Consider the following 72,089-nt stretch of genomic DNA (forward strand, 5'->3'; position numbering starts at 1 on the left):
TAAACATTAGATCAGTCTGACAGGATACAGATGTAAACATTCGATCAGTCTGACAGGATACACATGTAAACATTAGATCAGTTTGACAGGATACAGATGTAAACATTAGATCCATTTGACAGGATACAGATGTAAACATTAGATCAGTTTGACAGGATACAGATGTAAACATTAGATCAGTTTGACAGGATACAGATGTAAACATTAGATCAGTTTGACAGGATACAGATGTAAACATTAGATCAGTTTGACAGGATACAGATGTAAACATTAGATCAGTTTGACAGGATACAGATGTAAATATTAGATCAGTTTGACAGGATACAGATGTAAACATCAGATCAGTTTGACAGGATACAGATGTAAACATTAGATCAGTTTGACAGGATACAGATGTAAACATTAGATCAGTTTGACAGGATACAGATGTAAATATTAGATCAGTTTGACAGGATACAGATGTAAATATTAGATCAGTTTGACAGGATACAGATGTAAACATTAGATCAGTCTGACAGGATACAGATGTAAACATTAGATCAGTTTGACAGGATACAGATGTAAACATTAGATCAGTTTGACAGGATACAGATGTAAACATCAGATCAGTTTGACAGGATACAGATGTAAACATTAGATCAGTTTGACAGGATACATATGTAAACATTAGATCAGTTTGACAGGATACAGATGTAAACATCAGATCAGTTTGACAGGATACAGATGTAAACATTAGATCAGTTTGACAGGATACAGATGTAAACATTATATCAGTTTGACAGGATACAGATGTAAATATTAGATCAGTTTGACAGGATACAGATGTAAACATTAGATCAGTTTGACAGGATACAGATGTAAACATTAGATCCGTTTGACAGGATACAGATGTAAATATTAGATCAGTTTGACAGGATACAGATGTAAACATTATATCAGTTTGACAGGATACAGATGTAAACATTCGATCAGTCTGACAGGATACAGATGTAAACATTATATCAGTTTGACAGGATACAGATGTAAACATTAGATCAGTTTGACAGGATACAGATGTAAACATTCGATCAGTTTGACAGGATACAGATGTAAACATCAGATCAGTTTGACAGGATACAGATGTAAACATTAGATCAGTTTGACAGGATACAGATGTAAACATTAGATCAGTTTGACAGGATACAGATGTAAACATCAGATCAGTTTGACAGGATACAGATGTAAACATTAGATCAGTTTGACAGGATACAGATGTAAACATTCGATCAGTCTGACAGGATACAGATGTAAACATTAGATCAGTCTGACAGGATACAGATGTAAACATTAGATCAGTCTGACAGGATACAGATGTAAACATTAGATCAGTTTGACAGGATACAGATGTAAACATTAGATCAGTCTGACAGGATACAGATGTAAACATTAGATCAGTCTGACAGGATACAGATGTAAACATTAGATCAGTCTGACAGGATACAGATGTAAACATTAGATCAGTTTGACAGGATACAGATGTAAACATTAGATCAGTTTGACAGGATACAGATGTAAATATTAGATCAGTTTGACAGGATACAGATGTAAATATTAGATCAGTTTGACAGGATACAGATGTAAACATTAGATCAGTTTGACAGGATACAGATGTAAATATTAGATCAGTTTGACAGGATACAGATGTAAACATTAGATCAGTCTGACAGGATACAGATGTAAACATTAGATCAGTTTGACAGGATACAGATGTAAACATATAGATCAGTTTGACAGGATACAGATGTAAACATTATATCAGTTTGACAGGATACAGATGTAAACATATAGATCAGTTTGACAGGATACAGATGTAAACATTAGATCAGTTTGACAGGATACAGATGTAAACATTAGATCAGTTTGACAGGATACAGATGTAAACATATAGATCAGTTTGACAGGATACAGATGTAAACATTAGATCAGTCTGACAGGATACAGATGTAAACATTCGATCAGTCTGACAGGATACACATGTAAACATTAGATCAGTTTGACAGGATACAGATGTAAACATTAGATCCATTTGACAGGATACAGATGTAAACATTAGATCAGTTTGACAGGATACAGATGTAAACATTAGATCAGTTTGACAGGATACAGATGTAAACATTAGATCAGTTTGACAGGATACAGATGTAAACATTAGATCAGTTTGACAGGATACAGATGTAAACATTAGATCAGTTTGACAGGATACAGATGTAAACATTAGATCCGTTTGACAGGATACAGATGTAAACATTAGATCAGTTTGACAGGATACAGATGTAAACATTAGATCAGTTTGACAGGATACAGATGTAAACATTAGATCAGTTTGACAGGATACAGATGTAAACATCAGATCAGTTTGACAGGATACAGATGTAAACATTAGATCAGTCTGACAGGATACAGATGTAAACATTAGATCAGTTTGACAGGATACAGATGTAAACATTATATCAGTTTGACAGGATACAGATGTAAACATTAGATCCGTTTGACAGGATACAGATGTAAACATTAGATCAGTTTGACAGGATACAGATGTAAACATTAGATCCGTTTGACAGGATACAGATGTAAATATTAGATCAGATTGACAGGATACAGATGTAAACATTATATCAGTTTGACAGGATACAGATGTAAACATTCGATCAGTCTGACAGGATACAGATGTAAACATTATATCAGTTTGACAGGATACAGATGTAAACATTAGATCAGTTTGACAGGATACAGATGTAAACATTCGATCAGTTTGACAGGATACAGATGTAAACATCAGATCAGTTTGACAGGATACAGATGTAAACATTAGATCAGTTTGACAGGATACAGATGTAAACATTAGATCAGTTTGACAGGATACAGATGTAAACATCAGATCAGTTTGACAGGATACAGATGTAAACATTAGATCAGTTTGACAGGATACAGATGTAAACATTATATCAGTTTGACAGGATACAGATGTAAATATTAGATCAGTTTGACAGGATACAGATGTAAACATTAGATCAGTTTGACAGGATACAGATGTAAACATTAGATCCGTTTGACAGGATACAGATGTAAATATTAGATCAGTTTGACAGGATACAGATGTAAACATTATATCAGTTTGACAGGATACAGATGTAAACATATAGATCAGTTTGACAGGATACAGATGTAAACATTAGATCAGTCTGACAGGATACAGATGTAAACATTCGATCAGTCTGACAGGATACACATGTAAACATTAGATCAGTTTGACAGGATACAGATGTAAACATTAGATCCATTTGACAGGATACAGATGTAAACATTAGATCAGTTTGACAGGATACAGATGTAAACATTAGATCAGTTTGACAGGATACAGATGTAAACATTAGATCAGTTTGACAGGATACAGATGTAAACATTAGATCAGTTTGACAGGATACAGATGTAAACATTAGATCAGTTTGACAGGATACAGATGTAAATATTAGATCAGTTTGACAGGATACAGATGTAAACATCAGATCAGTTTGACAGGATACAGATGTAAACATTAGATCAGTTTGACAGGATACAGATGTAAACATTAGATCAGTTTGACAGGATACAGATGTAAACATCAGATCAGTTTGACAGGATACAGATGTAAACATTAGATCAGTTTGACAGGATACAGATGTAAACATTCGATCAGTCTGACAGGATACAGATGTAAACATTAGATCAGTCTGACAGGATACAGATGTAAACATTAGATCAGTCTGACAGGATACAGATGTAAACATTAGATCAGTTTGACAGGATACAGATGTAAACATTAGATCAGTCTGACAGGATACAGATGTAAACATTAGATCAGTCTGACAGGATACAGATGTAAACATTATATCAGTTTGACAGGATACAGATGTAAACATTAGATCAGTCTGACAGGATACAGATGTAAACATTAGATCAGTCTGACAGGATACAGATGTAAACATTAGATCAGTCTGACAGGATACAGATGTAAACATTAGATCAGTTTGACAGGATACAGATGTAAACATTAGATCAGTTTGACAGGATACAGATGTAAACATCAGATCAGTTTGACAGGATACAGATGTAAACATTAGATCAGTTTGACAGGATACATATGTAAACATTAGATCAGTTTGACAGGATACAGATGTAAACATCAGATCAGTTTGACAGGATACAGATGTAAACATTAGATCAGTTTGACAGGATACAGATGTAAACATTATATCAGTTTGACAGGATACAGATGTAAATATTAGATCAGTTTGACAGGATACAGATGTAAACATTAGATCAGTTTGACAGGATACAGATGTAAACATTAGATCCGTTTGACAGGATACAGATGTAAATATTAGATCAGTTTGACAGGATACAGATGTAAACATTATATCAGTTTGACAGGATACAGATGTAAACATTCGATCAGTCTGACAGGATACAGATGTAAACATTATATCAGTTTGACAGGATACAGATGTAAACATTAGATCAGTTTGACAGGATACAGATGTAAACATTCGATCAGTTTGACAGGATACAGATGTAAACATCAGATCAGTTTGACAGGATACAGATGTAAACATTAGATCAGTTTGACAGGATACAGATGTAAACATTAGATCAGTTTGACAGGATACAGATGTAAACATCAGATCAGTTTGACAGGATACAGATGTAAACATTAGATCAGTTTGACAGGATACAGATGTAAACATTCGATCAGTCTGACAGGATACAGATGTAAACATTAGATCAGTCTGACAGGATACAGATGTAAACATTAGATCAGTTTGACAGGATACAGATGTAAACATTAGATCAGTCTGACAGGATACAGATGTAAACATTAGATCAGTCTGACAGGATACAGATGTAAACATTAGATCAGTCTGACAGGATACAGATGTAAACATTAGATCAGTTTGACAGGATACAGATGTAAACATTAGATCAGTTTGACAGGATACAGATGTAAATATTAGATCAGTTTGACAGGATACAGATGTAAACATTAGATCAGTTTGACAGGATACAGATGTAAACATTAGATCCGTTTGACAGGATACAGATGTAAATATTAGATCAGTTTGACAGGATACAGATGTAAACATTATATCAGTTTGACAGGATACAGATGTAAACATTCGATCAGTCTGACAGGATACAGATGTAAACATTATATCAGTTTGACAGGATACAGATGTAAACATTAGATCAGTTTGACAGGATACAGATGTAAACATTCGATCAGTTTGACAGGATACAGATGTAAACATCAGATCAGTTTGACAGGATACAGATGTAAACATCAGATCAGTTTGACAGGATACAGATGTAAACATTAGATCAGTTTGACAGGATACAGATGTAAACATCAGATCAGTTTGACAGGATACAGATGTAAACATTAGATCAGTTTGACAGGATACAGATGTAAACATTAGATCAGTTTGACAGGATACAGATGTAAACATCAGATCAGTTTGACAGGATACAGATGTAAACATTAGATCAGTTTGACAGGATACAGATGTAAACATTAGATCAGTTTGACAGGATACAGATGTAAACATTAGATCAGTTTGACAGGATACAGATGTAAACATTAGATCAGTTTGACAGGATACAGATGTAAACATTAGATCAGTTTGACAGGATACAGATGTAAACATTAGATCAGTCTGACAGGATACAGATGTAAACATTAGATCAGTTTGACAGGATACAGATGTAAATATTAGATCAGTTTGACAGGATACAGATGTAAACATTAGATCAGTCTGACAGGATACAGATGTAAACATTAGATCAGTTTGACAGGATACAGATGTAAACATCAGATCAGTTTGACAGGATACAGATGTAAACATTATATCAGTTTGACAGGATACAGATGTAAACATTAGATCAGTCTGACAGGATACAGATGTAAACATTAGATCAGTCTGACAGGATACAGATGTAAACATATAGATCAGTTTGACAGGATACAGATGTAAACATTATATCAGTTTGACAGGATACAGATGTAAACATTAGATCAGTCTGACAGGATACAGATGTAAACATTAGATCAGTTTGACAGGATACAGATGTAAACATTAGATCAGTCTGACAGGATACAGATGTAAACATTAGATCAGTCTGACAGGATACAGATGTAAACATTAGATCAGTCTGACAGGATACAGATGTAAACATTAGATCAGTTTGACAGGATACAGATGTAAACATTAGATCAGTTTGACAGGATACAGATGTAAACATTAGATCAGTCTGACAGGATACAGATGTAAACATTAGATCAGTTTGACAGGATACAGATGTAAACATTAGATCAGTTTGACAGGATACAGATGTTACCATCAGATCAGTCTGACAGGATACAGATGTAAACATTAGATCAGTCTGACAGGATACAGATGTAAACATTAGATCAGTCTGACAGGATACAGATGTAAACATTAGATCAGTCTGACAGGATACAGATGTAAACATTAGATCAGTCTGACAGGATACAGATGTAAACATTAGATCAGTTTGACAGGATACAGATGTAAACATTAGATCAGTTTGACAGGATACAGATGTAAACATTAGATCAGTTTGACAGGATACAGATGTAAACATTAGATCAGTCTGACAGGATACAGATGTAAACATTAGATCAGTCTGACAGGATACAGATGTAAACATTAGATCAGTCTGACAGGATACAGATGTAAACATTAGATCAGTCTGACAGGATACAGATGTAAACATTAGATCAGTCTGACAGGATACAGATGTAAACATTAGATCAGTTTGACAGGATACAGATGTAAACATCAGATCAGTCTGACAGGATACAGATGTAAATATTAGATCAGTCTGACAGGATACAGATGTAAACATTAGATCAGTCTGACAGGATACAGATGTAAACATTAGATCAGTCTGACAGGATACAGATGTAAACATTAGATCAGTCTGACAGGATACAGATGTAAACATTAGATCAGTCTGACAGGATACAGATGTAAACATTAGATCAGTTTGACAGGATACAGATGTAAACATTAGATCAGTCTGACAGGATACAGATGTAAACATTAGATCAGTCTGACAGGATACAGATGTAAACATTAGATCAGTCTGACAGGATACAGATGTAAACATTAGATCAGTCTGACAGGATACAGATGTAAACATTAGATCAGTTTGACAGGATACAGATGTAAACATTAGATCAGTCTGACAGGATACAGATGTAAACATTAGATCAGTTTGACAGGATACAGATGTAAACATTAGATCAGTTTGACAGGATACAGATGTAAACATTAGATCAGTCTGACAGGATACAGATGTAAACATTAGATCAGTTTGACAGGATACAGATGTAAACATTCGATCAGTCTGACAGGGTAGAGTGAATTGGAGGGAAGAGTGAGGTGAATATGAATATGTGTAGGAGGGTGGGAGAGACTGGGTGTGTGGATGCATAGGGTATATGTTGGGTGGGAATTAATGAGAATGGATGAGTAAGTCAATGGATGGATGGGTGTATGTTTGTCTGAGGTAGGGATGGTGGGAAAAGATGGGAGGTTGGGACGAGCTCGGCTTGGGTGGGTGAAGGGGGGAGATAACTCAGATGGGGAGCTGGAGAGGGATGGGATTGGCTTGGGAGAGAGAGAATCAAGGAATTAACTATACTAAAATGTAAGGGCCCCATGTAGCTCAGTTGGTAGAGCATGGCGCTTGCAACGCCAGGGTTGTGGGTTCGATTCCCACAGGGGGCAGCATAAAAAAATAAAAATGTATGCACTCACTAACTGTAAGTCGCTCTGGATAAGAGCGTCTGCTAAATGACGTAAATGTAATTGTATTTATATTTGTGACCTGCAAGCCTGCTGTGAAATGTTCTGGACAGATCAGGAGAGGATGTCATTATAGATTCATTCATATTCCTTTTTTATACCTGAGATTCTATGGTGGTTATTCAATGGTGGTTATTGGTGAGAATGGAGAGAGGCGGGGGCTTTATCCGGGGGATTGAGATGTGGTGACGTGAGGACATCAGACTCTTCTCTGAGGTGTGTATGGGGCCTCCACTCATCTCACTTCAGTCTCTCGGAGGACCCACTCTCCTCTAGTAGACCCCCACCAGCCAATATCCAGTGGGGGAAAAAAGTATTTAGTCAGCCACCAATTGTGCAAGTTCTCCCACTTAAAAAGATGAGAGAGGCCTGTAATTCTCATCATAGGTTCACGTCAACTATGACAGACAAATTGAGAGAGAAAAATCCAGAAAATCACATTGTAGGATTTTTAATGAATTTATTTGCAAATTATGGTGGAAAATAAGTATTTGGTCAATAACAAAAGTTTCTCAATACTTTGTTATATACCCTTTGTTGGCAATGACACAGGTCAAACGTTTTCTGTAAGTCTTCACAAGGTTTTCACACACTGTTGCTGGTATTTTGGCCCATTCCTCCATGCAGATCTCCTCTAGAGCAGTGATGTTTTGGGGCTGTCGCTGGGCAACACGGACTTTCAACTCCCTCCAAAGATTTTCTATGGGGTTGAGATCTGGAGACTGGCTAGGCCACTCCAGGACCTTGAAATGCTTCTTACGAAGCCACTCCTTCGTTGCCCGGGCGGTGTGTTTGGGATCATTGTCATGCTGAAAGACCCAGCCATGTTTCATCTTCAATGCCCTTGCTGATGGAAGGAGGTTTTCACTCAAAATCTCACGATACATGGCCCCATTCATTCTTTCCTTTACACGAATCAGTCGTCCTGGTCCCTATGCAGAAAAACAGCCCCAAAGCATGATGTTTCCACCCCCATGCTTCACAGTAGGTATGGTGTTCTTTGGATGCAACTCAGCATTCTTTGTCCTCCAATCACGACGAGTTGAGTTTTTACCAAAAAGTTCTATTTTGGTTTCATCTGACCATATGACATTCTCCCAATCCTCTTCTGGATCATCTAAATGCACTCTAGCAAACTTCAGATGGGCCTGGACATGTACTGGCTTAAGCAGGGGGACACTTCTGGCACTGCAGGATTTGAGTCCCTGGTGGCGTAGTGTGTTACTGATGGTAGGCTTTGTTACTTTGGTCCCAGCTCTCTGCAGGTCATTCACTAGGTCCCCCCGTGTGGTTCTGGGATTTTTGCTCACCGTTCTTGTGATCATTTTGACCCCACAGGGTGAGATCTTGCGTGGAGCCCCAGATCGAGGGAGATTATCAGTGGTCTTGTATGTCTTCCATTTCCTAATAATTGCTCCCACAGTTGATTTCTTCAAACCAAGCTGCTTACCTATTGCAGATTCAGTCTTCCCAGCCTGGTGCAGGTCTAAAATTTTGTTTCTGGTGTCCTTTGACAGCTCTTTGGTCTTGGCCATAGTGGAGTTTGGAGTGTGACTGTTTGAGGTTGTGGACAGGTGTCTTTTATACTGATAACAAGTTCAAACAGGTGCCATTAATACAAGTAACGAGTGGAGGACAGAGGAGCCTCTTAAAGAAGAAGTTACAGGTCTGTGAGAGCCAGAAATCTTGCTTGTTTGTAGGTGACCAAATACTTATTTTCCACCATAATTAGCAAATAAATTCATTAAAAATCCTATAATGTGATTTTCTGGATTTTTTTTTCTCAATTTGTCTGTCATAGTTGACGTGTACCTATGATGAAAATGACAGGCCTCTCTCATCTTTTTAAGTGGGAGAACTTGCACAATTGGTGGCTGACTAAATACTTTTTTCCCCCACTCTATGTACAGTAACATAATCTATAGATCTTTTGTACATTAGGAGAGGAGTTGGAGCTTAAAGCCCTAAAAAGGCTAAGCACCTCAAAGTACAAAGAAGTACTTTCCTTTGTGTTTTTGTGTTTTGTGTGTTCTCTGTTAAATGTCTGCTCAGCCCACATGCTCACACGCTCTATATATGTAATGTATATAATAACTATGTATTGATACTACAACTCTCCCATTCTATGGAATTTCCTCCGCCCTCATGACACGTCTGCTAAAAAGGTTTTATCTGATTCTTCAGTGATAGACGGAAAAGACAAGGTTAACTTTGATTCTATACAAGTAAAGACCAACATAATCCAACTTATTACATGGAATGGGCTATAGCTCCATAATGGAAAAAAAAAAAGCATATGGTTCTTGAACACTTAAAGAGATTGTCAGCAGATATGGTTTTCCAGGAAGCGTTTCAAAAAATTAGAAATGGTATATTTAAAGAGGAGCTGGGGTGGAGAAGCCTTTACTGCCACCTAGTGGAGTAACAGCAGAGGTGCAGCCATCATGATAAATAAGAATGCATCCCCTATATCCCAGCACACCGACCAAGAAAGCAGTTTTCTAATATTCAATTGTACCATACATGGTGAAAAGTACACATTGATTTAATTGTATTTCCCACTAGGGGCACATCTGGTGTTTTTTTTAGATAGAATTCAAGCTATATTAGAACAAATCTATTTATTTATTATTATTATTATTATTATTATTATTATTATTATTATTATTATTATTATAAATCTAGACAGGAACTATTGATTTTGCAGGTGACCTAAATCATACATTCAATAAGACAGACAGCCAATAAGAAAGGCACATTCAAGGAGCCTCCAAAGAGGCTGAAATGTTCATTTAATAATTTACAGGACACCTGGAGATTCTATTCTCAACTACAAAAGACCACTCCTTTTTTTCTCTCAAGGTAGGAAAAGCTATTCAGGAATTGACAAAAAAAAGCTCTCAACAATTTACTGGGTTAAAAAATCCATGACATAGTGATATTCGGGTCATTCTCCGGTATCATGCTTAATTACAATAATAGAAAATACACTTAGCGACAGAATATGGAGAATGAACAGAGCTTCAAGACCCGAAATGTATTAAATACATAAATTAACAGATAAAAACCTTTACAATTACAAATGTAGACATAGTGGACAGAGAAAAGCCGTGGGTGGGCCAGGGACCCTAACCCTAGGGATCCAGGGGAGGATCACTGGGACGACAACCCAACTTGGGATGGGGAGGGGCTTTAGCGGGGGGAATAGTGGAGAACAATTGGAGGGTTACTTAGTAGCAAATATCATGGTACAGCTATATGGACACTCAATCACTATGGTACTTTCTAATGGTAAATTTACAAACATATATATTGATAAATAGATTTGAAACTTGTATCTCATTATGGTGTATGGTGAAATAAGTATAGCCAGTTATAATTGTAATAGCTTAGCAGATAATAACAAAATAAGAACAATATTTACCTCAAAGAGAAGGAATATAATATCTATTGTTTACAGGAAACTAATTCAACAATTTAGATGAAATTGTGTGGAAAAAAGACGGGGGAGTGGGTTGAAATATACCTCTCCCATAGGCAAAGAAACTCAAAAGGGGTGATGATATTAATTAACAGTAATTTTGAACCGAATGTGCAAATTGTCCAAACAGATCCGCAAGATAGATGGATGATTTTAAATATGTTATTGGACCATAAACAGATGTGGCTGATTAACCTTTACGGACCAAATAATGATGATCCACGCATCTTTTAAAATATACATTCGTGGTCAAAAGTTTTGAGAATGACACAAGTATTGGTCTTCACAAAGTTTGCTGCTTCAGTGTTTTGAGATATTTTTGTCAGATGTTACTATGGTATACTGAAGTATAATTACAAGCATTCCATAAGTGTCAAAGGCTTTTATTGACAATTACATTACGTTTATGCAAAGAGTCAATATTTGCAGTGTTGACCCTTCTTTTTCAAGACCTCTGGAAATCACTTTCGCCTTATGGCAAGGTGCTCCATCATGCTGGAAAAGGCATTGGTCGTCACCAAACTGTTCTTGGATGGTTGGGAGAAGTTGCTCTCGGAGGATGTGTTGGTACCATTCTTTATTCATGGCTGTGTTCTTAGGCAAAATTGTGAGTGAGCCCACTCCCTTGGCTGAGAAGCAACCCCACACATGAATGGTCTCAGGATGCTTTACTGTTGGCATGACACAGGACTGATGGTAGCACTCACCTTGTCTTCTCCAGACAAGGTGTTTTCCAGATGCCCCAAACAATTGGAAAGGGGATTCATCAGAAAAAATGACTTTACCCCAGTCTTCAGCAGTCCAATCCCTGTACCTTTTGCAGAATATCAGTCTGTCCCTGATGTTTTTCCTGGAGAGAAGTGGCTTCTTTGCTGCCCTTCTTGACACCAGGCCATCCTCCAAAAGTATCCGCCTCACTGTGCGTGCAGATGTACTCACACCTGCCTGCTGCCATTCCTGAGCAAGCTCTGCACTGGTGGTGCCCCGATCCCGCAGCTGAATCAACTTTAGGAGACGGTCCTGGCGCATGCTGGACTTTCTTGGGCGCCCTGACGCCTTCTTCACAACAATTGAACCTCTCTCCTTGAAGTTCTTGATGATCCGATAAATGGTTGATTTAGGTGCAATCTTACTAGCAGCAATATCCTTGCCTGTGAAGCCCTTTTTGTGCAAAGCAAGGATGACGGCAAGTGTTTCCTTGCAGGTAACCATGGTTAACAGAGGAAGAACAATGATTTCAAGCACCACCCTCCTTTTAAAGCTTCCAGTCTGTTATTCTACCTCAATCAGCATGACAGAGTGATCTCCAGCCTTGTCCTCGTCGACACTCTCACCTGTGTTAACGAGAGAATCACTGCAGCTGGTCCTTTTGTGGCAGGGCTGAAATGCAGTGGAAATGTTTTTTTGGGATTAAGTTAATTGTCATGGCAAAGAGGGACTTTGCAAATAATTGCAATTCATCTGATCACTCTTCATGACATTCCGGAGTATATGCAAATTGCCATCATCAAAACTGAGGCAGCAGACTTTGTGAAAATTAGTATATTGTGTCATTCTCAAAAATGTTGACCACAACTGTACAGTGGCTTGTGAAAGTATTCACCCCCCTTGGCATTTTTCCTATTTTGTTGCCTTACAACCTGGAGCGGGGGTTTGTATCCTTTGATTTACACAACATGCCTACCACTCTGAAGATGCAAAATATTTTTTGGGGTGAAACAAACAAGAAATAAGACAGAAAAACAGAAAACTTGAGCATGCATAACTATTCACCCCCCAAAGTCAATACGTTGTAGAGACACCTTTTGCAGCAATTACAGTTGCAAGTCTCTTGAGGTATGTCTCTATAAGCTTGGCACATCTCGCCACTGGGATTTTTGCCCATTCTTCAAGGCAAAACTGCTCCAGCTCCTTCAAGTTGGATGGGTTCCGCTGGTGTACAGCAATCTAAAAGTCATACCACAGATTCTCAATTGGATTGAGGTCTGGGGTTTGACTAGGCCATTCCAAAACATTTAAATGTTTCCCCTTAAACCACTCAAGTGTTGCTTTAGCAGTATGCTTAGGGTCATTGTCCTGCTGGAAGGTGAACCTCCCAGTCTCAAATCTCTGGAAGACTGAAACAGGTTTCCCTCAAGAATTTCCCTGTATTTAGAACCATCCATCATTCCTTCAATTCTGACCAGTTTTCCAGTCCCTGCAGATGAAAAACATCTGCACAGCATGATGCTGCCACCACCATGCTTCACTGTGGGGATGGTGTTCTCGGGGTGATGAGAGGTGTTGAGTTTGCGCCAGACATAGCGTTTTCCTTGATGGCCAAAAAGCTCAATTTTAGTCTCATTTGACCAGAGTACCTAATAATATAATAATATGCCATTTAGCAGACGCTTTTATCCAAAGCGACTTACAGTCATGCGTGCATACATTTTTTTTTGTGTATGGGTGGTCCCGGGGATCGAACCCACTACCTTGGCTTTACAAGCGCCGTGCTCTACCAGCTGAGCTACAGAGGACCACCTTCTTCCATATGTTTGGGGAGTCTCCCACATGGCTTTTGGCGAACACCAAACATGTTTGTGTTAGGCCTACTGCTGCTAGGTAGCTCTCTCTCTGCTCTCCCCCTCCCCTCTGTCTGTCCTTGATTGCAGGAGTGAAGTCTGGTGTGCGGGAGTCAGGGTTCCAGCTGCAGCTCATTCACCATAATCACCTCAGCCTTTAAGACCCGGTCAAACTTTCCACTCATCGTCAGATCATAGTCAAGACGACCATGTTAGTCTCGCTGCCGACTCAACCTGTTTGTTTTCGCTCTTTGTGTTTTTGGCCTGTTCTATTTACTTTTCTCCTGTGCCACAGATTATGGGAACCTGACTTCTGCCTCCGCTTCACTCCTGCCACCACCATCCTGCTCCCCACTACCGGACCTCCCTTTTGGACTCACCACGGACACTAGGACATTACGGTACCACACCTGCCCTGACCTGGATCTGTTACCCTCCCTGTAACCTGGACTTGCTCTTCCCCTATTATTGGAAACCTGGACTTTTTGAACATTGTAAATAAACCTGTTAAACCTTCTCTGGCTTGGTGTACTTGTCTGCATTTGGGTTCTAATCCAGTTAAATCATGACAGTATGATCTGACCAACATGAACCCAGCAGACAGTAGCTCGGATACCACCCCAGAGTGCACTCAAATTCGGACTGCTATAGCCAATCAGGACATTTTACTTGGCCAACATGATACCCTGTTTAAGACTATTGCTGAGAACAGTCAGGTGCTGTTTAATCAGGTTCAATTACTCACCAATCAGGTGTCTGTCCTTACTACCCAAGTTAATAATGCAACCCTCGGGCATGGCATACAAACTGCCCCTTCTCCTGCTCCACCTGTTTTTCCGGCTCCTTCAGCCCAGATCAGAGAGCCTTTTGTTCCTGCTCCAGAGCGCTATGATGGGAACATGGGAACCTATGGTGAATTTTTGACTCAATGCTCGTTAGTGTTTGAACAACAGCCCCTCACCTACGCCTCAGAAAGAGCCCGTATTGCCTACCTTATCAACTCTACTAGCGGTTCCGCTCGTGCCTGGGGATCCGCGGTCTGGGAGAGTCAGTCGGACATTTGCAACGCTTACGTGGCCTTCTCCACTGAGATGAGGAAGGTTTTTCACCACCCCGTATGGGGCAAGGAGGCTGCGAAACGGTTGTTGTCTCTTCGGCAGGGGGTTCGCAGTGTGGCGGAGATGGCAGTGGAGTTTCGGACGTTAGCGGCAGTGAGCGGTTGGAATGACGAGGCATTACAAGGAGTGTTCATCAATGCTTTGTCTGAGACTTTAAAATATGAGTTGGTGTCATATGATGTATCACCTACGCTGGATAATCTTATTTCACTCACCATCAGGTTGGATAATCGGATTCGGGAGCGCCGCCGGGAGAGGAGTGTTAGTTCCAAGCAACTGGTCTGTCGTCAACAAACTCCTCCCCGCATCTTCCCTACGGAGAAAGCCGAGTCTTCCCGAGTCGATACGAGGAGCACCGAACCCGAAGCCATGGAGGTGGGTCGTGCACGGTTGTCCTCAGAGGAGCGTGCACGTCGTATTCAGGCTCGGGTCTGCCTGTATTGTGGAGAAGCTGGTCATTTCGTTCCTTCCTGCCCAGTTCGTCCGGGAAAAGGGCCGGCTCATCATTATTGGGAGAAGTTTTGGTGAGCCGAGCAGCGGATTCTTCCTCTTCTCCCCGCATTCTGCTCCAGGCATCCCTCCAGTGGCAGTCCCAGAATTTCTCTGTTAGTGCGCTGGTTGATTCTGGTGCCGATGAAAGCTTTTTGGATCGAGAGTTGGCTCAACAAATGGAGTTAGAGACTGTTCCTATGGACTGTCCGCTGCAGGCTAAGGGTCTAAATGGACAATTGTTGTCCAGGTGGGCACTATTTTTTGGTAGATTCAATTTTTCTCTGTCTTACCGTCCTGGGTCACGCAACGTCAAGCCTGACGCCCTGTCTCGTGTTTTTTCTGCTGTTGATACTGGTAGTAACCCTGAACCCATCTTGCCTCCTACCTGCAGTATTGCGGCCATTACATGTGACATCGAAGGGATTGTTAGACAGGCTCAACATCATCAAGCTGACCCTGGGAGCGGTCCTCCTAACCGGTTGTTTGTCCCTGAGTCTGTTCGCTCCCAGGTACTTCAGTGGGCTCACTCGTCTCCCCTTACCTGTCACCCTGGAGTTACTCGGACCCTTGACTTTGTGCGACGGAAGTTCTGGTGGCCCAGGATGGAGGCGGACACTCGAGCCTTCATTGCTGCTTGTACGGTATGTGCACGTAGTAAGAACTCCACCCAGGCCAGCGCTGGTCATCTAAGACCTCTGCCAATACCCAGCCGGCCCTGGTCCCACATTGCCTTCGATTTTGTCACTGGACTTCCCCCCTCGTCTGGAAAGACTGTCATTCTTACTGTGATTGATCGTTTTTCTAAGTTTGCTCATTTTTTGGCCCTACCTAAACTGCCCACTGCCAGAGAAACGGCTGATATTTTGGTTGAACATGTGTTCCGCTCTCATGGTCTACCCACGGATATTGTCTCTGACAGGGGTTCCCAGTTTGTCTCCCAGGTTTGGAAGGCTTTCTGTAAAGCTTTGGGCATTACATCCAGCCTGTCCTCTGGATATCACCCCCAGACCAACGGGCAAGCCGAGAGAGCGAACCAGGAGATGGAGACCGCTCTCCGCTGTGTCACAGGGTCTAACCCTGGGTCGTGGAGCTCCATGCTCCCCTGGGTGGAATATGCTCATAACACCTTGACTAACGCTTCCTCTGGTTTGTCTCCCTTTCTGTGTGCTCTGGGTTATCAACCTCCCCTGTTCCCTTCTCAAGAGAGGGAACTGGCGGTACCCTCGGTGCAGTCCCACATGCGCCGCTGCTTCAAGGTCTGGAGGAAGGCCAGGGTAGCTCTGTCCCGAGCTTCGGCGTACATGCAGAGGCAAGCCAACCGTCACCGGTCCCAGGCTCCCGGTTACTCTCCTGGTCAAGAGGTATGGCTTAAGTCACGTGACCTTCCATTGAAAGTGGAGTCTAAGAAGATGGCGCCTCGTTTTATAGGACCGTTCAAGATACTGTCTATTGTTAACCCCTGCGCGGTTAAGCTACAGCTTCCTGCCTCTCTACGGGTTCATTCCACCTTTCATGTTTCCCAGATTAAGCCTGTGTCGGTTAGCCCTCTGTGCCCGCCCTCTCGTCCCCCTCCTCCGCCCAGGATCGTGGGTGGGGGTCCGGTCTACACTGTCCGGCGACTTCTGGATGTTCGCCGCCGGGGTCGTGTTTTCCAGTACCTGGTGGATTGGGAGGGTTATGGTCCTGAGGAACGTTCCTGGGTGCCCAGGAGCTTCATTGTGGATCCTGCTCTGGTCCGTGAGTTTCATAGGTTACATCCTGATAAACCCTGTCGGTCGCCAGGTGGCGTCCGTAGAGGGGGGGGGTACTGTTAGGCCTACTGCTGCTAGGTAGCTCTCTCTCTGCTCTCCCCCTCCCTTCTGTCTGTCCTTGATTGCAGGAGTGAAGTCTGGTGTGCGGGAGTCAGGGTTCCAGCTGCAGCTCATTCACCATAATCACCTCAGCCTTTAAGACCCGGTCAAACTTTCCACTCATCGTCAGATCATAGTCAAGACGACCATGTTAGTCTCGCTGCCGACTCAACCTGTTTGTTTTCGCTCTTTGTGTTTTTGGCCTGTTCTATTTACTTTTCTCCTGTGCCACAGATTATGGGAACCTGACTTCTGCCTCCGCTTCACTCCTGCCACCACCATCCTGCTCCCCACTACCGGACCTCCCTTTTGGACTCACCACGGACACTAGGACATTACGGTACCACACCTGCCCTGACCTGGATCTGTTACCCTCCCTGTAACCTGGACTTGCTCTTCCCCTATTATTGGAAACCTGGACTTTTTGAACATTGTAAATAAACCTGTTAAACCTTCTCTGGCTTGGTGTACTTGTCTGCATTTGGGTTCTAATCCAGTTAAATCATGACAGTTTGCTTATTTTTTTCTTCAAGCAATGGCTTTTGACTGGCCACCCTTCCGTAAAGCCCAGCTCTGTGGACTGTACGGCTTAAAGTGTTCCTATGGACAGATACTCCAATCTCCGCTGTGGAGCTTTGCAGCTCCTTCAGGGTAATCTTTGGTCTCTTTGTTGCCTCTCTGATTAATGCTCTCCTTGCCTGGTCTGTGAGTTTTGGTGCACGGCCCTCTCTTGGCAGGTTTGTTGTGGTGCCATATTCTTTCCATTGTTTAATAATGGATTTAATGGTGCTCCGAGGGATGTTCAAAGTTTCTGATATTTGTTTTATAACCCAACCCTGATCTGTACTTCTCCACCACTTTGTTCCTGACCTGTTTGGAGAGCTCCTTGGTCTTCATGGTGCCACTTGCTTGGTGGTGCCCCTTGCTTAGTGGTGTTACAGACTCTGGGGCCTTTCACAACAGGTGTGTGTATATATATACTGAGATCATGTGACATTTAGATTGCACACAGGTGGACTTTATTTAACTAATTATGTGACTTCTGAAGGTAATTGGTTGCACCAGATCTTATTTAGGGGCTTTATAGCAAAGGGGTTGAATACATATGTACGCACCACTTTTTTGAAACAAGTTATTTTTTTCATTTCATTTCACCAATTTTGACTATTTTGTGTATGTCCATTACATGAAATCAATTTAAATTACAGGTTGTAATGCAACATTAAGGAAAAATGCCAAGGGGGATGAATACTTTTGCAAGGCACTGTATATAATAAATTATCAACCCTGCAAGCAATACAAGACTATATTATTATGCTGAGAGATTATAGTACTGTTTTAAATAGCTCAATGGACCGTTAAAGAAATCATACTACAAACTATCACCCTCATGCTCTTAAGGAAATCATGAATTTGCAAATAAATTCATTAAGAATCCTACAATGTGATTTTCTGGGTTTTTTTTTTCTCATTTTGTCTGTCATAGTTGACGTGTACCTATGATGAAAATTACAGGCCTCTCTCATCTTTTTAAGTGGGAGAACTTGCACAATTGGTGGCTGACTAAATACTTTTTTCCCCCACGGTATATCTCACTAGGTCAGGATATTTAAGCCTCCATGTATCCACTAGTTCTAATATATCCATGACATTCATGATTTCCTTAAGAGCATGAGGGTGATAGTTTGTAGTATGATTTCTTTAACGGTCCATTGAGCTATTTAAAACAGTACTATAATCTCTATTCATAGCAGACTTTGAAAAGGCTATTGATAAAGTACATCTGGAGTTGATATACAGTGGGGGAAAAAAGTATTTAGTCAGCCACCAATTGTGCAAGTTCTCCCACTTAAAAAGATGAGAGAGGCCTGTAATTTTCATCATAGGTACACGTCAACTATGACAGACAAAATGAGAATTTTTTCCAGAAAATCACATTGTAGGATTTTTTATGAATTTATTTGCAAATTATGGTAGAAAATAAGTATTTGGTCAATAACAAAAGTTTCTCAATACTTTGTTATATACCCTTTGTTGGCAATGACACAGGTCAAACGTTTTCTGTAAGTCTTCACAAGGTTTTCACACACTGTTGCTGGTATTTTGGCCCATTCCTCCATGCAGATCTCCTCTAGAGCAGTGATGTTTTGGGGCTGTCGCTGGGCAACACGGACTTTCAACTCCCTCCAAAGATTTTCTATGGGGTTGAGATCTGGAGACTGGCTAGGCCACTCCAGGACCTTGAAATGCTTCTTACGAAGCCACTCCTTCGTTGCCCGGGCGGTGTGTTTGGGATCATTGTCATGCTGAAAGACCCAGCCACGTTTCATCTTCAATGCCCTTGCTGATGGAAGGAAGTTTTCACTCAAAATCTCACGATACATGGCCCCATTCATTCTTTCCTTTACACGGATCAGTCGTCCTGGTCCCTTTGCAGAAAAACAGCCCCAAAGCATGATGTTTCCACCCCCATGCTTCACAGTAGGTATGGTGTTCTTTGGATGCAACTCAGCATTCTTTGTCCTCCAAACACGACGAGTTGAGTTTTTACCAAAAAGTTCTATTTTGGTTTCATCTGACCATATGACATTCTCCCAATCCTCTTCTAGATCATCCAAATGCACTCTAGCAAACTTCAGACGGGCCTGGACATGTACTGGCTTAAGCAGGGGGACACGTCTAGCACTGCAGGATTTGAGTCCCTGGCGGCGTAGTGTGTTACTGATGGTAGGCTTTGTTACTTTGGTCCCAGCTCTCTGCAGGTCATTCACTAGGTCCCCCCGTGTGGTTCTGGGATTTTTGCTCACCGTTCTTGTGATCATTTTGACCCCACGGGGTGAGATCTTGCGTGGAGCCCCAGATCGAGGGAGATTATCAGTGGTCTTGTATGTCTTCCATTTCCTAATAATTGCTCCCACAGTTGATTTCTTCAAACCAAGCTGCTTACCTATTGCAGATTCAGTCTTCCCAGCCTGGTGCAGGTCTACAGTTTTGTTTCTGGTGTCCTTTGACAGCTCTTTGGTCTTGGCCATAGTGGAGTTTGGAGTGTGACTGTTTGAGGTTGTGGACAGGTGTCTTTTATACTGATAACAAGTTCAAACAGGTGCCATTAATACAGGTAACGAGTGGAGGACAGAGGAGCCTCTTAAAGAAGAAGTTACAGGTCTGTGAGAGCCAGAAATCTTGCTTGTTTGTAGGTGACCAAATACTTATTTTCCACCATAATTTGCAAATAAATTCATTAAAAATCCTACAATGTGATTTTCTGGAAAAAAAAATCTCAATTTCTCTGTCACAGTTGACGTGTACCTATGATGAAAATTACAGGCCTCTCTCATCTTTTTAAGTGGGAGAACTTGCACAATTGGTGGCTGACTAAATACTTTTTTTCCCCACTGTATACAGAACAAATAATGCAACAAATATTGTGGTTAAACTCAAATATACTAATTGATAAAAAAATATTTGTTTAAAATATATATATATATATATAAATATATATATATATAAATGGAGGAGGAAAGTGGAAGGGGGAAAAAGTAAAGAACTTGTCTGTCGGCCGCATTAAAGAACATAATTGGTTAATGAAAATTGTGATGAATAAAAAAGTATACCAGTTTCATTTAAGGACCAAAGGATTGACAGCCGTCCCATATAGATTGCAAAATAGTTGGGAAGAGATTTTTCTAAACATTCTTGCAACCAATAGAATGTTATTTATATACAGCTAGTACCAGTAGAAGTCATGTAATGTGTATAGCTAGATAATAATGTTGCTAATAATGTTGGCAAGCTAGTACCAGTAGAAGTCATGTAATGTGTATAGGTAGCTAATAATGTTGACAAGCTAGTACCAGTAGAAGTAATGTAATGTGTATAGCTAGCTAATAATGTTGACATTATGAACTGACACGCAAAACGACACCGGATTCAAAAATTAGAATCTTTCAATTTAAATTATTATATAAAATTCTTGCTACCAATAGAATGTTATTTATATGGGGGATTCAATCTTCCCAGCTCTGCAGATGTTGCAGCGAAGAGACAGAATCAGTAGATCATTTGTTTTGGTTCTGTCCATATGTAGCTTTGTTTTTTGGTCATAGGTCCAGGAATGGCTGAAGAATTGCAATATTTACCTGGAGCTAACCCTGCAGATAGCACTACTGGGTGATCTGAAAAGTCATAGTCAATCGATCAATAATATAATAATACTTTTAGCAAAAATGTTTATTTTCAATTTACAATCTGTAGAAACAATGAGAATAGAAAGGTTCAGAACTTTTGTGAAACATCACAGCACAGTTGAAAAATATATGGCAAATAGAAATCCAATATGGATGGTGTTAAGAGATAGATGGGAAGGGTTGAATGGAGCTGAAGGTTGGGACTAATAACAACTAATAACAAGATAACTCATGTAAAACCAACAATTTGCATTTTATGGCATGACATAAGTATTTGATCACCTACTAACCAGTAAGAATTCCGGCTCTCACAGACCTGTTAGTTTTTCTTTAAGAAGCCCTCCTGTTCTCCACTCATTACCTGTATTAACTGCACCTGTTTGAACTCGTTACCTGTATAAAAGACACCTGTCCACACACTCAATCAAACAGACTCCAACCTCTCCACAATGGCCAAGACCAGAGAGCTGTGTAAGGACATCAGGGATAACATTGTAGACCTGCACAAGGCTGGGATGGGCTACAGGACAATAGGCAAGCAGCTTGGTGAGAAGGCAACAACTGTTGGCATAATTATTAGAAAATTGAAGAAGTTCAAGATGACGGTCAATCACCCTCGGTCTGGGGCTCCATGCAAGATCTCACCTCGTGGGGCATCAATGATCATGAGGAAGGTGAGGGATCAGCCCAGAACTACACGGCAGGACCTGACCAATGACCTGAAGAGAGCTGGGACCACAGTCTCAAAGAAAACCATTAGTAACACACTACGCTGTCATGGATTAAAATCCTGCAGCGCACAAAAGGTCCCCCTGCTCAAGCCAGCGCATGTCCAGGCCCGTCTGAAGTTTGCCAATGACAATCTGGATGATCCAGAGGAGGAATGGGAGAAGGTCATGTGGTCTGATGAGACAAAAATATAGCTTTTTGGTCTAAACTCCACTCGCCGTGTTTGGAGGAAGAAGAAGGATGAGTACAACCCCAAGAACACCATCCCAACCGTGAAGCATGGAGGTGGAAACATCATTCTTTGGGGATGCTTTTCTGCAAAGGGGACAGGACGACTGCACCGTATTGAGGGGAGGATGGATGGGGCCATGTATCGCGAGATCTTGGCCAACAACCTCCTTCCCTCAGTAAGAGCATTGAAGATGGGTCATGGCTGGGTCTTCCAGCATGACAACGACCCGAAACACACAGCCAGGGCAACTAAGGAGTGGCTCCGTAAGAAGCATCTCAAGGTCCTGGAGTGGCCTAGCCTGTCTCCAGACCTGAACCCAATAGAAAATCTTTGGAGGGAGCTGAAAGTCCGTATTGCCCAGCGACAGCCCCGAAACCTGAAGGATCTGGAGAAGGTCTGTATGGAGGAGTGGGTCAAAATCCCTGCTGCAGTGTGTGCAAACCTGGTCAAGACCTACAGGAAACGTATGTTTCTGTAATGTATCTCTGTAATTGCAAACAAAGGATTCTGTACCAAATATTAAGTTCTGCTTTTCTGATGCTTCAAATACTTATGTCTTGCAATAAAATGCAAATTAATTACTTAAAAATCATACAATGTGATTTTCTGGATTTCTGTTTTAGATTACATCTCTCACAGTTGAAGTCTACCTATGATAAAAATTACAGACCTCTACATGCTTTGTAAGTAGGAAAACCTGCAAAATCGGCAGTGTATCAAATACTTGTTCTCCCCACTGTATATAGGTTAAGAACTTTTGTGAAAGAGCACTGTTTGAAAGAGATGGTAAATATAAATCAAACCGGATGGACATCAGAAATAGATGGGAGAGGTTGAGAGTAGAGGAAGGACAGAGGTAAAAGCAAACAAAATAGAACTGTTGTAAAATAGACTGTGTCCATAAAATGCATATAAACTCAGCAAAAAAAAGGAACGTCCTCTCACTGTCACCTGCGTTTATTTTCAGCAAACTTAACATGTGTAAATATTTGTATGAACATAACAAGATTCAACAACTGGGAAATAAACTGAACAAGTTCCACAGACATGTTACTAACAGACATTGAATAATGTGTCCCTGAACAAAGGGGGGGGGGGACAAAATCAAAAGAAACAGTCAGTATCTGGTGAGGCCACCAGCTGTATTAAGTACTGCAGTGACTCTCGTCCTCATGGACTGCACCAGATTTGCCAGTTCTTGCTCTGAGATGTTACCAAACTCTTCCACCAAGGCACCTGCAAGTTCCCGGACATTTCTGGGGGGAATGGCCCTAGCCCTCACCCTCCGATCCAACAGGTCCCAGACGTGCTCAATTGGATTGAGATCCGGGCTCTTCGCTGGCCATGGCAGAACATTGACATTCCTGTCTTGCAGGAAATCATGCACAGAATGAGCAGTATGGCTGGTGGCATTGTCATGCTGGAGGGTCATGTCAGGATGAGCCTGCAGGAAGGGTACCACATGAGGGAGGAGGATGTCTTCCCTGTAACGCACAGCGTTGAGATTGCTTGCAAGGACAACAAGATCAGTCCGATGATGCTGTGACACACCGCCCCAGACCATGACGGACCCTCCACCTCCAAATCGATCCCACTCCAGAGTACAGGCCTCGGTGTAACGCTCATTCCTTCGACGGGAAACGCGAATCCGACCATCACCCTTGGTGAGACAAAACCTTGACTCGTCAGTGAAGAGCACTTTTTGCCAGTCGTGTCTGGTCCAGTGACGGTGGGTTTGTGCCCATAGGTGACGTTGTTGCCAGTGATGTCTGGTGAGGACCTGCCTTACAACAGGCCTACAAGCCCTCAGTCCAGGGATTGTGCGTTCCTGGTGTAACTCGGGCAGTTGTTGTTGCCATCGTGTACCTGTCCCGCTGGTGTGATGTTCGGATGTACCGATCCTGTGCAGGTGTTGTTACACGTGGTCTACCACTGTGAGGATGATCAGCTGTCCATCTTGTCTCCCTGTAGTGCTGTCTTAGGCGTCTCACAGTACAAACATTGCAATTTATTGCCCTGGCCACATCTGCAGTCCTCATGCCTCCTTGCAGCATGCCTAAGACACGTTCACGCAGATGAGCAGGGACCCTGGGCATCTTTCTTTTGGTGTTTTTCAGAATCAGTAGAAAGGCCTCTTTCGTGTCCTAAGTTTTCATACCTGTGACCTTAATTACCTACCGTCTGTAAGCTGTTAGTGTCTCAACGACCGTTCCACAGGTGCATGTTCATTAAGTGTTTATGGTTCATTGAACAAGCATGGGAAAGTGTTTAAACCCTTTACAATGAAGATATGTGAAGTTATTTGGATTTTTACGACTTATCTTTGAAAGACAGGGTCCTGAAAAAGGGATGTTTCTTTTTTTGCTGAGTTTTAGATCTTCTGCACAGATTCTGTCAGACCTGGGCCCTGACAGTAAATCGCAGTAAGACAAAAATAATTGTTTTCCAAAAAAGGTCCAGTTGCCAGGACCACAAATACAAATTCCATCTAGACACCGTTGCCCCTAGAGCACACAAAAAACTATACATACCTCGGCCTAAACATCAGCACCATAGGTAACTTCCACAAAGCTGTGAACGATCTGAGAGACAAGGCAAGAAGGGCCTTCTATGCCATCAAAAGGAACATAACATTTGACATACCAATTAGGATCTGGCTAAAAATACTTGAATCAGTTATAGAACCCATTGCCCTTTATGGAGGTCTGGGGTCCGCTGACCAACCAAGAATTCACAAAATGGGACAAACACCAAATTGAGATCCTGCATGCAGAATTCTGCAAAAATAACCTCTGTGTACAACTTAAAACACCAAATAATGCATGCAGAGCAGAATTAGGCCGATACACGCTAATGATCAAAATCCAGAAAATAGTCTTTAAATTCCACAACAACCTACAAGGAAGTGATTCCCAAACCTTCCATAACAAAGCCATCACCTACAGAGAGATGAACTTGGAGAAGAGTCCCCTAAGTAAGCTGGTCCTGGGGCTCTGTTCACAAACACAAACAGACCCCACAGAGCCCCAGGACAACAACACAATTAGAACCCAACCAAATCATGAGAAACCAAAAAGATAATTACTTGACACGTTAGAAAGAATTAACAAAAAAACAGAGAAAAATAGAATGCTATTTGGCCTTGAACAGAATACCTGACCACTGTGACTGACACAGAATTAAGGAAAGCTTTGACTCTGTACAGACTCAGTGAGCATAGCCTTGCTATTCAGAAAGGCCGCCGTAGGCAGACCTGGTTCTCAAGAGAAGACAGGCTATGTGCACACTGTCCACAAAATGAGGTGGAAACTGAGCTGCATTTCCTATCCTCCTGCCAAATGTATGACCATATTAGAGACACATATTTCCCTCAGATTACACAGACCCACAAAGAATTTAAAAACCAATCCAATTTTGATAAACTCCCTTATCTACTGGGTGAAATACCACAGTGTGCCATCACAGCAGCAAGATTTGAGACCTGTTGCCACAAGAAAAGGGCAACCAGTGAAGAACAAACACCATTGTAAATACAACCCATATTTATGTTTATTTATTTTCCCTTTTGTACTTTAACTATTTGCACATAGTTATAACACTGTATATAGACATAATATTATATTTGAAATTATTTTGGAACTTTTTGTGAGTGTAATATTTACTATTCATTTTTTATTGTTTATTTCACTTTTGTTTATTATCTATTTCACTTGCTTTGGCAATGTTAACATATGTTTCCCATGCCAATAAAGCCCTTCAATTGAATTGAATTGAATTGAATTGAATTGAATTGAATTGAATTGATAGATAGATAGATAGATAGATAGATAGATAGACAGACAGACAGACAGACAGACAGACAGACAGACAGACAGACAGACAGACAGACAGACAGACAGACAGACAGACAGACAGACAGACAGACAGACAGACAGACAGACAGACAGACAGACAGAGAGAGAGAGAGAGAGAGAGAGAGAGAGAGAGAGAGAGAGAGAGAGAGAGAGAGAGAGAGAGAGAGATAGATCGAGGCATGAAGTGTGTGGCTCAGTTGGTAGAGTATGGTGCTTGCAATGCCAGGGTTGTGGGTTCGATTCTCACAGGGGACCAGTATGTAAAGGTACAAAAATGTATGCACTCACTATTGTAAGTTACTCTGGATAAGAGCGTATGATCAAATATATATATATACATGTAAGTTACTAGTATAAAGTTTAGCACCATATGAATATTAGGGAGAGTGGTGGGTGACAGTCTGTTTAGAAGCTACAGTGTGTTAGACGTGATGAAGACGTATATCCGGGCCAGGAAGGTAGTGAAGGCTCCCTGTCTCAACAGCTTCATCTCCACATCGATCAGGAAGTCTCTCAGCTCTCTCACCTGCCGCTGCAGGTACACCGCCCCCGTAAAACTGTTCAGCTTCCGCGTGGAGAAGTAGTTCTCCTCATTACCGCGGGTGATGGAGATAGCGATGTTGTCTCCACTGTAGGCGGGGGAGGGGCCAATCCTGAAGATCTGGGCGGGGATGACAATGTTGGGCTGGAAGCTCAGCTGGTAGTAGGTGATTCTCAGAGGAGAGGTCTGGCAGTCTACAGAGTTAACCGGACAAACGTTGCGCTCACAACGACTGGAGAGAGAGAGAGAGTGTTAGGGTTAGAGAGAGGGCTAGAGAGAGAGAAGGAGAGACGATTAGGGTGACAGAGTTAGGGTGAGAGAGAGAGAGGATTAGGGTTAGAGAGAGGGTTAGGGTGACAGAGTTAGGGTGAGAGAGAGAGAGGATTAGGGTTAGAGAGAGGGTTAGGGTGACAGAGTTAGGGTGAGAGAGAGAGAGGATTAGGGTTAGAGAGAGGGCTAGAGAGAGAGAAGGAGAGACGATTAGGGTGACAGAGTTAGGGTGAGAGAGAGAGAAGGAGAGAGGATTAGGGTTAGAGAGAGTGCTAGAGAGAGAGAAGGAGAGACGATTAGGGTGACAGAGTTAGGGTGAGAGAGAGAGAAGGAGAGAGGATTAGGGTTAGAGAGAGTGCTAGAGAGAGAGAAGGAGAGAGGATTAGGGTGAGAGAGAGGATTAGGGTGAGAGAGAGGATTAGGGTGAGAAAGGGAGGGAGGGAGAGAGCGTTAGGGTGAGAGAAGATTTGGGTGAGAGAGCGATAAAGGGTGTTAGGGTTAGCGAGAGGGGGTTAGGTTTAGAGAGAGCGAGAGGGTTAGGGTTAGAAAGAGAGAGGGTTAGAGAGAAAACGTTAGAGAGGGTTAGAGAGAGAGAGAGGGTTAGAGAGAGAGAGATGGTTAGAGAGAGAGAGATGGTTAGAGAGAGAGAGATGGTTAGAGAGAGAGAGAGAGATGGTTAGAGAGAGAGAGGGTTAGAGAGAGAGAGAGGGTTAGAGAGAGAGAGAGAGAGGGTTAGAGAGAAAGAGAGAGAGAGAGAGAGAGAGGGGGTTAGGGTTAGAGAGAAAGAGAGGGTTAGAGAGAGAGAGAGGGTTAGAGAGAGAGAGAGGGTTAGAGAGAGAGAGAGAGAGAGAGGGTTAGAGAGAAAGAGAGAGAGAGAGAGAGAGGGTTAGAGAGAGAGAGAGAGAGAGAGGGGGTTAGAGAGAGAGAGGGGGTTAGAGAGAGAGAGAGAGAGAGAGAGGGTTAGAGAGAGAGAGAGAGAGAGAGAGAGAGAGGGTTAGAGAGAGAGAGACAGAGGGTTAGAGAGAAAGCGTTAAGGTTAGAGAGGGTTAGGTTAGAGAAGAGAGGAGAGAGGGTTAGAGAGAGAGATGGTTAGAGAGAGAGAGGATAGAGAGAGAGAGAGAGAGAGAGAGAGAGAGAGAGAGAGAGAGAGAGAGAGAGAGGGTTAGAGAGAGAGAGACAGAGGGTTAGAGAGAAAGCGTTAAGGTTAGAGGAGGGTTAGGGTTAGAGAGAGAGGGTTAGAGAGAGAGAGAGGGTTAGAGAGAGAGATGGGTAGAGAGAGAGAGAGAGAGAGAGGGTTTAGAGAGAGAGAGAGAGAGAGAGAGAGAGAGAGAGAGAGGGTAGAGAGAAAGCGTTAAGTTAGAGAGGGTTAGGGTTAGAGAGAGACAGGGTTAGAGAGATAGATGGTTAGAGAGAGAGAGCTGGTAGTATGGTTAGGGTTAGAGAGGGAGAGCTGGTAGTATGTTAGGGTTAGAGAGGTAAAGTAGTAAAATCCATCTCCATGAATCTGTTTACATGATGAAAGGTGGAACATAAACGTGTCCACACAGACAATATTACGCTGCCATGACGACATTGATATCAATTTAGCTGTGTGTTTGTGTGTGTGTGTGTGTGTGCGTTGTACTTACGTATCTGAGACCTTTTTGTAATTGGGAGGGCAGGAGAAGGGAGAGACACCTGTACCCTCCCTGGATGTTGTAGCAGGTCTGGTCTCTAGAGCAGTTATGAACTCCTGTTGTACACTCATCAATATCTACAGCAGACAGACAGACTGATCAATATCTACAACCAGACAGACTGATCAATATCTAGAACAGACAGACAGACTCATCAATATCTACAACAGACAGACAGACTGATCATATCTACAGCAGACAGACAGACTCATCAATATCTACAACAGACAGACAGACTCATCAATAACTACAACAGGACAGACAGACTCATCAATATCTACAACCAGACAGGACAGACTCATCAATAACTACAACAGACAGACAGACTCATCAATATATACAACAGACAGACAGACTCATCAATAACTACAACAACAGACAGCTCATCAATAACTACACAGAAGACGACTCATCAATAACTACAACAAACAGACAGACTCATCAATATATACAACAGACAGACTGATCAATATCAACAACATACAGACTCATCAATCTACAACAGACATACTCATCAATATCTACAACAGACAGACAGACTCATCAATATCTATAACAGACCAGACTCATCAATATCTAACAACAGACAGACAGACTCATCGATCTACACAGACAGACAGACTCATCAATCTAGAAACAGACAGACAGACAGACTCATCAATATATACAGCAGACAGACAGACTCATCAATATCTACAACAGACAGACAGACTCATCAATAACTACAACAGACAGACAGACTCATCAATATCTACAACAGACAGACAGACTCATCAATAACTACAACAGACAGACAGACTCATCAATATATACAACAGACAGACAGACTCATCAATAACTACAACAAACAGACAGACTCATCAATAACTACAACAGACAGACAGACTCATCAATATCTACAACAAACAGACAGACTCATCAATATATACAACAGACAGACTGATCAATATCAACAACATACAGACTCATCAATCTACAACAGACATACTCATCAATATCTACAACAGACAGACAGACTCATCAATATCTATAACAGACAGACTCATCAATATCTACAACAGACAGACAGACTCATCGATCTACAACAGACAGACAGACTCATCAATCTAGAACAGACAGACAGACAGACTCATCAATATATACAACAGGCAGACAGACTCATCAATATCTACAACAGACAGACTGATCAATATCTACAACAGGCAGACTCATCAATATCTACAACAGACAGACTCATCAAGATATGCAACAGACAGACAGACTCATCAATATCTACACAGACAGACAGACTCATCGATCTAGAACAGACAGACAGACAGACAGACTCATCAATCTACAACAGACAGACAGACTCATCAATATATACAACAGACAGACAGACTCATCAATATCTATAACAGACAGACAGACTCATCAATATCTACAACAGACAGACAGACTCATCAATATCTACACAGACAGACAGACAGATAGACTCATCAATATCTACAACAGACAGACAGACTCATCGATCTAGAACAGACAGACAGACAGACAGACAGTCAAACTCATCAATCTACAACAGACAGACAGACTCATCAATATATACAACAGACAGACAGACTCATCAATATATACAACAGACAGACAGACTCATCAATAACTACAACAGACAGACAGACTGATCAATATCTATAACAGACAGACTGACTCATCAATATCTACAACATACAGACAGACTGATCAATATCTACAACAGACAGACCGACTCATCAAGATCGACAACAGACAGACAGACTCATAAATCTATAAAAGACAGACAGACTCATCAATATCTACAACAGACAGACCGACTCATCAATCTATAAAAGACAGACAGACAGACTGATCAATATCTACAACTGTGGCTCAGTTGGTAGAGCATGGGATTTGCCACACCAGGGTTGTGAGTTTGATTCCCACGGGGGACCAGTATGAAAAAGTAAAAAAATGTATGCACTCACTACTGTTCGTCGCTCTGGATAAGAGTGTCTGCTAAATGACTCAAATGTAAATGTAAACAGACAGCCTGATCAATATCTACAACACAACATACAGTCATACTGAAGGTAAACACTCATCAGTATCTGTAATTCAAGACAGTCTGTATTTATCAATATGTATAAGATGGTAATGACCACTGTGATAGCTCCACCCATATGGAAATGAATAAGGAAATAGAACAGCCCTTTATATAAAGTGTGTGAGACGCTGGGGGATGTCAGTCCGTACCTCTGCAGGTGTGTCCGGAGGTTGACAGGGTGTATCCATTAGGGGGACAGGCACACTGATATCTACCTGGGATGTTCACACACTCGAACACACACAGGTTCCCAATACTCTGGGAACACTCATCAATATCTGCAAAAGGGAAACATGTCAATACAAACACACAGGCAATTGGTAAAATGGTGTTAGAGCTATCATGGTGTGATACCTTCACATGTGTGTCCGTCCTCCTTCAGGTAGAAGCCCCGTCTGCAGTAACATTGGTAGGACCCGTAGATGTTAGCACACTCCTGACCACACGGACTAGAGTCACACTCATTCAGATCTGAGAGAGAGAGAGACAAGTCACTAAGACACCCAGCCAACCAAGTCACTAAGACACCCAGCCAACCAAGTCGCTAAGACACCCAGCCAACCATGTCACTAAGACACCCAGCCAACCAAGTCACTAAGACACCCAGCCTACCAAGTCACTAAGACACCCAGCCAACCAAGTCACTAAGACACCCAGCCAACTAAGACACCCAGCCAACCAAGTCACTAAGACCCCCAGCCAACCAAGTCACTAAGACACCCAGCCTACCAAGTCACTAAGACACCCAGCCAACTAAGACACCCAGCCAACCAAGTCACTAAGACACCCAGCCAACCAAGTCACTAAGACACCCAGCCAACCAAGTCACTAAGACACCCAGCCAACTAAGACACCCAGCCAACCAAGTCACTAAGACACCCAGCCAACCAAGTCACTAAGACACCCAGCCAACCAAGCCACCAAGACACCCAGCCAACCAAGTCTCTAAGACACCCAGCCAACCAAGTCACTAAGACACCCAGCCAACCAAGTCACTAAGACACCCAGCCTACCAAGTCACTAAGACACCCAGCCAACCAAGTCACTAAGACACCCAGCCAACTAAGACACCCAGCCAACCAAGTCACTAAGACACCCAGCCAACTAAGACACCCAGCCAACCAAGTCACTAAGACACCCAGCCAACCAAGTCGCTAAGACACCCAGCCAACCATGTCACTAAGACACCCAGCCAACCAAGTCGCTAAGACACCCAGCCAACCATGTCACTAAGACACCCAGCCAACCAAGTCACTAAGACACCCAGCCTACCAAGTCACTAAGACACCCAGCCAACCAAGTCACTAAGACACCCAGCCAACTAAGACACCCAGCCAACCAAGTCACTAAGACACCCAGCCAACCAAGTCACTAAGACACCCAGCCTACCAAGTCACTAAGACACCCAGCCAACTAAGACACCCAGCCAACCAAGTCACTAAGACACCCAGCCAACCAAGTCACTAAGACACCCAGCCAACCAAGTCACTAAGACACCCAGCCAACTAAGACACCCAGCCAACCAAGTCACTAAGACACCCAGCCAACCAAGTCACTAAGACACCCAGCCAACCAAGTCACTAAGACACCCAGCCAACTAAGACACCCAGCCAACCAAGTCACTAAGACACCCAGCCAACCAAGTCACTAAGACACCCAGCCAACCAAGCCACCAAGACACCCAGCCAACCAAGTCTCTAAGACACCCAGCCAACCAAGTCACTAAGATACCCAGCCAACCAAGTCACTAAGACACCCAGCCAACCAAGTCACTAAGACACCCAGCCTACCAAGTCACTAAGACACCAAGCCAACTAAGACACCCAGCCAACCAAGTCACTAAGACACCCAGCCAACCAAGTCACTAAGACACCCAGCCAACCAAGTCACTAAGACACCCAGCCAACTAAGACACCCAGCCAACCAAGTCACTAAGACACCCAGCCAACCAAGTCACTAAGACACCCAGCCAACCAAGTCACTAAGACACCCAGCCAAACAAGTCACTAAGACACCCAGCCAACCAAGTCACTAAGACACCCAGCCAACCAAGTCACTAAGACACCCAGCCAACCAAGTCACTAAGACACCCAGCCAACCAAGTCACTAAGACACCCAGCCAACCAAGTCACTAAGACACCCAGCCAACCAAGTCACTAAGACACCCAGCCAACCAAGTCACTAAGACACCCAGCCAACCAAGTCACTAAGACACCCAGCCAACCAAGTCACTAAGACACCCAGCCAACTAAGACACCCAGCCAACCAAGTCACTAAGACACCCAGCCAACCAAGTCACTAAGACACCCAGCCAACCAAGTCACTAAGACACCCAGCCAAACAAGTCACTAAGACACCCAGCCAACCAAGTCACTAAGACACCCAGCCAACCAAGTCACTAAGACACCCAGCCAACCAAGTCACTAAGACACCCAGCCAACCAAGTCACTAAGACACCCAGCCAACCAAGTCACTAAGACACCCAGCCAACCAAGTCACTAAGACACCCAGCCAACCAAGTCACTAAGACACCCAGCCAACCAAGTCACTAAGACACCCAGCCAACCAAGTCACTAAGATACCTAGCCAACCAAGTCACCAAGGACAAGTCACCAAAGACAAGTCACCAAAGACAAGTAACTAAGACACCCAGCCAACCAAGTCACCAAGACACTTAGCCAACCAAGTCACTAAGACACCAAGCAAACTAAGTCACTAAGACATCCAGCCAACCAAGTCACTAAGACACCCAGCCAACCAAATAACTAAGATACCCAGCCAACCAAGCCACTAAGATACCCAGCCAACCAAGTCACTAAGACACCCAGCCAACTAAGACACCCAGCCAACCAAGTCACTAAGACACCCAGCCAACCAAGTCACTAAGACACCCAGCCTACCAAGTCACTAAGACACCCAGCCAACTAAGACACCCAGCCAACCAAGTCACTAAGACACCCAGCCAACCAAGTCACTAAGACACCCAGCCAACTAAGACACCCAGCCAACCAAGTCACTAAGACACCCAGCCAACCAAGTCACTAAGACACCCAGCCAACCAAGTCACTAAGACACCCAGCCAACTAAGACACCCAGCCAACCAAGTCACTAAGACACCCAGCCAACCAAGTCACTAAGACACCCAGCCAACCAAGCCACCAAGACACCCAGCCAACCAAGTCTCTAAGACACCCAGCCAACCAAGTCACTAAGACACCAAGCCAACCAAGTCACTAAGACACCCAGCCTACCAAGTCACTAAGACACCCAGCCAACCAAGTCACTAAGACACCCAGCCAACTAAGACACCCAGCCAACCAAGTCACTAAGACACCCAGCCAACCAAGTCACTAAGACACCCAGCCTACCAAGTCACTAAGACACCAAGCCAACTAAGACACCCAGCCAACCAAGTCACTAAGACACCCAGCCAACCAAGTCACTAAGACACCCAGCCAACTAAGACACCCAGCCAACCAAGTCACTAAGACACCCAGCCAACCAAGTCACTAAGACACCCAGCCAACCAAGTCACTAAGACACCCAGCCAACCAAGTCACTAAGACACCCAGCCAAACAAGTCACTAAGACACCCAGCCAACCAAGTCACTAAGACACCCAGCCAACCAAGTCACTAAGACACCCAGCCAACCAAGTCACTAAGACACCCAGCCAACCAAGTCACTAAGACACCCAGCCAACCAAGTCACTAAGACACCCAGCCAACCAAGTCACTAAGACACCCAGCCAACCAAGTCACTAAGACACCCAGCCAACCAAGTCACTAAGACACCCAGCCAACCAAGTCACTAAGATACCTAGCCAACCAAGTCACCAAGGACAAGTCACCAAAGACAAGTCACCAAAGACAAGTAACTAAGACACCCAGCCAACCAAGTCACCAAGACACTTAGCCAACCAAGTCACTAAGACACCAAGCAAACTAAGTCACTAAGACATCCAGCCAACCAAGTCACTAAGACACCCAGCCAACCAAATAACTAAGATACCCAGCCAACCAAGCCACTAAGACACCCAGCCAACCAAGTCACTAAGACACCCAGCCAACCAAGTCACTAAGACACCCAGCCAACCATGTTACTAAGATACCCAGCCAACCAAGTCACTAAGACACCCAGCCAACCAAGTCACTAAGACACCCAGCCAACCAAGTCACTAAGATACCCAGCCAACCAAGTCACCAAGGACAAGTCACCAAAGACAAGTCACTAAGACACCAAACCAAGCCACCAAGGACAAGCCACCAAAGACAAGTCACTAAGACACCCAGCCAACCAAGTCACTAAGACACCCAGCCAACCAAGTCACTAAGACACCCAGCCAACCAAGTCACTAAGACACCCAGCCAACCAAGTCACTAAGACACCCAGCCAACCAAGTCACTAAGACACCCAGCCAACCAAGTCACTAAGACACCCAGCCAACCAAGTCACTAAGACACCCAGCCAACCAAGTCACTAAGACACCCAGCCAACCAAGTCACTAAGACACCCAGCCAACCAAGTCACTAAGACACCCAGCCAACCAAGTCACTAAGACACCCAGCCAACCAAGTCACTAAGACACCCAGCCAACCAAGTCACTAAGACACCCAGCCAACCAAGTCACTAAGACACCCAGCCAACCAAGTCACTAAGACACCCAGCCAACCAAGTCACTAAGACACCCAGCCAACCAAGTCACTAAGACACCCAGCCAACCAAGTCGCTAAGACACCCAGCCAAACAAGTCACTAAGACACCCAGCCAACCAAGTCACTAAGACACCCAGCCAACCAAGTCACTAAGACACCCAGCCAACCAAGTCACTAAGACACCCAGCCAACCAAGTCACTAAGACACCCAGCCAACCAAGTCAATAAGATACCTAGCCAACCAAGTCACCAAGGACAAGTCACCAAAGACAAGTCACCAAAGACAAGTAACTAAGACACCCAGCCAACCAAGTCACCAAGACACGCAGCCAACCAAGTCACTAAGACACCCAGCAAACTAAGTCACTAAGACATCCAGCCAACCAAGTCACTAAGACACCCAGCCAACCAAATAACTAAGATACCCAGCCAACCAAGCCACTAAGACACCCAGCCAACCAAGTCACTAAGACACCCAGCCAACCAAGTCACTAAGACACCCAGCCAACCAAGTTACTAAGATACCCAGCCAACCAAGTCACTAAGACACCCAGCCAACCAAGTCACTAAGACACCCAGCCAACCAAGTCACTAAGATACCCAGCCAACCAAGTCACCAAGGACAAGTCACCAAAGACAAGTCACTAAGACACCAAACCAAGCCACCAAGGACAAGCCACCAAAGACAAGTCACTAAGACACCCAGCCAACCAAGTCACTAAGACACCCAGCCAACCAAGTCACTAAGACACCCAGCCAACCAAGTCACTAAGACACCCAGCCAACCAAGTCACTAAGACACCCAGCCAACCAAGTCGCTAAGACACCCAGCCAAACAAGTCACTAAGACACCCAGCCAACCAAGTCACTAAGACACCCAGCCAACCAAGTCACTAAGACACCCAGCCAACCAAGTCACTAAGACACCCAGCCAACCAAGTCACTAAGACACCCAGCCAACCAAGTCAATAAGATACCTAGCCAACCAAGTCACCAAGGACAAGTCACCAAAGACAAGTCACCAAAGACAAGTAACTAAGACACCCAGCCAACCAAGTCACCAAGACACGCAGCCAACCAAGTCACTAAGACACCCAGCCAACCAAGTCACTAAGACACCCAGCCAACCAAGTCACTAAGACACCCAGCCAACCAAGTCACTAAGACACCCAGCCAACCAAGTCACTAAGATACCTAGCCAACCAAGTCACCAAGGACAAGTCACCAAAGACAAGTCACCAAAGACAAGTAACTAAGACACCCAGCCAACCAAGTCACCAAGACACGCAGCCAACCAAGTCACTAAGACACCCAGCAAACTAAGTCACTAAGACATCCAGCCAACCAAGTCACTAAGACACCCAGCCAACCAAATAACTAAGATACCCAGCCAACCAAGCCACTAAGACACCCAGCCAACCAAGTCACTAAGACACCCAGCCAACCAAGTCACTAAGACACCCAGCCAACCAAGTCACTAAGACACCCAGCCAACCAAGTCACCAAGGACAAGTCACCAAAGACAAGTCACTAAGACACCAAACCAAGCCACCAAAGACAAGTCACTAAGACACCCAGCCAACCAAGTCACTAAGACACCCAGCCAACCAAGTCACTAAGACACCCAGCCAACCAAGTCACTAAGACACCCAGCCAACCAAGTCACTAAGACACCCAGCCAACCAAGTCACTAAGACACCCAGCCAACCAAGTCACTAAGACACCCAGCCAACCAAGTCACTAAGACACCCAGCCAACCAAGTCACTAAGACACCCAGCCAACCAAGTCGCTAAGACACCCAGCCAAACAAGTCACTAAGACACCCAGCCAACCAAGTCACTAAGACACCCAGCCAACCAAGTCACTAAGACACCCAGCCAACCAAGTCACTAAGACACCCAGCCAACCAAGTCACTAAGACACCCAGCCAACCAAGTCACCAAGGACAAGTCACCAAAGACACAGACAGACAGACAGATAGACTCATCAACATCTACAACAGACAGACAGACTCATCAATCTATAAAAGACAGACAGACTCATAAATCTATAAAAGACAGACAGACTCATCAATATCTACAACAGACTGACCGACTCATCAATCTATAAAAGACAGACAGACAGACTGATCAATATCTACAACTGTGGCTCAGTTGGTAGGGCATGGGATTTGCCACACCAGGGTTGTGGGTTTGATTCCCACGGGGGACCAGTATGAAAAAGTACAAAAAAGTATGCACTCACTACTGTTCGTCGCTCTGGATAAGAGTGTCTGCTAAATGACTCAAATGTAAATGTAAACAGACAGCCAACCAAATCGCTAAGACACCCAGCCAACCAAGTCACTAAGACACCCAGCCAACCAAGTCACTAAGACACCCAGCCAACCAAGTCACCAAGGACAAGTCACCAAAGACAAGTCGCTAAGACACCCAGCCAACCAAGTCACTAAGATACCCAGCCAACCAAGTCACCAAGGACAAGTCAACAAAGACAAGTCACTAAGACACCAAACCAAGCCACCAAAGACAAGTCACCAAGCCAACCAAGTCACTAAGACACCCAGCCAACCAAGTCCCTAAGATACCCAGCCAACCAAGTCACCAAGGACAAGTCAACAAAGACAAGTCACTAAGACACCCAGCCAACCAAGTCACCAAGGACAAGTCACCAAGCCAACCAAGTCACCAACCAAGTCATCAAGGACAAGTCACTAAGACACCAAGACCAAGCCACCCAGCCACCCAGCCAACCAAGCCACCCAGCCAACCAAGCCAACCAAGCCACCCAGCCAACCAAGCCACCCAGCCACCCAGCCAACCAAGCCAACCAAGCCACCCAGCCAACCAAGCCACCCAGCCAACCAAGTCACCAAGGACAAGTCACCAAGCCAACCAAGTCACCCAAGTCACCAAAGACAAGTCACTGAGACACTGTTATGATGTATTTTCATGGTGTTGTGGGAACCAGGTTAAATATAGTAGATAGGTGACTCTGGGTGCCACACCGTCTGAATACCAAGGATTCCAGTATGTTGAGGGAGATTACTGAGGTTTATCTTAGAATGATGGATGGACATGATATACTGACTTGGGGTACAAGGTAATAACATCAAAGAAGGGAGTGCCCACTGATGGTTACCAGATGTTGTTGAAGAAACGTGTAACATGACGTATATAAACTGAGAGGTTTTCTTTGTTCAGTAGTTCGGATGACAAGAGGCAAAGCACGTGCCTTTTGTTAGATGAACCCGGGTACCAAATCTATTAGATATGTGTATGAACTCTCCACCTAAGTGTTAAATATCTTCTTGCATCATTAATTACTTGATACCCGAGAAACTCATCATAACAGACACCAAGACAAAGTCACCAAAGACAAGTCACTAAGACACCAAGACCAAGCCACCCAGCCAACCAAGCCACCCAGCCAACCAAGCCACCCAGCCAACCAAGTCACTAAGACACCCAGCCAACCAAGTCACTAAGACACCCAGCCAACCAAGTCACTAAGATACCTAGCCAACCAAGTCACCAAGGACAAGTCACCAAAGACAAGTCACCAAAGACAAGTAACTAAGACACCCAGCCAACCAAGTCACCAAGACACGCAGCCAACCAAGTCACTAAGACACCCAGCAAACTAAGTCACTAAGACATCCAGCCAACCAAGTCACTAAGACACCCAGCCAACCAAATAACTAAGATACCCAGCCAACCAAGCCACTAAGACACCCAGCCAACCAAGTCACTAAGACACCCAGCCAACCAAGTCACTAAGACACCCAGCCAACCAAGTTACTAAGATACCCAGCCAACCAAGTCACTAAGACACCCAGCCAACCAAGTCACTAAGACACCCAGCCAACCAAGTCACTAAGATACCCAGCCAACCAAGTCACCAAGGACAAGTCACCAAAGACAAGTCACTAAGACACCAAACCAAGCCACCAAGGACAAGCCACCAAAGACAAGTCACTAAGACACCCAGCCAACCAAGTCACTAAGACACCCAGCCAACCAAGTCACTAAGACACCCAGCCAACCAAGTCACTAAGACACCCAGCCAACCAAGTCACTAAGACACCCAGCCAACCAAGTCACTAAGACACCCAGCCAACCAAGTCACTAAGACACCCAGCCAACCAAGTCACTAAGACACCCAGCCAACCAAGTCACTAAGACACCCAGCCAACCAAGTCACTAAGACACCCAGCCAACCAAGTCACTAAGACACCCAGCCAACCAAGTCACTAAGACACCCAGCCAACCAAGTCACCAAGGACAGTCACCAAAGACACAGACAGACAGACAGATAGACTCATCAACATCTACAACAGACAGACAGACTCATCAATCTATAAAAGACAGACAGACTCATAAATCTATAAAAGACAGACAGACTCATCAATATCTACAACAGACTGACCGACTCATCAATCTATAAAAGACAGACAGACAGACTGATCAATATCTACAACTGTGGCTCAGTTGGTAGGGCATGGGATTTGCCACACCAGGGTTGTGGGTTTGATTCCCACGGGGGACCAGTTGAAAAAGTACAAAAAAGTATGCACTCACTACTGTTCGTCGCTCTGGATAAGAGTGTCTGCTAAATGACTCAAATGTAAATGTAAACAGACAGCCAACCAAATCGCTAAGACACCCAGCCAACCAAGTCACTAAGACACCCAGCCAACCAAGTCACTAAGACACCCAGCCAACCAAGTCACCAAGGACAAGTCACCAAAGACAAGTCGCTAAGACACCCAGCCAACCAAGTCACTAAGATACCCAGCCAACCAAGTCACCAAGGACAAGTCAACAAAGACAAGTCACTAAGACACCAAACCAAGCCACCAAGGACAAGTCACCAAGCCAACCAAGTCACTAAGACACCCAGCCAACCAAGTCCCTAAGATACCCAGCCAACCAAGTCACCAAGGACAAGTCAACAAAGACAAGTCACTAAGACACCCAGCCAACCAAGTCACCAAGGACAAGTCACCAACCAAGTCATCAAGGACAAGTCACTAAGACACCAAGACCAAGCCACCCAGCCACCCAGCCAACCAAGCCACCCAGCCAACCAAGCCAACCAAGGCAACCAAGCCACCCAGCCAACCAAGCCACCCAGCCACCCAGCCAACCAAGCCAACCAAGCCACCCAGCCAACCAAGCCACCCAGCCAACCAAGTCACCAAGGACAAGTCACCAAGCCAACCAAGTCACCCAAGTCACCAAAGACAAGTCACTGAGACACTGTTATGATGTATTTTCATGGTGTTGTGGGAACCAGGTTAAATATAGTAGATAGGTGACTCTGGGTGCCACACCGTCTGAATACCAAGGATTCCAGTATGTTGAGGGAGATTACTGAGGTTTATCTTAGAATGATGGATGGACATGATATACTGACTTGGGGTACAAGGTAATAACATCAAAGAAGGGAGTGCCCACTGATGGTTACCAGATGTTGTTGAAGAAACGTGTAACATTACGTATATAAACTGAGAGGTTTTCTTTGTTCAGTAGTTCGGATGACAAGAGGCAAAGCACGTGCCTTTTGTTAGATGAACCCGGGTACCAAATCTATTAGATATGTGTATGAACTCTCCACCTAAGTGTTAAATATCTTCTTGCATCATTAATTACTTGATACCCGAGAAACTCATCATAACAGACACCAAGACCAAGTCACCAAAGACAAGTCACTAAGACACCAAGACCAAGCCACCCAGCCAACCAAGCCACCCAGCCAACCAAGCCACCCAGCCAACCAAGCCACCCAGCCAACCAAGCCACCCAGCCAACCAAGTCACCCAGCCAACCAAGCCACCCAGCCAACCAAGTCACCCAGGGAAGGTCACCCATCACCAGGCCCAGGTCACCCCACCTAGCCAGGCTCCCCCAGCCAGCCCACAAAGCCATGTCAACAACATCTGCATAAGGGACAGGTTCACCTCTTTGTTGTGTTGGAAGGGGTCCGATGGATTTCACTAAATAACAGAGTTGACAAGCCTGGGGTAAGGAGAGTCATCCACCTGGCTATCTCTGTGTCTGAAGAATCACCAGCCGCACGCAGGGTTGCTGTGTGACTACAGCTGAACCAGAGTACCAGACCAATGATGTACCAAAGACATCTTCAATCAGTGTTTTTTCAATAATTTTCTGCCGTGCATAATACGTGGTAGGCTATGTACTGTATAATACGTGGTAGGCTATGTACTGTATAATATGTGGTAGGCTATGTACTGTATAATATGTGGTAGGCTATGTACTGTATAATATGTGGTAGGCTATGTACTGTATAATATGTGGTAGGCTATGTACTGTATAATACGTGGTAGGCTATGTACTGTATAATATGTGGTAGGCTATGTACTGTATAATACGTGGTAGGCTATGTACTGTATAATACGTGGTAGGCTATGTACTGTATAATATGTGGTAGGCTATGTACTGTATAATATGTGGTAGGCTATGTACTGTATAATACATGGTAGGCTATGTACTGTATAATATGTGGTAGGCTATGTACTGTATAATATGTGGTAGGCTATGTACTGTATAATATGTGGTAGGCTATGTACTGTATAATATGTGGTAGGCTATGTACTGTATAATATGTGGTAGGCTATGTACTGTATAATACGTGGTAGGCTATGTACTGTATAATATGTGGTAGGCTATGTACTGTATAATATGTGGTAGGCTATGTACTGTATAATATGTGGTAGGCTATGTACTGTATAATATGTGGTAGGCTATGTATTGTATAATACGTGGTAGGCTATGTACTGTATAATACGTGGTAGGCTATGTACTGTATAATATGTGGTAGGCTATGTACTGTATAATATGTGGTAGGCTATGTACTGTATAATATGTGGTAGGCTATGTACTGTATAATATGTGGTAGGCTATGTACTGTATAATATGTGGTAGGCTATGTACTGTATAATATGTGGTAGGCTATGTACTGTATAATATGTGGTAGGCTATGTACTGTATAATACGTGGTAGGCTATGTACTGTATAATATGTGGTAGGCTATGTACTGTATAATATGTGGTAGGCTATGTACTGTATAATATGTGGTAGGCTATGTACTGTATAATACGTGGTAGGCTATGTACTGTATAATATGTGGTAGGCTATGTACTGTATAATATGTGGTAGGCTATGTACTGTATAATATGTGGTAGGCTATGTACTGTATAATATGTGGTAGGCTATGTACTGTATAATATGTGGTAGGCTATGTACTGTATAATACGTGGTAGGCTATGTACTGTATAATACGTGGTAGGCTATGTACTGTATAATATGTGGTAGGCTATGTACTGTATAATATGTGGTAGGCTATGTACTGTATAATATGTGGTAGGCTATGTACTGTGTAATATGTGGTAGGCTATGTACTGTATTGTATAATGGCACAATCATTATTTTATTTCCGGGTTTTGTCTCGGGCTTGAGCGCATAAGCCTATGACTATGCATCAGCTCTAATATATCATCACCTTAGAAAGCGCTGTCCAGTTCGTTGTGTTAGTCTTTGAAACAACATCCACAACGTCCATGTTTTCCACTCAGTTTCAACCTGCTGTTCAACTTCTTTCTTCAAATTGATCAGTCACAGTGAGGTGAGTTTTAAAAGCATGATACTGTTTTTATTTTACTTAACACACCTTTTTCACCCCAATTTTGTGATATCCAAATTGGTAGTTACAGTCTTGTCCCATCGCCGCAACTCCCGTACGGACTCATGAGAGGCGAAGGTTGAGAGCCATGCGTCCTCCGAAACACGACCCTACCAAGCCACACTGCTTCTTGATACACTGCTTGCTTAACCTGGAAGCCAGCCGCACCAATGTGTCAGAGGAAACACTGTACAACCGGCCACACGAGTCAGCGTGCACTGCGCCCAGCCCGCCACAGGAGTCACTAGAGCGCAATTGGACAAGGACATCCCGGCCGGCTGCGACACAGCAAAGGGTTCGAACCTGGGTCTGTAGTGATGCCTCAAGTACTGCAATGCAGTGCCTTAGACCACTGCGCCACTCCGGAGGCATGATACTGTTTTGATGATAAATGTTTTGATGATCGCATTTGCATTGATGTCAGAGTGGTTAGAGGGCCAATAGAGCCCTTTGTACCAGGCCATTAGCGACCTGATGGTCGTTAGCGAGTTGGGCACTACCAAGTGCATAATAGGGGGATTACTGTAACTATAACGTGGAATTTTACTGGCCCCAGAGTCTGCAACACCACTAAGCAAGGGTCACCAACAAGCAAGTGGCACCATGAAGACCAAGGAGCTCTCCAAACAGGTCAGGGACAAAGTTGTGGAGAAGTACAGATCAGGGTTGGGTTATATAAAAAATATCAGAAACTTTGAACATCCCACGGAGCACCGTTAAATCCATTATTAAAAAATTGAAAGAATATGGCACCACAACAAACCTGCTCACGGACCAGGCAAGGAGGGCATTAATCAGAGAGGCAACAAAGAGACCAAAGATAACCCTGAAGGAGCTGCAAAGCTCCACAGCGGAGATTAGAGTATCTGTCCATAGGACCACTTTAAGCCGTACACTACACAGAGCTGGGCTTTACGGAAGAGTGGCCAGAAAAAAGCCATTGCTTAAAGGAAAAAAGAAGCAAACATGTTTGGTGTTCGCCAAAAGGAATGTGGGAGACTCCCCAAACATATGGAAGAAGGTACTCTGGTCAGATGAGACTAAATTGAGCTTTTTGGCCATCAAGGAAAACGCTATGTCTGGTGCAAACCCAACACCTCTCATCACCCCGAGAACACCATCCCCACAGTGAAGCATGGTGGTGGCAGCATCATGCTGTGGGGATGTTTTTAATCGGCAGGAACTGGGAAACTGGTCAGAATTGAAGGAATGATGGATGGCACTAAATACAGGGACATTCTTGAGGGAGACTTCCAGAGATTTGAGACTGGGACGGAGGTTCACCTTCTAGCAGGACAATGACCCTAAGCATACTGCTAAAGCAACACTCGAGTGGTTTAAGGGGAACATTTTAAATGTCTTGGAGTGGCCTAGTCAAAGCCCAGACCTCAATCCAATTGAGAATATGTGGTACGATTTAAAGATTGCTGTACACCAGCGGAACCCATTCAACTTGAAGGAGCTGGAGCAGTTTTGCCTCGAAGAATGGGCAGAAATCCCAGTGGCTAGATGTGCCAAGCTTATAGAGACATACCCCAAGAGACTTGCAGCTGTAATTGCTCAAGTTTTCAGTTTTTTTTGTCTTATTCCTTGTTTGTTTCACACACACAAAACATTTGCATCTTCAAAGTGGTAGGCATGTTGTGTAAATCAAATGATACAAACCCCCCAAAAATCTATTTTAATTCTAGGTTGTAAGGCAACAAAATAGGAAAAATGCCAAGGGGGGTGAATACTTTCGCAAGCCACTACCTTCACAATATTAGTTCTGTCACAGTTGTTTTACCTTCACAGTTCTTCCCGTCTAAGGCCAGAGAGAAGCCTGCTGTACAGGAACACCGGTAGGACCCTGGACTGTTCTCACAGGTCTGAGCACACATCCTCCCGGGGTAGCTCCAACACTCATTCACATCTAGAAGGGAGAGGGGAGAGAGAGGACAGAGAGGAGAGGAGGAGAGAGAGAGGAGAGAGAGGAGAGGAGAGGAGAGTAGAGGAGAGAGAGGAGGGGAGGAGAGAGAAGGAGAGAGGAGAGTAGAGGAGGAGACAGAGGAGGAGAGAGAAGGAGAGAGGAGAGTAGAGGAGGAGAGAGAGGAGGAGAGAGAAGGAGAGAGGAGAGTAAAGGAAGAGAGAGAGGAGGGGAGAGAAGGAGAGGGAGGAGAGTAAAGGAAGAGAGAGCAGAGGGGAGAGAAGGAGAGAGAGGAGAGTAAAGGAAGAGAGAGCGGAGGGGAGAGAAGGAGAGAGAGGAGAGTAGAGGAAGAGAGAGAGGAGGAGAGAGAAGGAGAGAGGAGAGTAAAGGAAGAGAGAGAGGAGGGGAGAGAAGGAGAGGGAGGAGAGTAAAGGAAGAGAGAGCAGAGGGGAGAGAAGGAGAGAGGAGAATAAAGGAAGAGAGAGAGGAGGGGAGAGAGGGAGAGAGAGGAGAGGAGGAGAGAGAAGGAGAGAGGAGAGTAGAGGAGGAGAGAGAGGAGGGGAGAGAAGGAAGGAGGAGAATAGAGGAAGAGAGAGAGGAGGGGAGAGTAGGAGAGATAGTAGAGTAGAGGAAGAGTGAGAGAGAGAGGAGGGGAGAGGTCAGGTTAGCGTGATGGAGAGGTGTGTCTGCGAATCCCCTGTAGCTCAGTTGGTAGAGCATGGCGCTTGCAACGCCAGAGTTGTGGGTTCGTTTCCCACGGGGGGCCAGTGTGAAAATGTATGCACTCACTAACTGTAAGTTGCTCTGGATAAGAGCGTCTGCTAAATGACTAAAATGTAAAAATGTAAATGTGTGTTACCTACCAGTGCAGACCTGGCGTAGTGCATCGTACTGGTAGCCTGTTTGACAGTCACAACGGTAGCTACCAGGGAGGTTGTGACAGATCTGGCCCTCACCACACCCATGGCTACCTGTCTGACATTCATTCACATCTACACAGGGAAGAGAGTCAACACCTCAGGAACCGACACTGGTTAAAAATACTGGTCTCTCTGTGTCTGTCTCTCAATTCAATTCAAAGGGCTTTATTGGCATCTGTTTACAAAGCAGGTCAAATAACAACAAATGAAATCAGCAATAACAATGTTATTAACTACTATTACTATTACTACTCTCGCAAAATAACAGAGTCATTTAAATTATATACTGTATTGTTGGTGTTAAGTACTGAAGTACAAATACTTTAAAGTACTACTTACGTAGTTTTTGGGGTATCTGTACTTAACTATTTATATTTTTGACAACTTTTACGTTTACATTTACTTCACTACATTCCTAAAGAAAATAATGTACTTTGTACTTCATACATTTTCCCTGACACCCAAAAGTACTAGTTACATTTTGAATTCTTAGCAGGACAGGAAAATGGTCAAATTCACACACTTAAGAGAACATCCCTGGTCATCCCTACTGCCTCTGATCTGGCGGACTCACTAAACACAAATGCTTTGTTTGTTTGTAAATGATGTCTGAGTGTTGGAGTGTGCCCCTGGCTATCAGTAAATAAATAAAAAACTAGAAAATGTGGTCATCTGTTTTGCTTAATATAAGGAATTTTAAATTATTTATAAACAGATAAATATTTGTATTTACAATGTAGTTTGTTCTTTTTGTGGCAACAGGTCACAAATCAACCTGCAGTGATGGAACACTGTTATTTCACATAACAGATATAGGAGTTTATCCAAACTGGATTTGTTTTCAAATTCTTTGTGGGTCTGTGTAATCTGAGATAAATACATGTCTCTAATATGGTGATACATTTGGCAGGAGGTTAGGAAGTGCAGCTCGGTTTCCACCTCATTTTGTGGGCAGTGTGCACATAGCCTGTCTTCTCTTGAGAGCCAGGTCTGTCTATGGCAGTGGTCAAGATCACTTTCTGAGTCAAAACAGAAGCTTATGCAACATGAACCTTTTAAAAACAGTTCTGTAGCAATAAGGTTAGTAGTAGACTATAGGCCCAATAATTATCACTGCATACTGGCTATGCTTGAAATGCCCTGCCAATGATGATCTTCTCAGACCATTTGGAAATGATATGTGACTCGTTTCAGGAAGCTAGGCTTATGCCACATGTCACTACTTCACAGGAGAGGCATTTGAACGTAAACATCTTTTAAAGATCAAAATGCGTTTTTTGGAAGAAATGCCTTCTGGAACATGTGAACTTTCGTGTGTCTTAATAACAAACTTGTATTCCATTCGTAAATACGAATACAATTGTTAAATTATGAGCCTAGTTGGTTTAGCCACGGAAAACAACAGGATCCTTCCCGCTAGCCATGATTGGCTGAGATAATGGATGGGCTGGACATGCCGGGAGATGAGTTTGGATTGGTCTGCCATGTAGCATGCTTCTGTCTATACCGTGAGCTGCTCAGTATGTGTTGATAATCCTTTCTAGCGTGGCTTTTTAAATATATATAACGTTAGCCATCAAGAACTACAAAAGTTTTGCTAGTTTTCTCAACAACTGATGCCCTAAATTTAGCAGGTGCTATCGACAGATCAGTTGGAAAAAGTGATGGGGTACTTTCTGCAAACGCCACGGTCACTGTGAACTGGAGTGACTTGACACAACGTTGGCCAAACAAGATGTAGCTACAAACAAAACATAAATTAAATGGTTCCAGTCTGCTGTGTAGAGTTCATCCATGTATACGGGTAAGAGTCTAGCTACATTTTCAGATATTATACTTTCCTAATTTTGTCAGAAAGCCGTTTTCATTGCAAGTTAAAGCGTACTGTTAGCTTGCTAGCGAACGTTAGCTTGCTGGCTCGCTAGCTAACGTTACGTGTATGATCTGTGTAGTAATATTATTCAAATCGGAAATCCATTTGCATTGCTAGTTATAGCCTAATGTTAGCTAGCTAACATTGAACCTAGTTGTTAGCTTTAGCTACCTGGAGATTCATAATACAGCTATGACAATGTTTGTATTGGTAGTAGTATGAGTTGGGATTATGCCCGTTCTTTGTTTAGCTAGCTAGCTACATGTCTAAACAAAAGACTCCAGTTCGCCAGATGATTACATGACCCATCAAGTTAGCCAGGTGTGTCTGGGGGTGATAACGGCCATCTATTGTATTTCATTGATTTGCTCTCTGGGCCTGCCGGGTAGGCAGAGTTCTACCTTCAGACATGAAATGGTTCAAAACGGGAACACTTTGCCTTCCTGGTGCTAGGGCTGCTGAATCAGCTAACGCCAACAGCATTGAAACTAATTTAAAAAAAATAGGAATGCAAAGCTTTATCGTTGGGTTTTTTACTGAAATGTTTGGTGATCGACTAGATCAATTGGTGGTCCTCTGTAGCTCAATTGGTAGAGCATGGCGCTTGTAGCGCCAGGGTAGTGGGTTCGATCCCTGGGACCACCCATACGTAAAAATTTATGCACACATGACTGTAAGTCGCTTTGGATAAAAGTATCTGCTAAATGGCATATTATTATTTTAGATCGACCGGTTGGTGACACCACACACCAATCACACACACAAACCAAACCAAACCAAACCAAACCACACCACACCACACCAAACCACACCAAACCAAACCAAACCACACCACACCAAACCACACCACACCAAACCAAACCAAACCAAACCAAACCAAACCACACCACACCAAACCACACCAAACCAAACCACACCACACCAAACCAAACCAAACCAAACCAAATCAAACCAAACCACAACTCACCGATGCAGCGTGTTCCATCAGGGCTGGAGTGGAATCCCTGGCTACACATGATGACCTTCCTCTGACAGGTATAGGACCCCACAGTGTTGATACAGTTACCAGCACTACATGGATCGGATAGACTACTGCACTCATTAATGTCTGGAGGGAGAGGGGGGGGTGGAGGGGGGGGGGGGGGGGGGGGGGATGGAGATGGAGAGGGGGAGTGGGGGGGAGATGGAGAGGGGGGGGGGGAGATGGAGGGGGGGGAGAGGGAGGGAGAGAGGGAGATGGAGGGGGGGGGAGAGATGGAGAGGGGGGGAGAGAGGGAGATGGAGGGGGGGGGGAGAGATGGAGAGGGGGGGAGAGAGGGAGATGGAGGGGGGGGAGAGGGAGATGGAGAGGGGGGGAGATGGAGAGGGGGGGAGATGGAGAGGGGTGGGGGGGGAGAGATGGAGATGGAGAGGGGGGGAGATGGAGAGGGGGGGAGAGAGGGAGATGGAGGGGGGGGGGAGAGATGGAGAGGGGGGGAGGGGGGGAGAGAGGGAGATGGAGAGGGGGGGGGGGGGAGAGAGGGAGATGGAGAGGGGGAGTGGGGGGGAGAGAGGGATGGGTTCAGTCCAACAGACACAGAGAAGGCTAAAGAACATGTGCTAATGTCGTTCCGTGTATGGCCACATGGGGTCACTAGAGGTCTCTCTCACACATTCAGTTTCCATTGGAGTCCTGGGTGAAGCCTGTTAGACATCTCTGTTGCCCCCTAACCACACATCTAGAATCAGATTCCCCAGCACCAACACATAACCTCAACCATTAGGAGAACAGCGGGCTTCTGACCCTGAATCAGATGTGATGGCTTACCAATGCAGTTTCCATGTGAGTCCTGGGTGAAGCCTGTGAGACATCTCTGTTTAGGGTTACACAGGAAGGAGCCCTCAGTGTTCTCACATTCAAACCGTCCACCACAGTTGTGGCTGTTCAACGTACACTCATCAATATCTGGAGGACAGGAGAGAAGACGAGAGGAGATCATTCCCACATATATTATTTAGTATATGTAAAGACAAGATTAAATCAAGAATAGTCTGATGGGTGACAATATCAGCTTATCACTTGTGAACTATATATTATCACTTATGAATGATGCCCAGCGTGTGCAGTAAGGCAAGAAACAGTGCATGTCTTTTTTTGTGTGACTTTTTTAAATCATAGTCGCACACCTCATGTAGCCTCCTAGTGAAAGTGTGCATGGTGGTGGAACATGGTGTTTCATAAAGTACACATTTTCCCTGTTTGTTTTTTCTTCACCTTCTCTCCATTAAATAAAGTTAAGGAGGAAATCGAATATAACCTGAATGGAGAATGTTTTAGGTACGAACTGGTCCACGAGGGATATGGATGTATTGCCGGGTGCAATGTGTTTCGACAGTGAGATGAAAACGACTCAATATCGCCATCTAGCCTTTGGGCTCCATACTGAACCAGAACATCTCCCACCCATAAAGCTGTGGTCTCCTTAGTTCTGATCCTCCACTGCTGATAACAACTGAACACCCCTCCTACCAATCAGAACATCTCCCACCCATTTACCACTGAATAGCATGCTGGGAGTCAGGCCATTGAACATTCCACTCTAAGATGTGAGGGCTGGGTCTCCAACTGCAGATGACAGTGGATTCATAACTAGCATCACAGCTGGTCCCAAACCATCCAACAACCCTAATTAGGTGGGACTTTAGTCCTCACAGCTGGTCCCAAACCATACAACAACCCTAATTAGGTGGGACTTTAGTCCTCACAGCTGGTCCCAAACCATCCAACAACCCTAATTAGGTGGGACTTTAGTCCTCACAGCTGGTCCCAAACCATCCAACAACCCTAATTAGGTGGGACTTTAGTCCTCACAGCTGGTCCCAAACCGTACAACAACCCTAATTAGGTGGGACTTTAGTCCTCACAGCTGGTCCCAAACCGTACAACAACCCTAATTAGGTGGGACTTTAGTCCTCACAGCTGGTCCCAAACCGTACAACAACCCTAATTAGGTGGGACTTTAGTCCTCACAGCTGGTCCCAAACCGTACAACAACCCTAATTAGGTGGGACTTTAGTCCTCACAGCTGGTCCCAAACCGTACAACAACCCTAATTAGGTGGGACTTTAGTCCTCACAGCTGGTCCCAAACCATACAACAACCCTAATTAGGTGGGACTTTAGTCCTCACAGCTGGTCCCAAACCATCCAACAACCCTAATTAGGTGGGACTTTAGTCCCCACTTTAAATATTCTTCTTCTTCTGCACGCTGCTCCTCTTCCTCCATTTAAGCTAGAAACACTTCAAACTTTAAAATATGTAGACTGGTCTGGATTGAGCTGCTTATATAAAACGTATATATTTTTAAACTATTCAACTTTTTGTCCATCTTCATTCACTTTAATGTGACTTTTTTTCTAAATTCAAAAGCTCCCTGTTGTGATATCATCGCTTCCAACTTCCATTCACTGTAAATGCAACAGCACAACTTTTGACACAAATCAGCTACTTTGACCACTTTGACAAAAACTTACACAAAGAGTTAAAGGGTATGACATCTTCCTCTACTTATCTGCTATTCAGACCTGACTAATGTAGCTTATAACTTCCCACTGCTGACTTAACTTCCATGGAACTTTTCAGAACTTTTAAATCAGAACAATTTTAATAGTTATTTGTGATTAAACATGTGATCTAACTGCCCTCCAAACTATTAAGGTTGATAGGGCAGTCTATGAAAGAAATCAGACCAGTTATTTTACTAAATTTAACTTTGACTATAATTAACTATATTTAACTTCTTGGCTTAAGTCAAACATAAAAAAATGATTCCACTGCTACACAAATACTTGTAAAGTGTTAAAGCAAGTCCCACCAATTTTTCTTCATAATCGTAATGATGGTGATGATGATGACGATGATGTTGTTGAAGATGTTGACCAACTCACCCTCACAGACTCCATTCCTGAGCTGGTAGCCAGCAGGACAAGTGACTGTCCTCTCACACACAAACGACCCCACGGTGTTCACACAGCGCTCACTGGCCTGGCAATTGTGGCTGTTGGTCACACACTCATTCACGTCTGTTAGGGGGGAGAGAGGGAGAGAAAGAGAGAGAGAGGGAGGGGGGAAAGAGCGAAAGAGAGAGAAATGGAGGGGGAGAGAGAGAGAGGGTGAGGGATGGGGAGAGAGAGAGAGGGAGGGGGAGAGAGAGAGAGGGAGGAGGTTAGAGAGAGAGGGAAGGGGGAGAGAGAGAGAGAGAGGGAGAGAGGAGAGAGAGAGAGGGAGAGAGCGAGAGGGAGGGGGGAGAGAGAGAGGGAGAGAGCGAGATGATGGAAGGCGGGAGAGAGAAAGGGAGGGGGAATAGAGAGAGGGATGGGGAGAGAGAGAGGGAGGAGAGAGAGAGAGAGAGGGAGGAAGTTAGAGAGAGAGAGGGAAGGGGGAGAAAGAGAGAGAGGGTGAGGGATAGGGAGAGAGAGAGGGTGAGGGATGGGGAGAGAGAGGGAGAGGGTGAGGGATGGGGAGAGAGAGAGGGAGGGGAGAGAGAGAGAGAGAGAGAGGGAGAGAGAGAGATTGTAAGGGAGGGGAGAGAGAGAGAACGGGATGGGGAGTGAGAGAGGGAGGGAAGAAGAGGGGAGAGAGCGGGATAGGGAGGGGGAGAGAGAGGGGGAGAGGGAGGGGGAGAGAGAGTGAAAGGGAGGGGGAATAGAGAGAGGTAGGGGGAGAGAGAGGGAGGGGGAGAGAAAGAGATTGGGGAGAGTGTACATAGTCAATGGTAGGCTTCGAGGGGACTCCTATGGTAGGTACACCTATAGCTCATCTCTTGGCAGTAGTACTGTAGACTACTTTATCACTGACCTCAACCCAGAGTCTCTCAGAGCGTTCACAGTCAGCCCACTGACACCCCTATCAGACCACAGCAAAATCACAGTCTACTTGAACAGAGCAATACTCAATCATGAGGCATCAAAGCCAAAAGAACTGAATAATATTAAGAAATGCTATAGATGGAAGGAAAGAAGTGTTGAAACCTACCAAAAAACAATTAGGAAACAACAAATTCAATCCATTCTAGACAACTTCCTGGACAAAACGTTCCACTGTAATAGTGAAGGTGTAAACTTGGCAGTAGAAAACCTAAACAGTATATTTGACCTCTCAGCTTCCCTATAAATTCTAAAAAATCTCTAACAGAAAACCAAAGAAAAGTAATAACAGTGATAAATGGTTTGATGAAGAATGCAAAAACCTAAGAAAGAAATTGAGAAACCTATCCAACCAAAAACATAGAGACCCAGAAAACCTGAGCCTACGCCTTCACTATGGTGAATCACTAAAACAATACAGAAATACACTACGGAAAAAGAAGGAACAGCATGTCAGAAATCAGCTCAATGTAATTGAAGAATCCATAGACTCTAACCACTTCTGGGAAAATTGGAAAACACTAAACAAACAACAACACGAAGAGCTATCTATCCAAAACGGAGATGTATGGGTAAACCACTTCTCCAATCTTTTTGGCCCTATAACAGAGAACAAACAGCAAAAAAATATACATGATCAAATGCAAATCTTAGAATCAACTATTAAAGACTACCAGAACCCACTGGATTCTCCAATTACATTGAATGAACTACAGGATAAAATACAAACCCTCCAACCAAAAAAGTCCTGTGGTGTTGATGGTATCCTCAATGAAATGATAAAATATACAGACCACAAATTTCAATTAGCTATACTTAAACTCTTTAACATCATCCTTAGCTCTGGCATCTTCCCCAACATCTGGAACCAAGGACTGATCACCCCAATCCACAAAAGTGGAGACAAATTTGACCCCAATAACTACCGTGGGATATGCGTCAACAGCAACCTTGGGAAAATCCTCTGCATTATCATTAATAGCAGACTAGTTCATTTCCTCAGTGAAAACAATGTACTGAGCAAATGTCAAATTGGCTTTTTACCAAATTACCGTACGACAGACCACGTATTCACCCTGCACACCCTAATTGACAAACAAACAAACCAAAACAAAGGCAAAGTCTTCTCATGCTTTGTTGATTTCAAAAAAGCTTTTGACTCAATTTGGCATGAGGGTCTGCTATACAAATTGATGGAAAGTGGGGTTGGGGGAAAAACATACGACATTATAAAATCCATGTACACAAACAACAAGTGTGCGGTTAAAATTGGCAAAAAACACACACATTTCTTTCCACAGGGCCGTGGGGTGAGACAGGGATGCAGTTTAAGCCCCACCCTCTTCAACATATATATCAACGAATTGGCGAGGGCACTAGAACAGTCTGCAGCACCCGGCCTCACCCTACTAGAATCTGAAGTCAAATGTCTTCTGTTTGCTGACGATCTGGTGCTTCTTTCACCAACCAAGGAGGGCCTACAGCAGCACCTAGATCTTCTGCACAGACTCTGTCAGACCTGGGCCCTGACAGTAAATCTCAGTAAGACAAAAATAATGGTGTTCCAAAAAAGGTCCAGTTGCCAGGACCACAAATACAAATTCCATCTAGACACCGTTGCCCTAGAGCACACAAAAAACTATACATACCTCGGCCTAAACATCAGCGCCACAGGTAACTTCCACAAAGCTGTGAACGATCTGAGAGACAAGGCAAGAAGGGCCTTCTATGCCATCAAAAGGAACATAAAATTTGACATACCAATTAGGATCTGGCTAAAAATACTTGAATCAGTTATAGAACCCATTGCCCTTTATGGTTCTGAGGTCTGGGGTCCGCTCACCAACCAAGAATTCACAAAATGGGACAAACACCAAATTGAGACTCTGCATGCAGAATTCTGCAAAAACATCCTCCGTGTACAACGTAAAACACCAAATAATGCATGCAGAGCAGAATTAGGCCAATACCCGCTAATTATCAAAATCCAGAAAAGAGCCGTTAAATTCTATAACCACTTAAAAGGAAGCGATTCCCAAACCTTCCATAACAAAGCCATCACCTACAGAGAGATGAACTTGGAGAAGAGTCCCCTAAGTAAGCTTGTCCTGGGGCTCTGTTCACAAACACAAACAGACCCCACACAGCCCCAGGACAACAACAACAACAACACAACTAGACCCAACCAAATCATGAGAAAACAAAAAGAGAATTACTTGACACATTGGAAAGAACAAACAAAAAAACAGAGCAAACTAGAATGCTATTTGGCCCTAAACAGAGAGTACACAGTGGCAGAATACTTGACCACTGTGACTGACCCAAACTTAAGGAAAGCTTTGACTATGTACAGACTCAGTGAGCATAGCCTTGCTATTGAGAAAGGCCGCCGTAGGCAGACCTGGCTCTCAAGAGAAGACAGGCTATGTGCACACTGCCCACAAAATGAGGTGGAAACTGAGCTGCACTTCCTAACCTCCTGCCAAATGTATGACCATATTAGAGACACATATTTCCCTCAGATTACAGCGATCCACAAAGAATTCGAAAACAAACCCAATTTTGATAAACTCCCTTATCTACTGGGTGAAAAACCACAGTGTACCATCACAGCTGCAAGATTTGTGACCTGTTGCCACAAGAAAAGGGCAACCAGTGAAGAACAAACACCATTGTAAATACAACCCATATTTATGTTTATTTATTTTCCCATTTGTACTTTAACTATTTGCACATTGTTACAACACTGTATATATACATAATATGACATTTGAAATGTCTTTATTCTTTTGAAACTTCTGAGTGTAATGTTTACTGTTAATATTTATTGTTTATTTCACCTTTGTTTACTATCTACTTCACTTGCTTTGGCAATGTTAACACACGTTTCCCATGCCAATAAAGCCCTTAAATTGAATTGAATTAAATTGAAATTGAATTGAGAGAGGGGACAGCGAGAGGGAGGTGAGAGAGAGAGGGAAGAGGTTAGAGAGAGAGGGAGGGGGGAAGAGAGAAAAAAGGGAGAGAGAGAGGGTGGGAGGAAGAGAGAGAGGGTGGGTGGGGGGGAGAGAGGGAGGAGGGAGAGAGAGAAAGGGAGAGAGAGGGAAAGGGAGAGCAAGAGGGAGAGTGAGAGGGGGGAGAGAGAGGGAGAGAGAGAGAGAGGGGAGAGAGAGGGAGGGATGGGGGAGAGAGGGAAGGGGGCGAGAGATAGGGAGGGAAGGAGGTAGAGGAGGGGAGAGAGAGGAGGGGAGAGAGCGGAGAGAGAGAGGGAGGGGGGAGAGAGAGAAAAGGCAGGGGGAGAAATAGAGAGGGTGGGAGGAAGAGAGAGAGGGTGGTGGGAGAGAGAGGGAGGAGGGAGAGAGAGAAAGGGAGAGAGAGGTAGAGAGAAAGAGAGAGAGAGGGAAATGGAGAGCAAGAGGGAGAGCGAGAGGAAGAGAGAAAGAGAGAGGGAGAGAGAGAGGGTGAGGGTTTGGGGAGAGAGAGGGGAAGAGAGAGAGGGGGAGAGAGAGAGAATGTGAGTGGGGGAGAGACAGAGAAAGAGAGGGGGAGAGAGGGAGGGGAGAGAGGGGGGAGGGGGGAGAAAATGAGGGGGGAGAGTGGAGAGAGATAGGGAGGGGGGAGTGAGAGAAAAGGTGGGGGGAGAAAGAGAGAGGGAGGGGGAGAGAGAGAGGGAGGGGGGAGAGGCAGAGCGAGAGAGAGGGAGGGGGGAGAGAGAGGGCGAGAGAGGGAGGGAGGGAGGGAGGGAGAGATGGAGGGTGGGAGAGAGAGAGGGAAGGGGAGATGTAGAGAGAAAGGGAGGGGGCGAGAGAGAGGGAGGGGGAGAGAGAGAGAAAGGGAGCAGGGAGAGGAGAGAGAGGGAGGGAGTGGGGAGAAAAGGAGGGAGGAGAGAGGGAAGGGGGAGAGAGATGGGGGGAAGGAGGGAGAGGAGGGGAGAGAGAGGATGGGAGAGAGTGGAGAGAGGGAGGGGGGAGAGAGAGAAAAGGCGGGGGAGAAAGAGAGAGGGAGGGGAGAGAGAGGGGGGAGGGAGAGAGAGAGAGAGAGAGAGAGAGGGAGGGAGAGAGAGAGGGAGAGAGAGAGAGAGAGAGGGAGAGATGGAGTGTGGGAGAGAGAGAGGGAGGGAGGGGGAGATGGAGAGAGAAAGGGAGGGGGAGAGAGAAAGGGAGGGGGAGAGAGAGAGGGAAGGGGGAGAGAGAGAGAGAGGAAGTGGGGGGAGTGGGAGGGGGAGAGAGAGGGAGGGAGGAGAGAGGGAGAGAGGGGGGAGGGAGGGGGGGAGAGAGTGGGAGGGGGAGAGAGAGAGAGAGAGAGGGGGGAGAGAGAGAGAGGGAGAGAGAGAGAGAGGGTGAGAGAGGGTGAGCGAGGGGGAGAATATAATGATATTCCAAAAAAGGTCTGGAAATCAGGATGACAAATAGAAATTCTATTTGGACACAGTTCTATAAGAACACACCAAAAACGTACTTTATACTATTCTAGGTACTCCTTAAAGAGGTGGGGTTTCAAGTGTCTCCGGAAGGTGGTCAGTGACTCCGCTGTCCTGGCGTCGTGAGGGAGCTTGTTCCACCATTGGGGTGCCAGAGCAGCGAATAGCTTTGACTGGGCTGAGCGGGAACTATGCTTCCGCAGAGGAAGGGGAGCTAGCAGGCCAGAGGTGGATGAACGCAATGCCCTCGTTTGGGTGTAGGGACTGATCAGAGCCTGAAGTTAAGGAGGTGCCGTTCCCCTCACAGCTCTGTAGGCAACTGGAAGCCAGTGGAGTGTGCGGAGGAGCGGGTTGACATGAGAGAACTTGGGAAGGTTGAACACCAGACGGGCTGCGGCATTCTGGATGAGTTGTAGGGGTTTAATGGCACAGGCAGGAAGCCCAGCCAACAGCGAGTTGCAGTAATCCAGACGGGAGATGACAAGTGCCTGGATTCGGACCTGTGCCGCTTTCTGTGTAAAGTAGGGTCGTACTCTCCGAATGTTGTAGAGCATGAACCTACAGGATCAGGTCACCGCCTTGATGTTAGCGGAGAACGACAGGGTGTTGTCCAGGGTCACGCCAAGGTTCTTTGCAAGAGATGAAACAAGAGAAGTGTCCCCTCAGCCAGCTGGGTCTGAGGCTCAGTTCACTAACCAAAACCAACCTCATAGAGCCTCAGGACAGCACTCAGAAAATCTGGCCCAACCAAATCATCACAAAGCAAAAAGAAAAATATATCACCTATTGGAAAGATGCCAAAGTAAACTTCAATGATATTTGGCTCTAAACAGACAGTACATGATGGCAGACTATTTGAACACTGTGACTGATAGAAAACTGAGGAAAACACTGACTAGGTACAGACTCAGTGAGCACAGTCTGGCTATAGAGACCGGTCGTCACAGGCAAACCTGGCTGCCCAGAGAGGACAGGCTGTGCTCACTCTGCCTCCGGGGAGAGGTAGAGACAGCTGCATTTCCTATTACACTGTGACAAATACTCAGACCTAAGAGAATATTTATTTCCCAAAATTATCATTCAGTACAAAGAATTAGAAAATATAAAATATATTTATTGGGTGAAAAGCCAAAATGTGCAGTTTTGGCAGTCAAATATGTGTCCTCCTGCCACAACCTGAGGGACAGCCAGTGAAAAGTGTAATGTAATGTCAATAATATTTCCTGTTTAGTTTAGTCTTTCATACCATGTCATGTGTCTTCTCAGTCATGTTGAGATTGGTCGACTACTATTGCTTTAATGTATTGTTATTCTCATTAATATTGTTGTTGTAGTTGCTGTTAATGGAAATCCCATTTCCACTACTACTATTATTATTGCTGTTGGTCCCACCATTTTTGTTATATGTATACTTTGACAATGTAAGTAATTTAACTTGCCATGTCAATATAGTCTATTGAATTGGAGAGCGAGAGAGCGAGACAGAGGGAGAGGGAGAGGGAGAGGGAGAGGGAGAGGGAGAGAGAGAGAGAGAGGGGGAGAGGGGGAGAGGGGGAGAGGGAGGGAGAGGGAGAGAGAGAGAGAGAGAGAGAGAGAGAGAGAGAGAGAGACAGAGAGAGACAGAGAGAGAGAGACAGAGAGAGAGACAGAGAGAGAGAGAGAGAGAGAGAGAGAGAGAGAGAGAGAGAGACAGAGAGAGAGAGAGAGAGAGAGAGAGAGAGAGAGAGAGAGAGAGAGAGAGAGAGAGAGAGAGAGAGAGAGAGAGAGAGAGAGAGAGAGAGAGAGAGAGAGAGAGAGAGAGAGAGAGAGAGAGAGAGAGAGAGAGAGAGAGAGAGACACAGAGAGAGAGAGAGAGAGAGATATTCTCTAGGTTAGGGCGTGACTCACGCTGTCACCATGATAAAGCTGTGAGCCAGCAGCAGTCAGCAGCAGGAGAAACCCCACAGTGACCCACCAGGTCTGGGAACAAGGCTGCCATTCAACCCCTGCAGGTGGGTGTGGTGGTTAGCTAGCTAGCTGGGTGGGTGATGCAGTGTTCAGGGTCAGTCCCAAATGGCACCCTACCCCCTATATAGTGCAGTAATTTTGACCAGAGTCCTATACAGTGCACTACTTTAAACAGGACCCATAGGGCACTATATAGGGGGTCATTTGGGACACGGTTTGTCTTGTTGATGCTCTGATCCTGTTGATGCTCTGATCCTGTTGATGCCCTGATCCTGTTGATGCTCTGATCCTGTTGATGCTCTGATCCTGTTGATGCTCTGATCCTGTTGATGCTCTGATACTGTTGATGCCAGCTGACTGTTCTGTTCAGTTGGATGTGGTGCAAGAACCCTGGACCAGGTAGAGACATTATTCTGACTGGTGAAACTCAACATAAAGACGGTTTCCCTCTCTTTCTCTGGATAATGAATGCTTGTGAGTCAAGTGGACAATAATTCCAAATGTCAGATCCTCACCAAGAGAAATAATTTATCTCTTGTTGTAAATGTTTGCTCTGTCCTGGGTAAATGAAAAGTATGGTATTAAAATCCCTTTCAGACAGATAACACAACACCACAAAAGCAGATAGACTGTGCCAGGGTGTGTGTGTGTGTGTGTGTGTGTGTGTGTGTGTGTGTGTGTGTGTGTGTGTGTGTGTGTGTGTGTGTGTGTGTGTGTGTGTGTGTGTGTGTGAGTGTGTGTGTGAGTGTGTGTGTGTGTGTGTGAGTTCAACTACAAAAAGGCCATCAGAACAGGACATTGGAACAGGACATCAGAACAGGACATCGGAACAGGACATCGGAACAGGACATCGGAACAGGACATCGGAACAGGACATCGGAACAGAACATCGGAACAGGACATCGGAACAGGACATCGGAACAGGACATCGGAACAGGACATCGGAACAGGACATCGGAACAGGACATCGGAACAGGACATCGGAACAGGACATCGGAACAGGACATCGGAACAGAATGACTCTTCAGGAGCTGCTACTGGAGAACAAAAGGGGAGAACACAAGGATACTTCTGTTCTCCTCTGATCTCTACAGATCTGTATCTTCTGTTGTCTGATGTTTTTTCTGATCTCTACAGATCTGTATCTTCTGTTGTGATGATGTCCTCTGATCTCTACAGATCTGTATCTTCTGTTGTCTGATGTTTTTTCTGATCTCTACAGATCTGTATCTTCTGTTGTCTGATGTTTTTTCTGATCTCTACAGATCTGTATCTTCTGTTGTGATGATGTCCTCTGATCTCTACAGATCTGTATCTTCTGTTGTCTGATGTTTTTTCTGATCTCTACAGATCTGTATCTTCTGTTGTCTGATGTTTTTTCTGATCTCTACAGATCTGTATCTTCTGTTGTGATGATGTCCTCTGATCTCTACAGATCTGTTTCTTCTGTTGTGATGATGTCCTCTGATCTCTACAGATCTGTTTCTTCTGTTGTGATGATGTCCTCTGATCTCTACAGATCTGTTTCTTCTGTTGTGATGATGTCCTCTGATCTCTACAGATCTGTTTCTTCTGTTGTGATGATGTCCTCTGATCTCTACAGATATGTATCTTCTTTTGTGATGATGTCCTCTGATCTCTACAGATCTGTTTCTTCTGTTGTGATGATGTCCTCTGATCTCTCCAGATCTGTATCTTCTGTTTTGATGATGTCCTCTGATCTCTACAGATCTGTTTCTTCTGTTGTGATGATGTCCTCTGATCTCTCCAGATCTGTATCTTCTGTTGTCTGATGTTTTTTCTGATCTCTACAGATCTGTATCTTCTGTTGTGATGATGTCCTCTGATCTCTACAGATCTGTTTCTTCTGTTGTGATGATGTCCTCTGATCTCTACAGATCTGTTTCTTCTGTTGTGATGATGTCCTCTGATCTCTACAGATCTGTTTCTTCTGTTGTGATGATGTCCTCTGATCTCTACAGATCTGTTTCTTCTGTTGTGATGATGTCCTCTGATCTCTACAGATATGTATCTTCTTTTGTGATGATGTCCTCTGATCTCTACAGATCTGTTTCTTCTGTTGTGATGATGTCCTCTGATCTCTCCAGATCTGTATCTTCTGTTTTGATGATGTCCTCTGATCTCTACAGATCTGTTTCTTCTGTTGTGATGATGTCCTCTGATCTCTCCAGATCTGTATCTTCTGTTGTGATGATGTCCTCTGATCTCTACAGATCTGTTTCTTCTGTTGTGATGATGTCCTCTGATCTCTACAGATCTGTATCTTCTGTGTCCTCTCTGTCCTCCCTTCACATAGCTTTAACTGTCTGAGTCCTGTCTGTATGTATTTGTATCTTCAGGCAGTCCTCTCATGGATCTCTTCCATGTCCTTCTGAAGAGTGTGAGCCATGGGCAGTTAGAGTGAACTATAGAAGGAAGTGAAGGAGCACTGTATAATGGGGAACTGTACAGGGTGCAGTATGATGGGGAACTGTACAGGGTGCAGTATGATGGGGACTGTACACAGTGCAGTATGATGGGGAACTGTACACGGTGCAGTATGATGGGGAACTGTACACGGTGCAGTATGATGGGGAACTGTACACGGTGCAGTATGATGGGGACTCTACACGGTGCAGTATGATGGGAAACTGTACACGGTGCAGTATGATGGGGAACTGTACACGGTGCAGTATGATGGGGAACTGTACAAGGTGCAGTATGATGGGGAACTGTACACGGTGCAGTATGATGGGGAACTGTACACGGTGCAGTATGATGTGGAACTGAACAAGGTGCAGTATGATGGGGAACTGTACAAGGTGCAGTATGATGGGGAACTGTACACGGTGCAGTATGATGGGGAACTGTACACGGTGCAGTATGATGGGGAACTGTACACGGTGCAGTATGATGGGGAACTGTACAGGGTGCAGTATGATGGGGAACTGTACAGGGTGCAGTATGATGGGGAACTGTACAGGGTGCAGTATGATGGGGAACTGTACAAGGTGCAGTATGATGGGGAACTGTACAAGGTGCAGTATGATGGGGAACTGTACAGGGTGCAGTATGATGGGGAACTGTACAGGGTGCAGTATGATGGGGAACTGTACACGGTGCAGTATGATGGGGAACTGTACAAGGTGCAGTATGATGGGGAACTGTACACAGTGCAGTATGATGGGGAACTTTACACAGTGCAGTATGATGGGGAACTGTACACAGTGCAGTATGATGGGGAACTTTACACAGTGCAGTATGATGGGGAACTGTACACAGTGCAGTATGATGGGGAACTGTACACGGTGCAGTATGATGGGGAACTGTACACGGTGCAGTATGATGGGGAACTTTACACAGTGCAGTATGATGGGGAACTTTACACAGTGCAGTATGATGGGGAACTGTACACAGTGCAGTATGATGGGGAACTTTACAGGGTGCAGTATGATGGGGAACTTTACACAGTGTGAGATGTGAAGTTTTCAAGGTGTAGTCTGAAGAAGCGTTAAGGGTACGGTTGTAGTTCAGTTGTAGTTCTTTTGAGTTGAGTCGTTCCATTCAGGCACTGTAATTCCCTGTCTGCAGGCTGTAGGTAGATACCTTTCATGGTACATAAATACATCTATATCTATATATACAGTTAAAATGGGATGCTACAGCACGCTTGACATTTCAAAGTAATTTAAAATTGAGCCGACATCTGCAGTGTTTACCCTGAAAGTGATCCCTTCGAACGTGGTAACATTGCCTTGAATCCTGGCATGGTGCATTTACAATAGAACAACAGCCTTCCCATCCCTGATGGTGTGATGTAACCAACAGCCTCCCCATCCCTGATGGTGTGATGTAACCAACAGCCTTCCCATCCCTGATGGTGTGATGTAACCAACAGCCTTCCCATCCCTGATGGTGTGATGTAACCAACAGCCTTCCCATCCCTGATGGTGTGATGTAACCAACAGCCTTCCCATCCCTGATGGTGTGATGTAACCAACAGCCTTCCCATCCCTGATGGTGTGATGTAACCAACAGCCTCCCCATCCCTGATGGTGTGATGTAACCAACAGCCTTCCCATCCCTGATGGTGTGCTGTAACCAACAGCCTTCCCATCCCTGATGGTGTGCTGTAACCAACAGCCTTCCCATCCCTGATGGTGTGATGTAACCAACAGCCTTCCCATCCCTGATGGTGTGATGTAACCAACAGCCTTCCCATCCCTGATGGTGTGATGTAACCAACAGCCTTCCCATCCCTGATGGTGTGATGTAACCAACAGCCTCCCCATCCCTGATGGTGTGATGTAACCAACAGCCTTCCCATCCCTGATGGTGTGCTGTAACCAACAGCCTTCCCATCCCTGATGGTGTGCTGTAACCAACAGCCTTCCCATCCCTGATGGTGTGATGTAACCAACAGCCTTCCCATCCCTGATGGTGTGATGTAACCAACAGCCTTCCCATCCCTGATGGTGTGATGTAACCAACAGCCTTCCCATCCCTGATGGTGTGATGTAACCAACAGCCTTCCCATCCCTGATGGTGTGATGTAACCAACAGCCTTCCCATCCCTGATGGTGTGCTGTAACCAACAGCAGTGGAATGTAGTGTCCAGATATGGACTGCCAAGTGGCCTGACTGATGAACTGACTACAATATTAGGGTTTGTTGTTTTGTTCCCAAACACACAGACAGCTGGTCTGTTAGGGAAACATCCTCCCAGCAACATATTATTTATTTTATCTTTATTTAACTAGGCAAGTCAGTTAAGAACAAATTCTTATTTACAATGACGGCCTACACCGGCCAAACCCGGACGACGCTGGGCCAATTGTGCGCCGCCCTATGGGACTCCCAATCACGGGCGGTTGTGATACAGCCTGGAACCAAACCAGGGGGTCTGTAGTGACGTCTCAAGCACTGAGATGCAGTGCCTTAGACCGCTGTGACACTCGGGAGCCCAAGTGAGACACGATATAACTCACAGACAGCTGGTATGTTAGGGAAACATTCTCCCAGCAACATATAACACACAGACAGCTGGTATGTTAGGGAAACATTCTCCCAGCAACATATAACTCACAGACAGCTGGTATGTTAGGGAAACATTCTCCCAGCAACATATAACTCACAGACAGCTGGTATGTTAGGGAAACATTCTCCCAGCAACATATAACTCACAGACAGCTGGTCTGTTAGGGAAACATTCTCCCAGCAACATATAACTCACAGACAGCTGGTATGTTAGGGAAACATTCTCCCAGCAACATATAACTCACAGACAGCTGGTATGTTAGGGAAACATTCTCCCAGTAACATATAACACACAGACAGCTGGTATGTTAGGGAAACATTCTCCCAGCAACATATAACACACAGACAGCTGGTATGTTAGGGAAACATTCTCCCAGCAACATATAACACACAGACAGCTGGTATGTTAGGGAAACATTCTCCCAGCAACATATAACTCACAGACAGCTGGTATGTTAGGGAAACATTCTCCCAGCAACATATAACACACAGACAGCTGGTATGTTAGGGAAACATTCTCCCAGCAACATATAACTCACAGACAGCTGGTATGTTAGGGAAACATTCTCCCAGCAACATATAACTCACAGACAGCTGGTATGTTAGGGAAACATTCTCCCAGCAACATATAACACACAGACAGCTGGTCTGTTAGGGAAACATTCTCCCAGCAACATATAACACACAGACAGCTGGTATGTTAGGGAAACATTCTCCCAGCAACATATAACACACAGACAGCTGGTATGTTAGGGAAACATCCTCCCAGCAACATATAACTCACAGACAGCTGGTATGTTAGGGAAACATTCTCCCAGCAACATATAACACACAGACAGCTGGTATGTTAGGGAAACATTCTCCCAGCAACATATAACTCACAGACAGCTGGTATGTTAGGGAAACATTCTCCCAGCAACATATAACACACAGACAGCTGGTATGTTAGGGAAACATTCTCCCAGCAACATATAACACACAGACAGCTGGTATGTTAGGGAAACATTCTCCCAGCAACATATAACACACAGACAGCTGGTATGTTAGGGAAACATCCTCCCAGCAACATATAACTCACAGACAGCTGGTATGTTAGGGAAACATTCTCCCAGCAACATATAACACACAGACAGCTGGTATGTTAGGGAAACATTCTCCCAGCAACATATAACTCATGCCAGCAGTAAAATTAGATTTAAAAAACAGATAAAAATACATGTTAGGGAACAGGTTCAGCTGGTAGAGCACGCGCTTGTAACGCCAAGGTAGTGGGTTCGATCCCCGGGACCACCCATACACAAAAATGTATGCACGCATGACTGTAAGTCGCTTTGGATAAAAGTGTCTGCTAAATGGCATATTATCATATTATAATGATGGACTGTCATTTCTCTTTGCTTATTTCAGCTGTTCTTGCCATAATATGGACTTGGTATTTTACCAAATCGGGCTATCTTCTGTATACCCCCCCCCCCCCCCCCCATTTTTTTTATTTTGATTTGTTTAACAATTTGTATGGTTACTACATGATTCCAGATCCAAATCCACCTTATGGAACAGCGGGGACTGTGAACACACACACATAGACACATAAGCGCTAGCACGTGCACTCTAAACACACGCTCATTGTGATATTGTTGTATGGTGGTATTATACATGTTGTATTGTAGATATGTAGTGGTGTAATAATGTTATATGATGTATTGTTTTATCTTTTGTTTTATATGTAATGTAAGTGCCTTAATGTGTTTGGACCCCAGGAAGAGAAGCTGCTGCCTTGTAGTAATGGGGATCCATAATAAACCCCAGGAAGAGAAGCTGCTGCCTTGGCAATGCTGCCAACAAATGGTGAAATCCCTGAGCAGTTTCCTTCCTCTCCGGCAACTAGGAAGGAAGGACGCCTGTATCTTTCTATTGACTGGGTGTATTGATACACCATCTAAAGTGTAATTAATAACTTCACCATGCTCAAACGGATATTCAGTGTCTGTTTTTTGTTTTTTTAACCATCTACCAATAGGTGTCCTTCTTTGCGAAGCATTAGAAAACCTCCCTGGTCTTTGTGGTTGAATCTGTGTTTGAAATTCACTGCACGACTGAGGGACCTTACAGATAATTGTGCGGGGTACAGAGATGAGGTAGTCATTCAAAAATCATGTTAAACACTATTATTGCACATTTTTACTCCTGAATTTATTTAGGCTTGCCATAACAAAGGGGTTGAATACTTATTGACTCAAGACATTTCAGCTTTTCATTTTTAATTAATTTGTAAAAATTAAATTCCACTTTAACATTATGGGTTATTGTGTGTAGGCCAGTGACACAAAATCTCAATTTAATCCATTTTAAATGTATGATAAATTCAAGGGGTGTGAATACTTTCTGAAGGCACTGTACATCATAGATTTTAAAGAAATATATGGGAAAAAATGTCATGCTGTCATGAAGTCACGAGTGGGGAGCAGCACTGTACCTTTTCTTGGCAGGGCTGTAGGTCTGGGCCTCTCCTTAGCGTTAAGGCTGAGCCCCTCATCTTCACAGCAGGTGAGCATGACATGACCACAGGGGTACCCCAGGTACTGGTGGGCATCACACCCTCTACCTTCAGCATGTAGAGCCAAGCCCAACGCACAACAACTGCAGCACACCTGGAGAGGAGCAGACACACACACAGCCAATTACATCTGTCACAGTGGTCCACTTCACTTCCCTCTCCTCCCTCTCCTCTCCTCTCCTCCCTCTCCTCTCCTCTCCTCTCCTCTCCTCTCCTCTCCTCTCCTCTCCTCTCCTCTCCTCTCCTCTCCTCTCCTCTCCTCTCCTCTCCTCTCCTCTCCTCTCCTCTCCTCTCCTCTCCTCTCCTCTCCTCTCCTCTCCTCTCCTCTCCTCTCCTCTCCTCTCCTCTCCTCCCCTTCCTCTCCTCCCTCTCCCCTCCTCCCCCTCCCTCCCCTCTCATCTCTCTTAAACATGAGACAGAGCTGGTAATAAAATACTAAACCTGTCTGTTCAGGTCTCTGTTTACAGAGCAGTATCTGCCAAGAGATAAACCTGTCTGTTCAGGTCTCGTGTAATATCAGCATGTTGTCCTGTGGGGGTGGGGCTACAGATACTGGACCTATCAGCATGTTGTCCTGTGGGGGTGGGGCTACAGATACTGGACCTATCAGCATGTTGTCCTGTGGGGGTGGGGCTACAGATACTGGACCTATCAGCATGTTGTCCTGTGGGGGTGGGGCTACAGATACTGGACCTATCAGCATGTTGTCTGGTGGGGGTGGGGCTACAGATACTGGACCTATCAGCATGTTGTCTGGTGGGGGTGGGGCTACAGATACTGGACCTATCAGCATGTTGTCTGGTGGGGGTGGGGCTACAGATACTGGACCTATCAGCATGTTGTCTGGTGGGGGTGGGGCTACAGATACTGGACCTATCAGCATGTTGTCCTGTGGGGGTGGGGCTACAGATACTGGACCTATCAGCATGTTGTCCTGTGGGGGTGGGGCTACAGATACTGGACCTATCAGCATGTTGTCTGGTGGGGGTGGGGCTACAGATACTGGACCTATCAGCATGTTGTCTGGTGGGGGTGGGGCTACAGATACTGGACCTATCAGCATGTTGCCTGGTGGGGGTGGGGCTACAGATACTGGACCTATCAGCATGTTGTCCTGTGGGGGTGGGGCTACCTTGCCAAACATGTCAGTTGTCATTCCTTCCTGTATGGTGTTCCATATCCCCCATTGACCATTCGATTCAATAATAACAAACACGCTTGACATGGCCAATGAAATCCGCGCCTTGCTGGAAGCAACGCCTTCCACAGCTGATAAGCGCGAGGCTCTGAATAATTTCTTCAAATATTCTGCCGATCTCCAATCTGTTTTATTTGATTGTCACTCTCAGTATATAAGCTATGTGAATCCATTTAGCAGCTTATCATATGGCATGCATCGCCAATGCAGCCATAGGCCTCCAGTATGCCTAATAGCCGAATCCATTAATTTGAAGGGATGTCCACATACTAGTGTATATACAGTGCATTCGGAAAGTACTCAGACCCTTGACTTTTTCCACATTTTGTTACGTTACAGCCTTATTCCTAAATGGATTCAATAGTTTTTTTTCCTCATCAATCTGTGCACAATACCCAATAATGACAAAGCAAAAACTGGTTTTTAGACATTTTTGATTTTTTCTTTAAATAACTGAAATATCACATTTATGTAAGTATTCAGACCCTTTACTCAGTACTTTGTTGAAGCACCGTTTGGCAGCAATTACAGCCTCAAGTCTTCTTGGGTATGACGCTACAAGCTTTGCACACCTGTATTTGGGGAGTTTCTCCCATTCTTCTCTGCAGATCCTCTCAAGCTCTGTCAGGTTGGATGGGGAGCGTCGCTGCACAGCTATTTTCAGGTCTCTCCAGAGATGTTCAATTGGGTTCAAGTCCGGGCTCTGGCTGGGCCACTCAAGGACATTCAGAGACTTGTCCCGAAGCCACTCAAGCGCTGTCTTGGCTGTGTGCTTAGGGTCATTGCCCCGATCCTGACTAGTCTTCCAATCCCTGCCGCTGAACAAAATCCCCACAGCATGATAGTGCCACCACCATGCTTCACCGTAGGGATGGTGCCAGGTTTCCTCCAGACGTGACACTTGGCATTCAGGCCAAAGAGTTCAATCTTGGTTTCTCATGGTCAGAGTTTTTAGGTGCCTTTTGGCAAACTCCAAACAGGCTGTCATGTGCCTTTTACTGAGGAGTGGCTTCCGTCTGGCCACTCTACCATAAAGGCCTGATTGGTGGAGTGCTGCAGAGATGGTTGTCATTCTGGAAGGTTCTCCCATCTCCACAGAGGAACTCTAGAGCTCTGTCAGAGTGACCATTGGGTTCTTGGTCAACCACCCTGACCAAGGCCCGTCTCCCCCCGATTGCTCAGTTTGGCCGGGCGGCCAGCTCTAGGAAGAGTCTTGGTGGTTCCAACTTCTTCCATTTAAGAATGATGGAGGCCACTGTATTATTGGGGACCTTCAATGCTTCAGAAATATTTTGGTACCCTTCCCCAGATCTGTGCCTCGACACAGTCCTGTATCGGAGCTCTACGGACAATTCCTTCGACCTCATGGCTTGGTTTTTGTTCTGACATGCACTGTCAACTGTGGGACCTTATATAGACAGGTGTGTGCCTTTCCAAATCATGTCCAATCAATTGAATTTACCACAAGTGTACTCCAATCAAGTTGTAGAAACATCTCAAGGATGATCAATGGAAACAGGATGCACCTGAGCTCAATTTCAAGTCACATAGCAAAGGGTCTGAATATTTATGTAAATAAGGTATTTCCGTTTTTCTTTATTTTTTTTTATACATTTGCTAAAATTTCGAAGAACCTGTTTTCGCTTTGTCATTATGGGGTATTGTGTGTAGATTGATGAGGTAAAACATGTATGTAATCAATTTTAGAATAAGGCTGTAACGTAACAAAATGTGGAACAAGTCAAGGGGTCTGAATACTTTCGGAATGCGCTGTACATACTGTACATATATATATATATATATACAGAGAGGGAAAAAAGTATTTGATCCCCTGCTGATTTTGTACCAAGTACTAAGTCATGTTTTGCAGAGGGGTCAAATACTTATTTCCCTCATTAAAATGCAAATCAATTTATAACATTTCTGGATTTTTTTGTTGTTATTCTGTCTCTCACTGTTGAAATAAACCTACCATTAAAATTATAGACTGATCATTTCTTTGTCAGTGGGCAAACGTACAAAATCAGCAGGGGATCAAATCCTTTTTTCCCTCCCTGTATTATTCCTATTTAGTGGCCCCATAGGACTCTGGTCTAAAGTAGTGCACTATATAGGGAATAGGGTGTCATAGGGCTCTGGTCTAAAGTAGTGCACTATATAGGGAATAGGGTGTCATAGGGCTCTGGTCTAAAGTAGTGCACTATATAGGGAATAGGGTGTCATAGGGCTCTGGTCTAAAGTAGTGTACTATATAGGGAATAGGGTGTCATAGGGCTCTGGTCTAAAGTAGTGTACTATATAGGGAATAGGGTGTCATAGGGCTCTGGTCTAAAGTAGTGCACTATATAGGGAATAGGGTGTCATAGGGCTCTGGTCTAAAGTAGTGCACTATATAGGGAATAGGGTGTCATAGGGCTCTGGTCTAAAGTAGTGCACTATATAGGGAATAGGGTGTCATAGGGCTCTGGTCTAAAGTAGTGCACTATATAGGGAATAGGGTGTCATAGGGCTCTGGTCTAAAGTAGTGCACTATATAGGGAATAGGGTGTCATAGGGCCCTGGTCTAAAGTAGTGCACTATATAGGGAATAGGGTGTCATAGGGCTCTGGTCTAAAGTAGTGCACTATATATGGAATAGGGTGTCATATGGCTCTGGTCTAAAGTAGTGCACTATATAGGGAATAGGGTGTCATAGGGCTCTGGTCTAAAGTAGTGCACTATATAGGGAATAGGGTGTCATAGGGCTCTGGTCTAAAGTAGTGCACTATATAGGGAACAGGGTGTCATAGGGCTCTGGACTAAAGTAGTGCACTATATAGGGAATAGGGTGTCATAGGGCTCTGGTCTAAAGTAGTGCACTATATAGGGAATAGGGTGTCATAGGGCTCTGGTCTAAAGTAGTGCACTATATAGGGAATAGGGTGTCATAGGGCTCTGGTCTAAAGTAGTGCACTATATAGGGAATAGGGTGTCATAGGGCTCTGGTCTAAAGTAGTGTACTATATAGGGAATAGGGTGTCATAGGGCTCTGGTCTAAAGTAGTGTACTATATAGGGAATAGGGTGTCATAGGGCTCTGGTCTAAAGTAGTGCACTATATAGGGAATAGGGTGTCATAGGGCTCTGGTCTAAAGTAGTGCACTATATAGGGAATAGGGTGTCATAGGGCTCTGGTCTAAAGTAGTGCACTATATAGGGAATAGGGTGTCATAGGGCTCTGGTCTAAAGTAGTGCACTATATAGGGAATAGGGTGTCATAGGGCTCTGGTCTAAAGTAGTGCACTATATAGGGAATAGGGTGTCATAGGGCCCTGGTCTAAAGTAGTGCACTATATAGGGAATAGGGTGTCATAGGGCTCTGGTCTAAAGTAGTGCACTATATATGGAATAGGGTGTCATATGGCTCTGGTCTAAAGTAGTGCACTATATAGGGAATAGGGTGTCATAGGGCTCTGGTCTAAAGTAGTGCACTATATAGGGAATAGGGTGTCATAGGGCTCTGGTCTAAAGTAGTGCACTATATAGGGAACAGGGTGTCATAGGGCTCTGGACTAAAGTAGTGCACTATATAGGGAATAGGGTGTCATAGGGCTCTGGTCTAAAGTAGTGCACTATATAGGGAACAGGGTGTCATAGGGCCCTGGTCTAAAGTAGTGCACTATATAGGGAATAGGGTGTCATAGGCTCTGGTCTAAAGTAGTGCACTATATAGGGAATAGGGTGTCATAGGGCTCTGGTCTAAAGTAGTGCACTATATAGGGAATAGGGTGCCATAGGGCTCTGGTCTAAAGTAGTCCACTATAAGGAAACTGGGATGACAGCTTCCTATCTCCATATGGAACCATTCTCAGGTTCTGAAGGATTCTTGGAAGTCCAATATTAAGTTTGGCATTTCCTTACTGCTAGATTATCAGAGATTGGGATTTGGTCCTAGTCCAATAAACTCCAGTAAACTCACCGACCTTCGTC

At 44.3% G+C, this 72,089-nt stretch overlaps 1 protein-coding gene across 1 annotated transcript; it reads right to left on the reverse strand.

The window, feature by feature from the left end:
* Positions 1–26,823: 26,823 nt before the first annotated feature.
* Positions 26,824–59,360, reverse strand: fbln2 (fibulin 2; the record flags this gene model as incomplete). The annotated part of the gene is given in 11 exon segments (XM_084167706.1): positions 26,824–27,184; positions 28,851–28,888; positions 28,890–28,975; positions 31,149–31,277; positions 31,360–31,470; positions 45,145–45,270; positions 46,128–46,256; positions 49,025–49,165; positions 49,865–50,002; positions 51,985–52,119; positions 59,327–59,360. Coding segments are annotated over 11 exon segments (1,428 nt in total).
* Between the last annotated feature and the right edge of the window lie 12,729 nt (positions 59,361–72,089).

Source organism: Coregonus lavaretus (genome assembly GCF_964263955.1).
Source record: "Coregonus lavaretus genome assembly, chromosome: 8".
In the NCBI taxonomy this organism is placed as follows: Eukaryota; Metazoa; Chordata; class Actinopteri; order Salmoniformes; family Salmonidae; genus Coregonus; species Coregonus lavaretus.